The sequence below is a fragment of the Wyeomyia smithii genome, chromosome 3 (genome assembly GCF_029784165.1).
Source record: "Wyeomyia smithii strain HCP4-BCI-WySm-NY-G18 chromosome 3, ASM2978416v1, whole genome shotgun sequence".
Taxonomy (NCBI): domain Eukaryota; kingdom Metazoa; phylum Arthropoda; class Insecta; order Diptera; family Culicidae; genus Wyeomyia; species Wyeomyia smithii.
This window is the reverse complement of record NC_073696.1, coordinates 264,079,562-264,151,650: the sequence shown is the minus strand read 5'-3', so window position 1 is coordinate 264,151,650 and position 72,089 is coordinate 264,079,562. Positions and strand designations below refer to the sequence as shown.

General features: G+C 41.8%; 2 protein-coding genes across 2 annotated transcripts; both read left to right on the top strand.

Moving 5' to 3' along the window:
- The first annotated feature begins 34,765 nt into the window (after positions 1-34,765).
- LOC129729243 (uncharacterized) lies at positions 34,766-36,928 on the top strand. Its single transcript, XM_055687747.1, has one exon. It carries the CDS (start codon positions 34,766-34,768, stop codon positions 36,926-36,928), a length of 2,163 nt encoding a protein of 720 aa, XP_055543722.1.
- An 891-nt stretch (positions 36,929-37,819) lies between these two features.
- On the top strand, positions 37,820-63,966 carry LOC129729242 (uncharacterized). The gene is made up of 3 exons (XM_055687746.1): positions 37,820-39,341; positions 39,412-40,863; positions 63,671-63,966. The coding sequence occupies exons 1-3, from the start codon at positions 37,820-37,822 to the stop codon at positions 63,964-63,966; spliced, it is 3,270 nt and encodes a 1,089-aa protein (XP_055543721.1).
- The last annotated feature ends 8,123 nt before the right edge of the window (positions 63,967-72,089 follow it).

Sequence of the window (72,089 nt, the reverse complement as noted above, 5' to 3'; positions counted from 1 at the left end):
TCACCAATTACCTGAGCAAGCTTGATCGAAATCGGACCTCGGCTCTTCCGCAACAACGTCGTGGACAACACCGTTCACTGACTTTATGCGCCCCGCGTTAGTCGTATTTGACCACTTCAGACGAACCCGGGGTCAAATTTCACCGTTCACTTCGTTGAAGCTACTCTGAACAATTCGTCCCTGCCTCTGGAAGCGATCACGATTTATCAACCGAACGATCAATCTTTCAGACTTATATCGGACTTACTTCTGAGACGATGTCAGATAATTGGTCACCCTGTCATTTTAGTTGAAATTGAAGAACCTGTTTTTAGCGACACTGCACTGGACTATCGCAGAGCTAACTGCGTACCGTTGAACGAATTTTTTTATAGAATGGACTGGACGTTTTTAAATACTGCAAGCAGACACTATTGAATTTTTTTCGCAATTTGTGAACAACGCGTTGGCTGGACATGTTATTGGTTGTAGACCTCTTTCTAAACCACCTTGGGGAAATGCTCATTTGAAGCGTCTGAAGCGTATAAGATGTAGGGCACTTCGAAATAATAATAGCACCCGATGCCCGTTCATAAAAAGCAATTTTTGCGTGTCTGCTGTATAAGCTGTATAAACGTTATTCCCTTAACACAAGATGATCTCCGTAAAAATCCTAAGCAGATTTGGATTTTCTTCAACTCTGAACAGAAAGATCAACTTCCTGTTGAGATGTTTCCAGATCACAACGTAGCATGCTCCCCTTCTGAAAAAAGCAAACTTTTCGCCACCTATTTTAAAAGCGCTTTCAACACTTCCACTGTTCCGCTCCGCAAGCTTCATATGCATGTAGGTAGAGATTGTTATGAATGAATTTCTGTTTTCAAACTGCAAAAACTATATATCAGCTGACCAACACGGCTTTTACCCCAAACGATCCGTTTTCACGAATGTGGTTCAATTTACTTCATACTGCCTGCGTAATATTGATACCGGTTCTCAGGTTGACGCAATACATACTGATCTCACAACTTTCTTTTGATAGAATTGATCATAGCATATACCTTCTAAAATTAAGCAAACTTGCTATCTCCGATGATCTTATAAGTTGGTTTATAGGACCTGAACAACTTCCAAAATAGTTTCTATACATTCCAAGTATTATATTTCAAGACATTTACAATTGGTGGAAAGATTTATTTCAAAATTCCACAGTGCTTACTTACTTCACTTTACTTTTATGGCGACAGATCATTAAGATCCTATGCCGAATCCAGAATACGTCTCCACAAAACTCGGTCTTGGGCTGCTACTCTCCAGTCTACCCTTACACCCGCTGCTCTGGCATCCTCGTCGACAGCACACATCCAGCGCGTGCGCGGTCTGCCTCGAAGTCGTCGGCCTCTATCCGGTTCTCTACTAAATATTATCTCTGCCGGTCGCTCATCCGCCATCCGTGCTACATGTCCAGCCCACTGTAACCTGCCGTGTTTCATCAGCTTGACAATATCAGCGTGTTTGTATACTTCGTACAGCTCGTGATTGATGCGCCTGCGCCACACCCTGTTCTCTAGTTTGCCTCCGAGTATTGATCGCAGGATTCTACGCTCGAAGACCCCAAGCGCTCGTCGATCGGCCTCCTTCCACGTCCACGATTCATGTCCTATAGAGCGCAAATTTCGTACGGATCTGTAAGCTGCGGGATCTAAGCTGGCTACGCAATCCATAATAAGCCCTATTCGCTGACGCTCTCTGCCAGCCACCATGTACTTCGTTTTGGCAGTGTTTATGGTGAGTCCAATTCTCGCAGCTTCCCTTTTGAGCGGTAAAGGCCTGCTCAACTGCTCTACGGTTAACACCAATTATATCAATGTCGTCCGCAAAGCCCAGAAGCATGTGAGACTTAGTGATGATGGTGCCGCTCCTCTGCACACCTGCCCTTCGTATCGCACCTTCCAAAGCTATGTTTAACAGCAAGTTCGAGAGCCCGTCACCTTGCTTCAGAACATCTAACGTCACAAACGCGTCCGAAAATTCGCCCGCTGTCCTGACGCATGATGTGAAACCGTCGAGCGTCGCACGTATCAGTTTAATCAGTTTAGTTGGGAAACCATGTTCTAGCATTATTTGCCACAGCTCATTGCGTTTCACTGTATCGTACGCCGCTCGAAAGTCTATAAACAGATGATGTGTCTGCAGGTTGTGTTCTCGAAACTTGTCGAAGATCTGTCTCAAGGTGAACATCTGGTCCGTTGTAGATCGCCCCACTCGAAAACCGCATTGGTATTCTCCAACAAAGGCTTCCTGCAACGGCCTCAGTCGCTGGAACAGGATACGGGAGAGAATTTTGTAAGCGGAATTGAGGAGGGTTATGCCTCGATAATTGCTACACTCGAGTTTATGTCCCTTCTTGTAGATAGGGCATATGAGTCCTTCCAACCAGTCCGTAGGTAGTTGTTCCTCAGACCATACCCTAAGGATAATCTGGTGAATTGCACTACACAGCCACTCGCTCCCAACTTTGAAAATTTCGGCCGGTAAGCCATCCTTCCCAGCGGCTTTGTTGTTTTTTAGCTCTTTGCAAGCATTCTTCACCTCGTCCAATGTTGGTGGGTCCACAGCTTGTCCGTCTTCCCCTATTTCTATCCTGTTCCCCCCGGACGACTCTCCTCCCTTCCTCACCGTTCAACACCACTTCAAAATGTTGCTTCCAACGCCTGGCCACCTGCGATTTATCGGTAATCAGGTTCCCCTCCCTGTCATTGCACATGGCAGGTACTGGCACGGTCCGGTTCCTGATTCCGTTGATCGTTCTATAGAAGCTCCTCGTGTCGTGCCTGGTGAAGCAATTCTCCGCCTCCGCGAGGACGCGATCGTAGTGCGCACGTTTCTTACGGCGATGAAGCCTCTTTTCGGCAGCTCTTGCCTCCCGGTATTTCTCCCGCATCTGACGCGTTACACGATTAGCTGCTACTAACGTGTTGGCGTAGGCTCGATTCTTCTCCTCCGTCACCTCTAGGCACTCTGCATCGAACCACCCACTACGCGTGGTTCCCGTTGTCATGACTATCACCTCTCGCGCTGTTTCGCTGACCGCATCATGGACGTGCTTCCACTGCTCGTTCAGGTCCACCCCAGCTGGTCCACCGATCCGTCTATCAACTTTCCGAGTATACTCTGCAGCAACTCCTTCCGCTGATAACCTCGGGATGTCCAGATGTATCTTCCTCGCCGATCTCGATTTAAATACATTGGACAACCGGGCGCGAATCTTGCCCACCACGAGATAGTGATCCGAGTTGATGTTTGGCCCTCGAAAGGACCGCACATCTCTGACGACTGAGAAGTGCCGGCCGTCGATCAGCATGTGGTCGATCTGGGAGCAGGCCTCTCGATTGGGGTGTTTCCAGGTGTACTTTCGAATATTCAGACGTGCAAAATGGGTGCCACAGATGGCCATTCCCCTGGCCGCGACGAAGTTCACTAGCCTCAAGCCGTTGTCGTTGGTGGTAGAGTGAAGGCTTTCCCTACCAATAACGGGACGAAAGAACTCCTCTCGTCCGACTTGTGCGTTCGTATCTCCGATGACGATCTTTATATCGTGTTGTGGGCACTCTCCATACGTTTTCTCGAGGAGCTCATAGAACTCCTTCTTTACGTCATCGGTTTTATCGTTTGTCGGCGCGTACACGTTGATAAGGCTGTAATTGAAGAATCTGCCCTTGATCCTCAATACGCACCTGATAACACGCTTCATTTGGTTTTCAAGTAGTACGAAACCGACGCCCCGTTCCGCTCTATCGCCGCCACTGTAGTAGATGTGATACTTGAAAGAAGTGCCCGCGGTCGGATCGACCGCCCGGAATTCACGTTCCCCGGTTTTAGGCCAACGCACCTCTTGTATGGCTGCTACCTCCACTTTTGCCTTCCGTAGCTCTCTGGCCAGGATGCCCACGCGTGCCGGTTCGAGCAGAGTCCTCCAAGTACCAAGTTTCCAATCGTTGTCCTTTTTCGTTTGCCTAGGTCTATACCGATTGTTCCGATTCGTATCATTCTCTGGATTGTTCGTAGTATGCTTATTTTCAGCATGCTGCCTTACTAGGGCTGCGATGCCTAGTCTCGCGACGGGGCTGCCGTCTTGGGTGTAGCTAGCGAGACACCGCATTTCATAGTTCAGCCGTCCGCTCCGGATCAGTCGCTGTTTGAGCCGCCCCTGACCTGGGGAACCGACGCTCAGGCAAGCTGCTCTCCAAGGAGAACAACTCCCCCTTCCCTGTCAGCATACGACCAAGTTCCCACCGGTTAACCGATCTTCCCTTGGTTGCTCGTATCCCAGTCGGTACCACGTGGAGGTAGGGCATTATGCTATGGACCACACTGGGGTCTATTTTATGCCAACTAATACAGGTGTACTGCTGGTACGCATTGCCCAGCCGTTTACCAACCAAAACCAAATCCCACAGTGCACAGTGGTCTAAATTCGAAAAATTGTGATCGTTCTAGATTTGACTATGAACAATTGATTTTATGTACTCAATGTCTTCAGCAAAATTGTTTCATAGAACAAGGTCTTACTTTTCGCGTTTTTGGTTTTTTGATCAATCCACTCAACAGTTAGATAAAAAAAATATTTTTTCTAATTTACAATACACCGGATTGCTTCCTTCAGTAAAGTTGTGGAAAATTTTAAAAGAAAAACAATTGCTGAATAGTGCGATGTCCTATATGTACGTTGAACACGACAAAATTGATCGAAAAACCAAAAACGCCAAAAGTGAGGCCTTGTTCTATGAAACAATTTTACTGAAGACATTGAGTACATAAAATCAATTTTTCATAGTTAAATCTAGAACGATCACGATTTTTAGAATTTAGACCACTGTGCACTGTAGGATTTTGAAATAAATCCTTCCACCAATTGTAAATGTCTTGAAATATAATACTTGGAATGTGTAGAAACTATTTTGGAAGTTGTTTCATAAAATTGTGGCTGAAAAACGTGCTTAACATTTAGTATTTCGTCGTTTTAATATCACTTTTTTGTACTTTACGACCTTCAAAAGGGCATTACTCAAAAATGTACCGTACGATGATTTTGAAATTTCGACCAGAGATTCTGGACGTCATAACGAGTCGAATGGTGTACTCAGATTCTTTGGTGCGTTTTTTTTATAATAACGGTCTGCGGGAGCACCGTGCGGTGCATTATGGCAGGAAACCGTGCATACTTTGGTCTCCGGAGAACGCTCCGATCGAGAAGAATTCGTCGCCGCACGAAGTTAACCTTCTACAAGACGCTAATCAGACCGGTAGTCCTCTACGGGCATGAGACATGGACTATGCTTGTGGAGGACCAACGCGCCCTTGCGGTCTTCGAGCGGAAGGTGTTGCGTACCACCTCCGGTGGAATGCAGATGGAGATCGGAACGAATAAACCACTAACTGCAGAAGCTGCTTGGGCGTGTCGCAAGGATATCGGAAGACAGCCTGGTAAAAATGGTTCTTGAAACCAATCCGTCAGGGACGAGACGGAGCGGTGCACAGTGAGCAAGTTGGATCGATCAGGTGGAAGACGACCTACGGACTTTACGCAGTAGTGGTCCGAGTCAATATCCGCTCCATTCTGAGAAAAACCGGCCGTCGATGTTTTCAATTGGATTGCCAAACCACTCAATTTGGTTAGGTGATCTCCAAGTGGATGTCTTCGTGGGGAAAGGAGGTACTTCGGACTACAAAACCTCAGGAAGCTGCAAAGTTAACACCTCGCATGACCGGTGTTGTTCGTCTTGGTGTGCATTTCTTCCCTTCCAATCTGAGCGTTTATGATGTCCTCGATGCGTCCACAATTCCCCCGTGCCATCTATTTTTCTTGCAAAGCTCCTGAAGTGCAACGATGTCGAAGTGACGGTGCCTCTGTTGATCCAGTAGAATCTGTTCGCCACCCGAGACGATCAGCGATCTGTACCAAGCTTCCAATCTTAGTCCTAATTTCGTGCCCTAGGTTATTGCCGATTGTTCTGGTTCGTATTTATCTTTTGGGTGTTTGTAACGTCTATTTTTTTTGGCATGCTACCTTTTACGGTTGCGGATGCCTAATCTTGCGACGGGGCTGCCATCTTAATTGGGCTTAGGGTATGAGCGGAGTCGCTTTGTAACCGCTAGGTTACAGAGTCTGCTTTGACAAACGGGTGATCATAGGTTCAAATCTTAGTAATTCTGTCGTACTTTCCTCAACAACCCTCATCGATAAACCCGGAAACAGGAAGCAGTGTAGTTGGTATTATGGAAACCCTTAATCTCCCCACCGGAGTTGTGTCTCTTTTGCCCAACAACCTGCAGCTATCCAAAACTTGCGGAGGGGGGGGGGGTGCGTCATGACAAAAAGGTTTTCCAACGTCTATGTGGACGTTGGGACTCGAACCGAGGTCACCAGTGTGTTTGGGGGAGACGTTATCAACTACGTTAACGCTAGTTGTGTTTCTGAATCGACTGAATTCAGACGTCCTATTGCCAATATCATCAGAACGCCGCAGACTCGATTTTCGGCGGGTTGATTATAATGTGTTGAACGAAACGACTGGCAGCTTTTTAATTCGCAACAGGATGTGACAAATTTTATCGACATGTTCAATGCAGAGATATAAACAGTAATCGAAGTACGTCCCAAATAGCCCCAGATTTGCTGGCGGCCGACCAATTGTAAATAAAAAAAACTGGAAATCGAAGCTCACGAAGCCAAAGTCACTTCACTGATATTTGATGGAATCTGCTCACGCTGACCATTTTAAATGGTGTAAGAATTACATTTCTTGTGAACAATATAAATTTTACTACAAGTGATACATCGCAACAAATCCGCCGCAATTCTCTTCGTTGTGTACTTTCTCAATGTGTTAGTATTAGGTTAGTATTTGTATCGTTACATTCTGGGCCATTCACAACTTCTTCTGGAGTGACGCAAGGAAGCAATCTAGGCTCAGTTTTGTTCTCATTCTGTATCAATTGCTTTTATATTATCGCGAGGTACAAGGATCTTTTTACGGACGATGTGAAAATCTTCATACTCATGAAGCATGCCTTGGTGAATGCCTGGAACTACGAAAGTTGCTCGATATCTTCGGTGATTGGAGTAACCGAAATCTCCTTACGCTGTGATGTAATGAACTTCATTTGCTTCAGTAGAAAGCTACAATCTATCAGCTTTTCATACAGCTTGTCTAGGCAAGTTCTCCAGCGCATATGCCAAGTTGGAGACCTTGGCGTTATTTTCTATAGCCAGCTTACTTTCCAAACATACTACGAAAATGTCATCTCAAGAGCCAACAGGCATCTGGGATTCATTTTCATACCTAATTGCCAATGGTTTCCACGATCCAATGTGCATGAAATCATTATACGGTGTTCTGGTAAGTTCGCAACTTGAACCAGCTGTTGTTGCTTGGTGTCCATTCAACAAAATTTGGATTGACCATGAAAGTTATCCAGGAAAGATTTGTACATATGACACTTATTGTTATTTTAATTACTAATTTTATGCATTAAGACAAAACAATGTCAGACGAAATTTTCAATCATAGCACAACATAACATAATATACGATGACAGCGTGCATGTTCTCCACTAATTCATTCTAGTTTTTATAGAACATCTGCTGAATATATTGCAGCAACTTTAAACGCTCCATCATGCCATTTTGTACGTTAGTAAAAATTGCTTTACCGGAGTTTTTCTTACTATACATAAAGATAATCAATGGCATCGCCAAACAAATCTAAAAATCTTTCATTTTCTCATTAGGTAAGGTCACATAACCCAACTTACCTCGAATAGTTTCACCTATCGGCTGCCAGCGTGTTTCTGTGTAAACAACCGTTTTCGAAAAGAACATAAAATCTCAACACGAATCACGAAAAGCTAAATACCTCGACGCTTTCTCCCGCCGAGAAAATGTGCGCCGATTGACTGCTGTAAGCGTCGCCTGCCATACAGTGGGATGAGATCGGATTAATAAGAGCGAGTATTTTATGGTGGTTGGAATATGGGAATGCAAACGCAATTTCACGGTGGGAGGAAAATTTTACGACTCTTGTACCCATTAAATTGGGCTCTTGTAAGGTCGCAAATTTGTTTGCCGAGGCGTAAATTGCCCGGGTAAACATTGTGCTGATTGCAATCTTTCCAGCTTGGTTTGTTGGCCCAGGGACGGGTTGAGTTGTGGTTGAGTATAATACCGCTGCCGTTGGAGTTTCTTTTCACGACAAAGTTCAACCCGAAAAAGGGGTGATCCCGGTCGGGGCCGCTCTTTTAATTTTCCTTCGAGCAGAGTTGATGGGCGAATTAGCAAATATTAGACAACTCTAGTACGAGATATGTACTTGTTATTAAGCTCTTTTATGTTCTCTCTGCAGTAATGGAAAAGCTCTGGTGGTGCACTGGATAAGATATTGATCCAGATTGTACAGCATATTGAATCACACGCATATTAAACTGGTTCAATTTATCTATCCATCTCCTGACAATCGAGGACCATCGGAGTACTATTATTGTGTTGCTGTAAATTGGAGTGACTCATTCACCTGGATCGTTTGTGGTATCAGACATTATCTCCTGCAATGCTTACTGTACCTTAACCGAGAAATGGAAAGAGAGAGAGAGAATCGTTGGGAAAACCAACAGACAGATAGATAGCAGTTGCCCGGATGGGATTTTATCGTTACGAGAGGAGTAGTGCATCTCGATTCCTTGTGAATGTGTTTGTCACATCAATTAACAGCCCAGAGTGGAAAGAAGAAAGCTCGAAGCTTGAATATGGAATCATCTGGAGAGACCGCAATATTCGAATATTTGCAGCATTTCAAAATAGCTGCATACCGATGGCACAATGACATAATGCTATTAAAAGCCTAGATAATGGGCAATGCTGATTTCAATCTTTGTTGTTATATATACTAAACTGTTGCACCAGATACAATGTAGAATGATGTCATTTCCACGGTCTACGTTCTTCTTTGTCTTAATAAAAAAAATCTATTTTTCCACAGCGACAGCGGAGGAAATATCTATTTATGTGAAGTGGATCGTCCTACTGCCACTCAAACTGCGCTAAATTTATCTGCACGCCATCCGTCGATGTTTCGCAGGTACACATACATCCGACAGCGGCGCTGCATCTTGCCTCGAGCTGTTTCACTTTCCACCGAAAACTATTTCCAATTTCGCAATCCATCAAGAAATCGATCAACCAATCGAAATTTCCACCGTTTTGCCATCACCGCACATCAAGTGGAAAAAGTTGGAGGAAAACACCCACCCACTCGGAAGGCAATTGATCGGTTGGGCTTAGCGCGATGAAAACTTTCTCGCCGCGTTTCTCTCCCCCACCTTTCTTGACAGCAGCTTATATCGACGCGGCCCTTCAACGTTTTCTTGTTCTTTGATAGAGTACTATGCGATAAGCGTTGGGTATACTATTCACGTACTATTTATAAGCTTGATGGTGCACGGAAGTTAACTTATCGAGAATCATGAGAAAAACTTAAAATTTCATAGGTCTCTCGAAATATGTTTCGGATAATAATGAAATCTATGAAAAACCCAACTCTGTCAGTGGTTGTTTGTCAGTAAGTGAATGAATTTCGCTCCCCACCCCGGTTGCCTTTGGGTGGGAAAAAACGGGGAGTGAATTCGCAATTTATGCATCAATCAAAGTTTGATGGCAAAGAAGGCAACAAAACTATCCAGAATTCCGATAGCGATGCACTCAGGACAGGAGGGCCGGAAAAATGCAAAGCAACTTGGGAAAACGGAAAATACGCAGACTTTCTTCGCTCGCCGACTGTCGAGCGCGCGCAAATATCGATAAGTGGTGCTATTGTTGGTGGAACTTCGGCCATCGCTGAAGGATAAATATTGATTCAGCACTGAACTATTTATCATAACGGTCGAACTTGGCGAAAGAGTTATTTGTTCCTCGCTGGAGCTGCTGGAACTCGGCAAGAATTTTTCACGGTGAGTGCAGCTTTCGGTGGGGCCCTTCGAGTTGGTTCGAGTTTTCAACATTTGGAAGGAATCAAATATTTACTCTGTTTCGGTTTCTTCGAATATTTAATTGCAAAAGCGAACTGTAATGCGTTTGTGGTAAAAGTTTAGTGAACGCGAAGTCTTCCTTACATCGTTACATGCTCTCGAGCGATCTGCTCGGAATTTGTTTTAATCGGATTTGCTCCGCGTACGTGTTGGATGGTAATTTCCGAAGCGATGTTAAGAGGATTTTAATTTTCTATTCTTCTCATCACAGGTAATGAGGTCGAAATTCCGCTCTCCGCGGAAAGCGTGTTTATATTTTCCGTTGTTGTATGTAATGTAAATTTCTTTTTTTTTTGCTTCTAATCATACAATTGGAAGACTTTTCAAAAACTCTCTCACATGCCCAAGTATTTCAATTATTTTCATTGTTGGTTCGTAATTGGCAAGAAGTGGGGTCCTTTTACATTCCGCTACAAATATTAAATCCCAATAAATGATGTAACAGATATTTACTCGAAGCACACATTAGAACTTCAGGAAGCTTAAGCTTAGAGCACAATTAATTTTTTATTGCTATAGATTTTTCGTTGTTGGGAATAGAGCCAGTGTTTGCAACTCAACTTGGTTTCGCCCCATGATTGTGTAGTAGGAAAACATTTTTTTACGATATTCGTATTGCTAACATAAATTGGATGATAGGATTAAATGTCTCCAAAATAGTTGTATGGAAATGTTTCATTTTCTATCCAGTTTTGTTCTGTTTTTGTTTTAAGTCGCTGAAAATAAATAACTAAACTAAAAGAAACTCGTTTATGTAAATGTTGGCTGGATATTGATCCTCCGTATCTTCAACTGCTTCAAATCTTTTATCAGCGATAGAAAAAAAACCTGTCCATTCAGAAAAAATAGAGGTCAAATAGTAGAAAGTAAAATTAGCAGAGTCAAAATTTATAAGTAGATCAAAACTGTGAAGCAATTCCGTTACAGCGAAATTTCAAACATTATCGAGAAAATAATAAAATATGTTAGGTTAAATAAGGCTGTTCACCATTTCAGAATTTTATTTTCAACTGAATATTCCCATTGAAAATAAATTCTATTCAGCTTAGAGTTATCAACGCACATTTCATACGATGAGATTCATGAATAGAATAGGAAATCTTAAAAATTCTGTTAGAATATTTTAATCGAATTTGTAGCTTTGCAAAAGTTTCTACGTCCACTGAAATATTCCCACAGGAACAATGCTTTCAACTTCTATAGCCATCACGAGAGCTTATGCAATAGGGAAGGATTCAGAATGTGTGATGTAAAATATTGTTATTGGCATGATATGATCAGATCTGTAACGTGTGGAAACACCATCGAAATCGCCATCTTATTTTATCAAAAATTTAACAAATCGACACTTTTTAAGCGGAAAAAAAGTGAAACAAAATGTGTCAATGTGGCTTTATAAATTAGTCATCTTCAGAGCAGTAGCTAAGATTTATTTCAACGATTCAAATGACTTCTCTTAAGTATTTCTTCCGGAGTATCTAGTCTTGTTTCTGTGCGCCAGCGTGGTTCTGTACAGTAAAATGTACGGAAATGTATGTGTGTGTGTGTGCATTTACATTATTTAGCTATGGTTACTTCTTGGTTTTGATTACCTATAAGTGTAGAAGGATTTGAAGAAATGAACTTTTCCGTTTTATATCTTCTAAAATTTCTGAGTAACAACGTATTGCGTATGAATGTGAATATGTGCATCAATATCAATGACCTATCAACTTACAGGGTTATAATTTGGAAACGTTGCGGCTATCTTTTGGCTCATGAAATCATTAAAAATCGAGTTCGTCTCTATGCCTTGTGCAGTTGCATCCATCAGGATAATTTTCACTAATACGTTTCCTAGTACGTTAATGAGGATACCAGGTTCATCTTGGTACCTTATGACTCTACCATCCGATCTATTACGTAGATATTCAGATAAATGATTGAACTATTATTAAATCATTAAAATTATTTCCACAGGGGGCGACGGAAAGAAATACAAAAATTTATGGTGTTTCTTCCAAATATCATTCGAAGTACTTTTAGGCAAAAATATCAACATTTTCGAATTCAGTTATCCATAGAAGAACCTATCCAACAAACCTACTCAATGTGTCCTCTATTTTCAGCAAAGACATCCAAAACGACGCTGGAAGCTGGATCACATGCGTACGTAGTACCAATAGAGTGCTCTATTGGAGATTAATAATATTTTCACAGCTATCATAGTGTCTTTCGCAGTTTTTGACTTGTGACTACGTCTATGTTTTCAATACTGGGATGCATTCTGCACAACTCGAAATGAAACTGGCAAATGTTGCGTCAGATTTCAAACGATAATAACATCATAACCACATGATGGATAACAATAACCAATATGTTGTTGGATTGATAAAGTGTTGAACAGTTTTGTAACACGCTAGTCATCACTATTATTTCATTGCTCAACGGTGAAAATTGATAAAAAGTTTCAAGGACAAATTTACGCGAACAATGCACAAATCACATGCGAACGTTCCTGGCACAGACGACATGAATAGACACAATCCATTTTTTATGATATTCTCTGTATCACTAGAAAAAAAACTGATAAGGTCTCCCCGTCCCAACAGGTCGAATTTCGTTTGTTATTATGAACTTAGACTGATTTGATGTCTTGAAGGTAAAGGTTTTTCCAAAAGTCTGAAACAACCCTTTTTCTCGAACGATTTCTAAATATGCTGTTAAAGCGTAATGAAAACTGATGTCTTGAAAGAAAACATGCTGGTAGAAGCAACAGTACCGCACAATACATGTGAGGCAGCCGCTGGTTTCTCGTCGTCTATCATTGTTGCTGTATACGACTTCTATTCGCGTGCTATCAAGGAAAAACTGCAATGCTGCTGCTGCTGGTTATCAATTGTTTTCCTCATTTATATGGTTTCCATTAAAACCATAAACACCTCGACAAGAATTGAACATTTTTGCAACGGTTATAAGTTGATTTTTACTTTAAGTGATATTCATGTCATTTTATCTTCGATAATCACTAGATAATCCGGCATCGGCATAATATCGAATGAGTGAATTCCTAAAAATTCAAATTCGAAAAAGAGTAAGATCCGGCGAATGCTTGTGAATTTTTTGTCCATTTGCTAAGATTTATTTAGAATCCTTTTTTACATTCGAATGCAATCGAAAGAAACTTGGTAAGCAGAAAACAAAAAGTAATTTTTAAACTTCAACTTGATTGTGATTACTGATTGCCACGACTTTTTTGACGTGGGACTACGTCTTTGTTTACTATACTGAGATGCAATCTGTTAAATTGGAAATGAAGCTGGCAAATGTTTCGTCAGATTTCAAACGTTAATAACAGCCTAACCACATGATGGATAACAATAACCAATATGTTTTTGGATAGATAAAATGTAGAACAATTTTGCTTTATGCTAATTATTACTCTAATTTCTTTCCTGAGCGATAAAATTGATAAAAAGTTTCAATGACAAATTTACGCGAACAATGAACCAATTACATGCAAGCATTCCTAGCACAGACGACGTGAATGGACACCAACCGTTCCCTGTGATATTCTCTGTATCAATATCGAAAAAAAAAAAATTGACGGAGTCTTCCCGTCCCAATAGGTCAATTTATTTTTGCTTCCATGAACTTAGACTAATGTGATGTCTCGAAGGTAAAAGTTTTCCGAACAGTTTGAAACAATCCCCATTATTTACCAATTCCTGAACCTGCTGTCAGAATGTAATAAAAACTGATGTCTTGAAAGAAAACGTGCTGGTATAAGCAACAGTATCAGTTTAGCAGAAAGCAGCAGGTCTCTCGTCGTCTATGATTGCAGCGGTACTCTTCTATTTGTACATTTCAGTGGTACACTTCTATTCGTACTGCAGCGGTACTATTCGTATTGCAGTGGTACACTTCTGTTCGTACATTTCTATTCGTGTGCAATCGAGGAAAAACTGCAATGCTGCTGGTGATGATGATTGACAGTTTATCTCATGTGTAACTAACGGGATATATTGCTATTCAGCAATTATGAGAACCCCCAAACAAGCCTCAGGGTCGGCACAGGTTCGCGACTTATTGCCAAGAAAACACTTGTGACTTCTCTTTCACCAAAACTTCCCCCTTTATTTTAATATCTCCTCTTTTGGATTTCTTAATCACCCTACTCCTACCTCGAAACTCGGTGGCGCGCCTTCTTTGAAGCCGGGACTGCGGTCAGCGGTCTGGTGGGTCGCCTGTTGGTAACGGTTGGGCGAGGTTGCCGGGTGCAACCGTAGCAGTAAATTTTGGTGGTGGGTAACAGCGGCTGGTGATGGCGGCAATGCAATGGCGTCGTGGCGGCGTGGTGGTGATGCACGATGGGCGTCGATTCCAGGGTAAAAATACGGGGTCCTGCCGTTTAAGGACGTTTTAGCGTCGAGTAGCTATTGGTCGTGATCGTGAGCGCGATCGAAGGTTTATTCCTACCTGTCGTTTGCTTTGCGTCTATTGCGTTCTATTGAATAAACTTCCTTCTTCTCCTTTCCTTGAACTTCACTGCTCCACTTTTCTATAAAGTAACTTCCTATCTTTTAGGCGGTTGAAATTGGAATGACCAACCCTTCTAGTTGTCCTCGCTCTCACGACCAATAGCCTTAGTTTTTCGCGCCAAAAATATTGCTCTCTCAAGTTTTTTTTTTCGCCTTATTATCACCACCCATCTGCAGATTAGTTCCATTTTCCGCCCCCTGGTGGTGGGTGGGATGAAGCTGTTTCTTTGCGGCTGCATGCTTCATCAGAGATAGGGTGGGAGGGGTACGTCTTGTAATCAGATCCCACCTGAGTTTTCTTGACATTACTGGAATTTTATTCTAATCGCACGATGCTCTCACCATTCTTAAATAGAACTTATACCAACAGTCACACATGAGTATGATTACCATAAATTACTCAACACGAATTGTACATTTTTGCAACAGTTATAAGTTATATTTATCATATTTTATATTCTATATTCACTAAATAACCGTGACCGGATAGTATCGAAAGTTTAACTTCTACAAATATACAAATTTATAGAAGATTAAGAGCCGGTGAATGCTTGTGAATTTTTGGTCCATTTACTAAGATTCATTCCGAATTTTTTCTTATATTTCAAAATTGTTAGATGATATTTAATTATTTTGAACTTTTCCATGATAAACGTATATTAGCTGTCTTCGTAATACAGCGAATGTAATTGTAGGCAAATGAAAAAAATTGTCAAGCAAAAAACAAAAATGGAATTGTTGTTTGCTACAATTTTTTGCTGAAACTTGTTGATAATTTTGTTTAGCATATCTTCTTATGTTTGCCAATTAATGAACTTTCGTAAGAGCCCCCATATTATTTTTAAATATCATATTATAAATTTGATTTAATCAGAGTTAAATCGGACAAAACCATTCATTATGACAACGTATGTATTGATGGATTTGGCTTTTGAGGATATAGAGTTAATTCTGACTTTGACGCATTACGAGAAATTGTTGGTGCTTCTTCAACAAGAACGATAGGCTTGTGCTATGTCAAATACATGTTGTTTGCACAAAAAATTATTATATTTTTATTCTAAAGCTGAAAAAAAGTACGTAAGTCACCGAGCAAACACATTGATTCTGTCTGCGGACTCTGTATATTTTGGAACAAAAAATCCCTAATTACAGTGTTTAGTCCCACGTCACCATTTCATACAACCCTAGGGCTGCATACCTTGTAGTATTTGCTGGAGTTTGTTGAAAATTAATCTTTTTCCGTTTCCTTATTAGTGAATTTGATTTAATCAGGGTTAAATGAGACAAAACCATTCACTATGATAACGTAAGTATCGTTGTATTTGGTTTTAAAGGAAATAGAATTAATTATGATTTGGACACATTTCGAGAAATTCTTTGTGCTTCTCAAACAACAACGATACGCTTGTGCCTTGTCAAAAAATATATTTCTAAAAAAATGAAGGGTGAGAACAAAAATACGTAGATCACTGAACAAGCGAATTGATTCTGTCTGTGGAGTTTTTAACCTTCGTAACTGAATCCCCCTCTAATTTCAGTGTTTAATCCCACGTCACCATTTCATGCAACCCTGGGGCTGTATACCTTGTAGTATTTTTTTTTTGTTTGGTTCAGGGGGATACTACCTTTAAGATTCTGACAACACTGCTCGTTGCTTACATCGCAGTTTTTCTCGGCCATATTATTTTATTCGATATTTTGTGTAATTTGTGAAATAAATTCATTGTTTTGGTATCCCGTGAACAATTAATATCGTGTGTGATTTCCTAAACAATTGTGAGATTGTGCGCCGCTCCGTCATGCCAAATTATAAATTTCGCGAGTGTATGGATTTTTATTGTTCTTGGTAATCAACAAAGGGCTACTACTCTCCACGCCGATTTCTTCAGCTGAAGCGACATCTACCGACAAATATTGCAAACCTATACTGCTTGATTTTGGGTCGTGCGAGCTTTTGTTCCGACTGTAATACTTGTGAGTACCGCTGGAAGTCTACACCTAGGCGTACGATGGCGAAGCAATGCAAAAAGTGTTCATTAACCATCACTGGCATTGACATTGTTATCTGCCGCGGCTACTGTGAAGGTTTTTGAAGTAGAAAACTTCTCTCAGGAAGTTCGGCTACATAGGGATGTGAAATGAAAATCTAAAACTGAAAAAAGTGTGAAATATGTCCAATATCAAATGCTAATAAATCGGTTAGTTTTCGATGGATTTCTCTCGTTTTTGCAGCAATCGATTGGAAAATCTTTTAAGACTCCTACCAAATGCACGAAATTGCAATTTTATTATTCGAACTATTGTACTATTGAAAATTCTTAAGCCTTGTCAAAACACAAAATTCGACCTCTGATTGGTCGTTATACGATTGCTTTCCCAAGTACGGTCGGCAGAGTTATGGACCTAGTAAATTGGGAATGCATCATTTGGCCTATATAAGAGCTTCATCAGATAATAAACAGACATTTCATCGGATATTAAATTAAACAACTGAAATTTGAAAAACACAAATGAATATTCGAAGAGTTAATATTTTCTCGTTTTGCGCTATAATCCGAAGTTAATTATCTTTATCTACATGCATACTCTGACTTTTATTACGTGTTTGCGTCGCTTAGTGTTTGGCTACGGTTATGCAGAACGCAAAACACAGCGCGATGCGATTCGGCAAGACGAAATGTGTTGAAATGTATAGCTCTACTTCGCCTTAAAAAGAGCTGTACATTTCACCACGGTAAGGCGTATCGCATCGCGCTGTCATTCGCGTTCTGCATAACCGTAGCCTTTGTTCCGTTCCCGTTCAATGATGTCGTATTAAATGTGCATATTACAATTCGGCAGCACTTCAACGTCTCATTTGCACAAAATTTAAAAATATTCAATGAACTTCATTCAAAATATCAAACAAAAAGAAATTACAATACTGCCAATGAACGGTCAACGTTTATTTACTAGAAAAAATGACTGACACGCAAGCAGCCGGGTTATCTTTCTTGTAAAAGTATTCTACTTCAACCTTGCGGTCTTGGCTTTGCATACAACCTTCCTGCGATTTTTTCCACTTAAACGAATGCTCTGGAGTAACACGTGCGATGCAATCGTATCTAACTTCAAGTAAGAAAAATCTTTTCTGGATGTGTGATGGTGGCGCAGAACTATTTACAAACTCCCATTTTCGTGCTATTTCGTGCCAAGCCGATGAAAAATCACCACTTACTTCGCTTACGTCTGCAATTACTGAGCTACGCTCGGAAATCAAACAACTGCACTCAAAACCACCCACGCACTCGTCACCAGCAGCTAGTCCTCGATGGCCCACAATCGATCACCGTAGAGGTGTAAAACGTCCTCGTGTTTTAGAAACCAATGCGCGCGCATTGGAAGCATGTCACGTGGGTAGTAAAAAGCCGCTTGATAACGTTATTTCGGTACCCGTTTGCAAAAACGAAGCAGAACATAGATTCTGGCTTTATCTCTCACGGATTCGTCCGGATGTTACTGTTGAGGCTGTTTGTGAGATGTCGAAAGCCTACCTTAATATCGAAAAAAATCCAGTGGTGGTAAAGCTTGTACCAAAAGGTAAAGCCATCGAATCATTTTCATTCGTATCATTCAAAATTGGATTGGACACATCGCTCAAGCAGAAAGCTCTGGACCCCGAAACATGGCCTGAAGGACTTCTGTGTCGCGAATTCGAAAACTACGAAACCGTAAAATTTCACCCCCCAACATCAACCAACGCGCTTGCGGCCCCTCTGCTACTGCATCAGGCTTCTTCTTCCCCGATCACGCCCACTATGGATTGCTGAATTATTACACCACTAGTACATCGATTATCGACCTTCTATGACCAGCTCTACGTAGTTTGTGACGATTTCGTTCCACGGAAAAAACGATTGTTCAATTCTACCTTCAACCAACCCTGGTGGACCCCTGAGCTTCGTTCTTAGCGAAACAAACTAAGAAAAGCACGCCACTGTTTCTTCCTAACGAAATCTGACAGCGACAGACTAAAACTGCACGATGATGAAGCTTTGTAGAAAACAGTTCTACAGGCCACTCACGATAATTATATGTCAAAAATCCAGGCTAGTGTAAAACAGGATCCCTCACGCTTTTGGGATTTCTTGAAAAAGCGAAAATCATCTTCTCGCATTCCATCCAACGTAAATCTTAACGATGTTCAGTCCAGCTCTAATTTGGAAGCAGCAAACCTTTTCGAAAGTGTTTTCAGTAAGTCATCACCAGTACCACGTCACAACCGTTCCGCCCACATTCCATCGCAAGACATCAACCTCCCGTGCATCCAGTTTAGATCAGACGAAGTGTGGATTGCCATCGATAACCTCGACTCTAAAAAAGGACCCGGAACTGATGGCATTCCACCGCTGTTCCTGAAAATATGCTGTGCAGAACTGTCAGATCCAATTACATCATTGTTCAACCGATCGCTACGTGAAAGGACGTTCACGGAAATCTGGAAAACTGCATCTGTCATTCAAATTTACAAGTCCATCAACGTAACAAACTACCGTGGTGTTTCCATTTTATGGTGTTTGGGCAAAGTCTTCGAGAAACTTGTGCACAACGTGCTATATACGGCATCAGCACCTCTCATCTCCGACAGCCAGCACGGTTTTAGGAGACATCGGTCAACTACAACAAACTTGATGTGCTATGTTACCACACTATCACGGGAAATGGAAATGAGGAGGCAAATCGACGCGGTGTACGTTGATTTTGCGAAAGTATTCGATACCGTCCCTCACTACCATATCATCGAAAAAATGAAGCATATTGGCTTTCCAGAATGGATTTTGGACTGGATTTTGTCATATTTATCTGGCCGCACCTCATATGTTGTAGTAAACTCAGCTCGATCCCGCTCATTTTGTATCACGTCTGGCGTGCCCCAGGGTAGTGTTCTTGAACCGCTTTTATTCAACATCTATGTGAATGATCTATACCTACTCATATCCTCTTTCAAACTCTCTTTCGCCGATGACCTGAACATATTTCGTGTAGTTGCGTCTACGGATGACCACACTGCCCTTCAGGAGGACATCCACATTTTGCTGATTTGGTGCGATGATAACGGAATGCGTGTCAACGATACTAAATGCAAAATTATATCATTTACACGCTCTACAAATCCAGTTTATCACCGGTACAGTATAGGAGCAGAAGCGCTCCAACTCTGCAACTCTATCTGCGATCTCGGTGTAACGATTGACAAAGAGCTTAATTTCAACGACCATATCGGGATTATGACTGCCAAAGCTTATTCTGTTCTGGGATTTATTCGTCGTTACGCTTCTGAATTCACGGACATTTTTGCTATTAAGTCACTCTATTGCACGTTGGTCCGCAGCATTCTAGAGTACGCTTCGCCTGTTTGGTCCCCGCACTGCCTAGGACAAAACCTCGCAGTTGAACGCGTGCAGAAGAAATTTGTACTCCCTTGGAGCGACCCAGTGGAGCTCCCTCCTTACCTTGATAGATGTCAGCTTATATGTTTGGAATTGCTGTCAGTCAGACGTGATAAAGCGCAGCGTCTCTTCGTTTTTGATGTGCTTCAAGCTGTAATTGATTGCCCTGCGTTACTCGAGCTAATGCCTATAAATGTCCCTCCTCGTCGTTTCCGGAACTATACTCTTCTGGCTACCCGCTACCACAGAACCAACTATAGATACAACAATCCCTTGGAGAGATGTATTCGCTCGTTCAACGATGTGTACGACAAATTTGATTTCAACATGTCTAGAAATGTTTTTAAAGACCGCACTAGTAGATTAGTTTAGTTGTTAGAATAATATAGAATAAGTACAGTATGTGCGATATTTTGTCGAAGATGGTGATGTTAAATAATAATAAAAAAAAGAGGAGGGAACAATTACATCAATGCTAGCCCAGGAATGTTAATGAGAATGCACAATGCCATGAGTACCATTATTGGATTGGTTCCCTGCAACGCACTTCATGCGACTAAAAGCAACATGAATGTTCTGCGATCATCTGATGATTCAATGTCTATGCACTCATCCACGACCCTCGAAGGAGTGATGTGAAGAGCCCCAAGAAAACAATATTGTTCTGGATGGGCACGAGTTCTGTATTTTCAAACAGGTCCAAATGAGTTTCCATGAACCAATGAGTATGTGTTTTAGATAGCTTGCAAGAAAGCGAATGTTTTTGTTTTTCTCTAACTCAGTTTACAGATCATGATGTCATTTCAAGACGCATTTCGCGTCATTGAAATCATCAACGTTTGCATACTCTATGACGGGAAAATGCTGCTTGGCAGCTCTTGTCATATTTTTTCTCTACTCCGTGTATACAATGAGCGAACTAATACACGCACACCGGATGAATTGGAGATTTAAGAAACTTGTAACATGTGCAACATATGCGACGGTGTGTGATTATTTTTTGACTTGAGATGGAAAGGAAGCATTTTACGACAGAAAAAATTTTGCATGTGGTTGAAACGACCATTATTAGATAGTCGTACTCCCGTAACACGTGCTCAATATATGACAGTATGTGTTACTTACCTGACCTGACTGGGGAAGAACTTTATTGCCTTTTAAGTAACAGATTTGTTACCTAAAAGACAATTTTGCCCTATTGCTTCTAAAGTAATAAGGAAAAGTTTTGCGTGCAGGTATTGCGGTTCTTGGTTGTATGTTCGCCGGCAGAAACACATTCAAGCGTGTAGCCGTCATAAATTTTGTTACTTTTTGTTTATTACACTTTGTGTATAATGCGGGTCGTAATACACAAAAAGTAATAAAAAGTTGCAAAAGAGTAACAAAACCTTCATCATTTCTGTTGGGTGTAGTGAAATAAGTAGGCAAGTCGTTTACTTTCTTGGCAACTATCGGAAACATTGCTTGAATCCAGCTCTTTGTAGTATTATCGACTCCTTTTTTTCATAGTGCCAGGTGAATTGATGCAAAGGACGTGTTATTGAAAGCTCCTCCAATATCGAGAAAAGCGCATACCGCTGTTACTTTGTATTTGCTAGATTACATTTTGTGAAATTGAAAACAAAACTGGCGAATGTTGCGTCAGATTTGAAACGTTTATAGTAAGCGAACAACCAAATCATCTTAGTTATTTATATGACCGTGGATAGATGAAATGTGTGACAATTGTTTGATTTAATGTTTAACATTGTTGCTTTACTGCTTATTTGTGAAAATAGGTGAAAAGCTTCAAGGTCAAGCTTTCCCTCGCTATTGCCTTGCTTCCCGAGTACTGATAACAATAACATAGACGGAATAAATTGCACTGCCCATATATATTCTGACTCAACAAAGTGTTTTGTTTCGTTTCTCTTTTTCGAGACTGCGTGGCCACGCCTTCAACGCAAAAATATACGCTCAACTCGATACACAACACTGCGTGTAGAAAATTCAGCTTCATTCTTGTTCGTCACACGGTAGCGAGTAGAGTATGGCTGTTAGAGGTACGCGGCATTAGGAAAAGAGCTGCATACGGGTCAACTTTCAGGCTGCAGAGCACATTACCTTTATACAGGTACCATCATGTGCTACAGGATATATGGCTGGCACAGCTACCGGAGAACAGAGCGGAGAGCAAATTTATTATGTGCGGCCAAGCAAAATATTCGATGCTACCGGTAATGCGATCATCAGCGTTCTGTACACACATTTCTAGTTGAAAATTATGGAATCAGTTCTTTTCAGAACTATCAATGCTTGAAGATAAGGCTTATGAGCGGTAGTGTTGCCTATCGCAGCAAGATATAACCCTCATTTTAAGAAATTTTACTGCTGAATTGGATGATTTTCCGGTTCAATTGTTTCTTTGTACCTTAGTCGGACACCGTTATCGGTCCAATATCGATAACGCAGATTAGTTAGTCTAGAACCAGGGTAATTTTCTTTTGGTGTTCATGACAATGAAACAAATTTTCTTTTGGTGTTCATGACAATAATTCTGTAGTATTGAAGGTATTTTGTTTCGTTTCTCTTTCTCGAATCTGCGTCGCTCCACCTTCATTGCAAAAATCTACGCTCAACTCGATACAAAAGACCACGTGTAGAAAATTCAGCTTTATTCTTGTTCTTAACACGATAGCAAGTCGAGCCCTTATACCTGTGTGAGGTACACGGTGTATGACAGGCGTAGTGAAATATGTTAAACAAGAGTTAAAATGAATATTTATATTAGTCTTACGTCACCCTGTCATACAACCCCTAGAGCTGTATACCTTGTAGTATTTTTATATTTTAAAAATGATTCCAGGAATTAAAAAAAAAAACATATTCATGCATTTGGTGATCCTGAAACGACCGTTTTTTCGGTCGAGTTTAATTAGCCTGTGATTTGCGATGAATAACGGCACCGAGCTGATTCCGATCCCGACAATCGTATTCAGACCGCAAATGGTTAAACAAATTTAAATGCGGCTCGGATACCATTCAAATGAAAATTTTGCGCACGACTATGGCATCAGGGGGTTTACATTTAATGCTCTGCCGCATTCTGGGAAGTTCACTGCACAAATGGAGCGAACATCTTGCACGTGGTTTTCATATTTGCTCTACGATCTACAAGCATCGGTTGCACAATTTGAATTGCGAGACTAACCACCAAGACATGAAGGGTTCACCTTGTAGGTACCGAACATTTCCAACCGTTTGTAAGATTTTGTCTGAGAACCGTTTTCAACATCAAAAACCTCGAGCTTACTCGAGTGTGCTGCTTTGCTCTTCGTGCTCTTTTCTACAGGGCCAGCGCTGGAAGCTTAAATCACACTCAAAGTGAAACGAAGCCCAAAATGAAGCGAACTGGCCAGTTCTCTAGGTTCGATAGAATCCATTACCTAGCCGTGCTTCCGCATATGTTGGCATGCTGTTGGCTTCCGTTTCGTGGAATGTACGAACGCTTTCTATCTTTCCCCCATGGCAAAGAAACGAAAGGGTTCTTCTGTTAAGCGGCTGCCCAGAAACATGTCTGGGGAATTAATCTGCAATCTAAACGATGTTTAAATGCAATGAAATAATAATTACTCTGCTATTAACGCCGCTTGGCGTCCCGCAGCACCACTATGCTTACGGGGCAATGTACTCTTCCACTTGAAGTGACGTTGAAATTGAACGTGAGTTTCCGGAACTCGTACGATATGTGTAAACGGCTGTGTATGGCAATGTGTGCGAGCCTTTCGGGTTTCCACGGTAAATCGCGTTTGGATAGCAGAAATAGCAGTAGCAGCAGTAGTAGCAAGTAAGCACGACGACGACGGTGATTTCATTGGGAAAAAGAAAACCCCAGGGTCGGTACTTGAATATTCATACCGAGTCTTCGAAGCGTATTTAAATCATTCCCGGGACAAGTGTTGAGGCGGAAATGCGAAAATAAATTGCGCTTCACTTGGAGACAGGCGGTAATGCATGGGATTCGTCTCTGCGTGCCCTTACGGTACGGCAAACAGGCAAACACAGGCAGAGGGCGGTCCGAATCGTGCGAGCTTGCGTCAGTTGCACTCGGAGGGGTGGGCCGAGCCCAGACCAGCCCGGCCCAGAGCGTCAGCAGCATACAAAAAAGAAATCTAATTTCGAGATGTTCACGTCGGGGGGTGATGTGTAATTCTATTACTTAGTGCTGACGGGTTGTTTAATGGGAATTTCAAGGACTGTGTTTTTTTCTGTGATTCTGCGCCAGCCGGTTTTTATCACAACAAGCTACCAATTGTATGCTGACAGCCTGAACGATTTGGCACCGAGATGAATTGTGTTCAAACAACACAATTTTGGGACCGGTTTAGAAACCACGTGGTCATATTTTGATCAATTGTTATACCCCCCTTAACCCCTCGAAAGTCGTTAATACCGGCTTGAACATGTTAACCATGCTTTTCAATAAAACATTGTTATTTGACGGCAACTATGAAATGTTAGAACTCAGTTAATATAAAGCCCACGTGGTTTAGGAACAACCCCTATCACCCTCACACTCGTTACTCATACACCAAAGAGCACTGTAAACGAGACTGAATTTATATTTATGTGAAGCATAAATTTGCATTATTTCTCAAATACATGTCGATAAATAGTGAAATTCAGAGGCAAACGAATCATTCGGAAAAACACAACAACAAAAAGACGGAGAGAAGCTCAAGCGGAAGCTGTTTATGTTTATTGTTTCTGTCCTGTGCAAGAAGCAGAATCAGCTTCGGATGCTGTCGGGGATGCTGACAGAAGCTAGGTAGGTTCCCTTTTCATTGCGCATTTGCCATTAGCAAACAGTAGCCAAGGAAGGGGGCACCAGCAGACAACACATTCCGAATGGACTCTGAGTAAGAGGCTCATCGGGGAAACGCACTTTATAGGCTCCTCGACGGATGCTGTAAGAAGCACTTGGGACTCTGTGCTTTGGTTATTTGCTTGCATCAGGTCTGTTTTTCCCACAACAACGGTTCGAAAACAAGAGGATGGTTTGGTTGAAATGCAACTTTTCGTAAGCTCTTTCGAGGATCTATTTCACCCGCCTTGTAGGTGTTTGGGTATGTACGTACGACCGAACAAGAGCCGCTTGATTATCGCAACAGCCTAGGATTTGTTGTGGGCTGAAGTGGGGGAGGAAAATGTAATAAGGCTAACTATTTTATCATGAACGAATACGTTTCCGAAAAAGCATCCCCGGCTGTCGAAAAGCCTGTTCTCCGGTGGTAAACGCAGGCGAAAAGCCAACTTCTGTGAGTAATAAACAAGATGTTATTTATGTCAGGAAGTCCGGTTCAGTGGTGGACCTGCATGGTACTTCCGAACGAAAAGACAGCCATTTTATCGAACCAGCCTAGGAGATACCTTTTTTTCTGCAGGAATGTTTTGTTTCAGCAGGGTGTGGAAGTTAATTGAACTTTGGTCTTGGAAAGAGAGGACTGAAAAGTATGCGGAAAATAAAATAAAAAGTCACAGCAGCAAGTTGTTCCCTAACATGACGTCGGAATTTATTACCTCTGGAACGATTCCCCGTAGATGGTCAGCCACTCAGACAAAGGAGAGTGCATTTTATTCTCGTTTTTAGAGCTTCACAGGCTGCAATCGTAACAGAGCCGACACCGAACAAAAACATTCCACTTCTCGTACTAATGGGAAATTTTTTTTATTGCAGCTAAAAGTATTGCTCCAGGAAAACCGATCGATTCGTTTTGAGGGGCTACTGCTAAATGAAGTATTGATCGGAGGGAAAATTTTGCTGTTGAAAAATGGTTTCGTTGGAATTATTCTTTCTGAATTTTATTTATTAGTTGGAAGGAATGTTTCGTTTCGAGATTTTATTAAATTACTTTATTACATGGTATAAACATTTTCTCTTAGCTTATAGTATAATATTCCGACTCTGGATGATAGGAATTTTTCTCAACCGAAAGTTTTCGAGTAGTGATAGTAAATCAATTGAATTTCAGAAGCAAACCTATTTCTAATCATAAATAAAAATTATTTGTCAGATTCATTTAACTGTTAATTACCGGTCACTTGTAATTTACTAAGCAATTCGATGCGAAAACTCAACGATTACGAATATCTGCAGTCATCCTTAAAACTTGGGTATAATAAAACTCTCAAGGAAAGATGTTCATAAGCTACACGCAAAAGTTGGAGTGTGAGCAAAAGTTGGAGTGTTATGAGCGAAATTAGCGCAATTACTGATTAAAACTGGAACCAGTACATCGCATGTGCGTTGGGCATAACGCATTTGATGCTCTAGCGTATTTTGAAGTATTGCGCAGCTCCAAACCACTACACTTATAAAGCATCAGCCGATGTTCAGAAGGTTGGCATCGTTAAAACAGTGCAACCAGCAATCAATAATGTTAAGTTGGATACTGACTCCATTGAAGATATTATTGTCTGATCGATTCACTTTCATGAATCAGGTCATTTGAAAACATCATTCAATCATTAACAATTAAACAAAAACATGAGATTAGTCCACAACATTCTGCATTTATTTATGATTCTGGTTTCATTCACATGCAGTCGGTTCTGCGTTACTGGCACCAGCGTCAATAACTTCCGCGGAAACAGGCTGTTTCGGTTGCTGACGATTTTAGGGATGTACGAGCCGTTGATACGCACTGGCTCGCGAAAGTAAAGTACGGTTTTTTGAGCGCCTCGAAACTGATCGTTCGCCCGAAGCCGAATTTTACCGAGACATTACGATTTTTGTGTATATGATACATATTTTGATTTTGATCGCTGTCAATGTATTTCTTGTACAACTTTTGCGTTATGCGTATCACGCATTGGTTGTGCGAAGTCAGAGCAAATTCTGTGCGAATTGAAAGGACACATTGAATTATTAAAGCTTGAACTTTTGCGTGTAGGTTGGCTCCACTGAACTCATTTTTTTGTTTAATCTAACCTCCCTTTAGAAATGTTGAAAATTGGAAGCAGAAGAAAAAAAACAAACTGTTTTGTCAATATTGCTGGTTTTTCGACAGCTTACATGCTCAATTTAGCAAAAAACAAGTCCAGTGGTAGTCAAAAGAAAATCTAAATAACAATGTGTTATTTTTCAATATTCATTTGCATGCAAGATAGACTCTCCGTAATTTGCACATCAATTTTGACGTAGAATTAATTACGTCTTACGGCAACATAAGTGCGAATTGAAAAACCGAAAACATTGAGAACGTCACGGAAATTGTTCACTTTCGAATGCTTCAAACTCAGCCGGTTTCCAATGGATTGTCGACACTAAAGTGTACAAAAAATTGAACCTTCTGAACGATTTGTTGTTGTTGCTTTGCTTGTTCAACTTCACTACAACTTCACAACTAGCATGCACAAATTGAGTATTCATTGTCTATCCATTCACTGTTACAAGCAGTGCTTTTCAAAGGATCGCAAGTTGACTGTTAAAACACGAATGCGAACGCCTTCCGCAGTCAGCTTTACTGCTCGATATAGTCAAGCGATCGCCCAGAGAAAAAACAGTCAAAGTAAAGTTGATCGTTTTTTTAGTTTCTAGGTGGCGGTCATTCGCTATGGCAGCACTCGTTAATTACGTTCACTCTCCGATTATGTGTACGTGCAAAACACGAAGTGAATGAGGGCGGTTGGTATCATTCTTACTGTTTCGTTTTGCGTTTGTTTTCGTATTTGTTTTTGTATGTCGGATTGGATTGGAATAGAACTTTGAAATTTGTGTAACATATGACTAATGCATAAATCGGTACTTAGGGGAGAGCGGGAAAAGTTGGTCATTTTTGGTAAAAATGTTCCATTACTTTATACCGGTACATAATACAGTCATACCTCGATATAAGGCAACTTTATTTTCATTACCGCTACGTTATATCGAGTTACGTTATATCGAAGTAAATTTTTTTTTTAATTCATGCAAGAATGTTAATGATTACTCAAAGATGCGCGAAAACCTATTTCCATCACCTATCAGTAATTTTAAACCATTCTTAAGCCCATTTAGGACAATTTTTCAACAAGCAAAAAAAAAAGTTTTTTAATTGATGCAAGACTGTTGAAATGCAAAAATGCGCGGAAACCTGTTTCCCATCACCTACCAGTTATTTGAAACCTCTCTTATGCTTTTCTTTAGAGAAAGATTCAACAAACAAAAACAAATAGTTGATGCAAGACTGTGAATTGTTACTGAAGGATGCGTGGAAACCTAATCCCATCACCCATTAGTATTTCAAATCCTTTCTTATGCCCATTTGGGACTTTTGCATTGGTTTCATTGGTTTCAAAACTTACGACATATTTTCGAAGCAATTTATACCCCAAAATCAGTTGCTATATCATTTATATTCAATATCAATACATCTTAAAAAGTTACGTTGTATCGAGGTAAAAGTTACGTTATACCGAGTTACGTTGAATCGAGGTTGCCTTCTACTGAGGTATGGCTGTATTATGCGAAAGTATGAACTACATTAAACAGCTCGCAATTTTGCGGATACACTAAAGTTTACGAGGAGACACGTAGCGCGGAAAAAATCCGCGTGAAAAAGGCGTAAGTTCCAAATCCGGGTAAAAAATGGCGTTAATTGGCGTTACTCTGCGTAAAACTTCACGTGAATTCCGCTGCTTGAACGTTACTGCTCCAGTCGATGTGGTTCGACTTGTACCTAGAGGCAAAGGTGCTGCCAGCTTGTCTTTCGTTTCATTCAAAGTTGGTTTGGATCCTGATATGAAAGTCCGAGCTCTAGATCCGTCAACATGGCCCGCAGGATTGCTCTTCAGGGAATTTGTCGAACGACCAAAAAACTTCGATCGCCCGGCTGTGCCTGCACTGTCGGAGAGACCATAACCGAATCAAACAAAACGTGCTGTTTAGTGGAAGGTGGAAACCTACGGGTTTCCACCAGAGGCGAGTATCTTTTGTCTCCCACTAATATAGTTTCTCCTTTGCTAAATAACTGTATGTTGCAGCGTGACCGAACTGACGCAGACGAGATTTCACTCTATTATCAGAATACCAGAGGATTGCGGACAAAAATCGACGATGTTTTCTTGACAACGCGTGAATGCTGCTATGACGTTATAATTTTTACAGAGACTGGACTTGACGAGCGTATTAATTCGTTGCAACTTTTCGGATCGACATTCGACGTATTTCGCTGCGATCGTAGTGCTCGCAATAGTGATAAAATATCCTTTGGAGGCGTACTGATTGCCGTTGCGCGAGAACACAGGAGCTTTATCGTCGAAACCGCGAACGGCCACTGTTGATGCACATATTGCCTCGATCGCGGAGCTGTGTGGCAAAAGCACTTCTGACGACGAAATTGTTTTGGTCTGTGGCGATTACAACCAGCCACGCATTGTGTGGAACAATAACGGTCAGCACACCAGCTCGAACGTACTTTCTGCTGCCGGTGCGGCGTTGGTCGATGGTATTGAGTTCTTAAATCTCCGGCAAGTTAACCGAGAAACAAACCATCTTGGACGTGTGCTCGATTTAGTTTTTTGCTCTGAAGATCGATGTTGTGCGGCCGATGTGTGCGTCGCGCCTTTAGTATTACCACTCGATCCTCATCACCCAGCTTTAAACATATCCGTGCCAATAGAACGAAGTTCCAGTAACTCAACACAGCGCTCTAGAGTGACTGAAACAAGGCTTAACTACCGTAAAATTGATTTCGCAGCGCTGAATATATATTTGGAAAGTATCAACTGGGAAACTCTCTCCCTACAACCAGATGTTGATCAAATGGTGGCGCTGTTAAATGATGTTTTACTTCAGTGGCTCGAATCGAATCTACCATTAGTAAAAGCGCCAGTTTTTCCACCATGGGCCACTTCGCGTCTGCGAGAATTAAAACGTGTACGCAATCGATGGCGACACAAATATCGTCGTACTAAAACAGTCGATGCTAAGTGTTTTTTTAAGCGATCGAGTGATGATTATCGTCGGTTGAATGCTTGCTTGTACAAATCTTACGTCATGCGAGTTCAGACAGACCTTCGAAAAAACCCAAAAACTTTTGGAATTTCGTTAAGTCTAAACGAAAATGTGCTACAATTCCCACAAATGTATGCCTCGATGATCAAGAATCTAAATCTGATCCTGTCACGTGTGAAATGTTTGCACAGTTTTTTGCCTCTGTGTTTGCTGATAATACCGCATCCGATCTCGACGCTGTCTGTTCCTGTCGATTTGGTTGACCTGGATTTATTCCACATCTCTGCAGACATGATAAAAGCTGCTGCAAAAAAATTGAAACATTCGTACTCTGCTGGACCCGACGGAATCCCGGCAGTTATAATAAGTCGTTGTGTAAACGCTTTAGCCAAACCCTTACGCCATATTTACAACAAATCTTTTGAGCAAGGAAAGTTTCCCACAGTTTGGTAACATTCATACATGTTCCCGATATTTAAAAGCGGGGATCGTCGAAACGTTAGACACTACCGTGGCATTACTAGTCTTTCGGCTGCATCAAAACTGTTCGAAATAATCGTGAGTGCGTTTATGCTCCTACGTACAAGGAGTTATATCTCTAGTGACCAACACGGTTTTATGCCTGGCCGCTCAGTAAGTACGAATTTGCTTGACTTCACTTCGACTTGTATATCGCACATGGAACAAAAAGCTCAAACCGACGTAATCTATACAGATTTGAAAGCAGCGTTTGATCGGATTGACCATAAAATATTATTAAAAAAAATCTCACGGCTTGGTGCATCGCAGAGGTATGTTGGTTGGTTTAGTTCATACTTATGTGACAGAGTTCTACGAGTGCACATTAATTCCTGCTGTTCGCCACAGTTCTCAAATACCTCCGGCGTCCCACAAGGTAGCAACTTAGGGCCGTTGCTGTTTACGCTGTTCTTCAATGACGTTTCCTTGCTGTTAGATGTTGGTTGTAAACTAGTGTACGCAGACGATCTTAAGCTGTATTTGATAATACGCTCCATCGACGACTGTTGGCGGCTACAAGGGCTTTTGGACAAGTTTGTTTATTGGTGCCGCAAAAACTTGCTGACGGTCAGCATTAGTAAATGTCAAGTAATGACCTTTCATCGCAAAGTGAATCCAATATTATTCAACTATCAAATCGATAATCAAAACCTAACAAGAGTTGACCATGTTAGTGACCTTGGAGTTGAAATGGATACGAAGCTTACGTTCAATCTGCATCGTACTAATATAATCGCTAAAGCCACGAGACAACTTGGTTTCGTTTCGAAAATTGCTCGCGACTTCAAGGACCCCCATTGCATGAAGGCGTTGTATTGTGCTCTCGTTCGGCCACTCCTCGAAAATGCTAGCTTGGTTTGGTGTCCTCAACAACTAGTCTGGAATTTGCGACTTGAGCGAGTGCAGAAAAGATTCGTGCGAGTTGCGTTAAGAAATCTTCCGTGGCGTGACTCGATTAACCTACCTCCATATCCTGACCGTTGTCGTCTTCTTGGGATTGACACATTGCAACGGCGCAGAGAAGTTCAACAAGCGGTGTTCGTAGCTAAAGTTCTGAACTCTGAAATCGATTCACCAAATATCCTTTCCAAATTGAATTTCCGGGCTTCACAGCGTCTTCTTCGCTCTACTGGACTACTACAACCTAGCTTTCACCGTACTAATTTCGGATTTAACGACCCGTTAGCTTGCAGTATTCGATCATTCTCCAAAGTAGAAGACCTTTTTGATTTTGGCACACCATCACACAATTTCGCAGTGAGAGTTCGTCGTAGTTTTTAAGTTGAATTGACAAGTGCACATTCATTAAGACTATTTTTGTCAGATGATTTTTTTTACAAATAAAGAATAAAGAAGTCTGAGTAAATAAACTGGTGATTTCCAAAATTCGCGAAAAAAACGAGAAATTTCTGTAAACCGCGTAAATTCCGAAATCCGAGTAAAAAACCGCGTGGATTAATACCGAAATTCGGGTAAAAAACCGTGGAAACTCTGAAAGCGTAAATTGGGGTAAAAAAAACGTGTAAATTCCAAAATCCGCGTTAAAAACGCGTAAATTCTGAAATTTGCATAAAAAACAGCGTAAGTTCTGAAATCTGCGTAAATTCCGTAATACGCGTTAAAAGGCTTCAGTGTATTTTATCTTTTGTGAGCGGTTGACTAATTGGACAATTAGCTCCTCAGGTAGGGTAGAAGTTGATCAGCGAGTGGGGTAAAGTGACAACTTTCATTTCGAAAGGACAAAATTCAGTTTTCCTGCACCAATGCATTAACGGCAGTCTGTAGCATTTAAGCGGAAGTCAAATCGTTTTCAGTTTTTCGCTTAGACGTTCGCAAAAGCTACTCATTATTGGATGAAAAAGTGTTACTCTCCCTTGCTTGACGAAAAGTTCACTAAGGTCGCCTTTTTTACAGTTTTTACGCAGGTTTTTTTTATGTGGTCATTTTTACGCGGATTCCGGAAATTACGCGGTGGTTTTTTCTTACGCGGATTCCGTATTTTTTCATTTCGGAATCCGGAATTTACGCGTTTTTTCACGTAGATTCAGGAATTTACGCGATTATTTTTTACGCGGTTTCCTTTTACGCGGCACGTATCCCTCGCGTAAAAAGTGACTTTGGTGTATACGTTGAAATTACATTGATGATGATTTGAATGGACACTTGATCAAAGAAAACACGTGTTCAATTGAAAACTCGAACCGAATTCCGCAATTCTAAAGTTTTCTGAGCAAAACGTGGTTTTTGAGAAATTTTTATCGTTGTCCTTCGTATTTTTAATTGAGTTCTTGCTCAAACCTGCTCAAAATCTGTTAATGAGCGAATTATCATTTGAAAACGAGTGTTTATTATTCTTTATTTAAAAACCGACGGACAACGATAAACATTATTTTAAATCACAATCTGCACAACTGCACTTTGTTTTGTCATTTAGTTTCCTTGCTTATCTGATTAAATCACCCATATAACACAATTTTTTATATATAAATGATATGTGAAAATAAAACACAGTTTTTTCGATGCGTTGGTTTGATGTAATCCTCATTGACCAACTAACCCCGTAACCAACTAGCCCTGTTCTACCCTATCTTCTTCCCCGCCGATGTTGTGAGAAAAACTATCTTACTCATAAAGCCATTACCACGTGGCTTGAATGATGACTCTATTGAATATCACTCACAAACTCTACTGCTAAGCGATATTCGACGCAGATGATTGAAGTAAGCGTTGGTTAGATCATTACGAATGAGGTCCCGGTTAGTAAAAATTGGCACTGTAGGTGCAACAGTATACCACCAGCACATGAGCCTCAAACGTAAGAATGCTTCAAACTGATTGACTGTTTTTTCGGTCGATCATGAACGCAAACGAAAAATGGTACGTGACTGTCGACAGAAGATTGTACGGCGGACTTGAACGCCGAAGCGGCGGTCCTTTTGCGGAAAGCAACGTTGCACGCAGCTCGTTTCTAATTCGCTCTGCTTTCAACCGTTCGTTGAAATTGAACGTGCTGCAGGTACAAGTTGAAATTGAGCGAAGGATCGCACAAAAAGGAAAGCTTGTAATTGACCGAGAAAACGTTCAAGCGCCTTTATAGAAAAGGATTTTTCAAAGCTCTGGTTACAAGAGGATGATTTAATGGAAAACGGTCAATGGTCAAGCAGGTCACAGTTCAGCGGGCGGAGATTTCAAATATAATATATTTGTATGGTTTTTACTGCAACCCCCGCCCATTCGATTGCTGCCTTTCATAACGGATGGACTAAAGGATAATAAAGGAAATCAGTTGACTGCAAAAAACACCTTCAACAGTGCTAGATTTTGGATCTCCCATCTGTGTGGGAAGCACCGTTATACAGGTGTTTATAATTATGTAGTTTTTTGTCCAGCAGACCCACTCTGTAATTGACGTTAGCTTCATCGATCAAGAGAGTGTCAATTTTTATTCTCAATACACTAATATCAGAGCACTATCAGTGATAGCAGAGTAGATCAATTCTCTCGATAACAGATTACCTATAAATACGCATGAATCTGGGACTCTGTTTTTTTTTGCTTGTTCAGCACCAATAAATGGTTCATGGCGATCGCGACGTTCATTCGTTTGTACATTTAGTGTTTCAATAAATTCAATTAAGTTGGAAAATTGTCTTTCATAAAACTAAGACTTTTTCATGCTAAAAGAATTGTGACCAGTGACTTTTATCGAAGAAGAACGAACATTTATTGGTCCTTCGAGCCGGATTGCCCCGGTGGACATACAATCTCTAGTGAAGTGATTTGTTCATGTGGCGTGAATCCGACATTGCGTTAGTTTCGTCGGGGAATCTATTCATCCGTTCCAACGTGGTTGGTTGCAGCGCAGCGATTTGATAGAGGAATGTCTGGAATTTCAAGGAACATTTGTCATCGTCTGCACGTGTGCCTACATTGAAAGGAACAGATAAGTAAACGTGGCAAACTGAATGCATGATCAGTGATCCTTCATTGCGAATTGGCAATTATGCATGTGGCCAAGAGTCGAAACAATAAAATCAAGCAATTTATTCAATAGTTTAATATTAAACTGGAAAGAAAGGGTTTTGTCCACTGAGTTGAGGTTGAGGTTTGTTGGCAATATATTACGTTAAATTTCTACTACAAATTGCCTGTCTGTAGGTCGGTGGGTTCTGTCATTTCTTTCGGTTTCGTAAAAGTATTCGGTCGGTCAAGCTGTGGGACAGTGAAAATAGCATAGTGAGAGTAAAAGGTGCAATATGTCTAATAGCGAGCTGCGCAAATTAACACGGCAGGAGCGACAACTGCACAATGTAATGGACACCATGGAGGAATTCGTTCAAAATTACAGAGAAGAGCGAGACAAGAGTTCTTTACAGATTCGTATAAAAAAGTTAGATGAGGTTTATGATCTGTACTGTGAAATTCGGACGCGAATAGAGCTGCTTCTAGAAGATACCGATGCTGGAGAGGAGTTCGTAGATCCCGATGAGTCGGAAGAGGCACATCTCAGCAGAATGGCGGTGAATAAAGAAACACGGGAGCGGGAAAATCGAATGCACCTGAAAAACTTCGTGAGTGAATATTTCTTGTTGAAACAGTCGTTGGCAGATCTTATTTCACGAAACGCAGTGAATTCCGCCAACATTGTTCCCACCCCGAACGTGAATCAGCATCACTTCCCTGCTTCAATGATGCGCGTTAAACTTCCAGAGCTAAAACTACCAACGTTTAGTGGAAACTTGCGCGATTGGATGACGTTCAGAGATACATTCAAGAACCTGATAGCAGACAATGCGCAACTTTCCGATGTGGACAAATTTACCTATCTTCGCACGTCATTGTCCGGAGAAGCGCTACAAGAAATAGGATCGATCGAATTAACAGCGAACAACTATTCGATAGCCTGGAGAGCATTGGAATCGCGATACGAAAATAAGAAATTATTGGTCAAATCTCATCTCGACGCCCTGTTAGCGGTGGATCAAATGAAAAGGGAAAACTTTGAATCACTGAACCACGTCATTAGTGAATTCGACAAGCATCTGCAAATGCTGAGCAAACTAGGAGAGGACACTGTATCATGGAGCACGATTTTGGCTCACCTGCTGGCTAGCAAACTGGACAACACTACTCTGCGTTTGTGGGAAACTGAACAACGATCGCGTGACGTCCCAAGGTACACTGTCATGTTGGAATTCCTAAAAAACCATTGCATTGTATTACAACCGGTAGCACCAAGACAATTTCAATCAATTGAATCGCGAAAATTGCAGCGCGTTGGGAGCAGCTACACAGGTACACCAACAGCCTGTCCATTCTGTAGTGATGAGAGACATCAGGGATTTCAGTGCACGAAATTTAGGACAATGAAGGTAGTGGACAGAAGAAACGCAGTTAAAAATGCCCGGCTATGCTTCAACTGCTTATCACGAGGACACGTATCCAAGCTCTGCACTAGGAGTTCTTGCAAAATATGTGGACAGCGGCATCACACGATACTGCATCAAGGTTCAGCTCAGATTGATAGTAATTCTCTAGTTCCACAGCCATCGCGACCGCAAACGAATCCGAAGAACCCACACACGACACAGACACAAACAACCTCACAAACACAAAAACAAACACGCAATCAAACTCCTCAGCAAGACACCCTGCAACGATCATCCAGTCCTATTGCCACCTCAAGCATGCATGTACAAACGCCACTCGCCACAAACACAACCACAAGTCACAATGCTGCTAGTGAAATTAAAGCACCACGATCGATATTACTCGCAACGGCACTCATAATCATCGAAGATCACTTCGAAAACTCAACGTTCGCCAGAGCCTTGCTTGAAAGCGGCTCTCAGCTCTGTTTTATCTCGGAGAACTTGTCTCAAAGGCTTAAGTTCAAACGATATCGTGAAAATCTCTCTATCAGTGGAATTGGGCAAGCAATCAAAAAATGCAAACAATCTGTTATCGCCCGAGTCCGCTCTCGAGTGTCCCACTTCGTTGAAGATGAAACGTTTTACGTGCCGCCACAAGTAACACAAACTCTACCCCTTGCTAGAATAAATCTCACCGGTATGGAATTGCCAAATGACATTAACCTCGCAGACCCAAAATTCTACGAGCCAGGCTCGATAGACATCATCATCGGAGCGGGATTATTTTACGACATACTATCAGCAGACAAGATCAACCTTGGAAGTGATGGTCCATCTGTGCAAAATACTCTTTTTGGGTGGATAGTTTGTGGGAAAATTTCGGACGATTTCAGACACGCTCAACCTGTTACTGCTAATACGTGCAGCGAACGGTTAGATGAACTTGGGAGGTTTTGGGAGCTTGAGACTTGTCGATCCAACAGTGTTCACTCGGTAGACGAATCAGCATGTGAAGCATGGTCTGATCGTACCACAGTCAGAGACTAAAACGGAAGATTCATTGTGACGTTGCCGAAAAGGGACTCACTCGTTTTTAAACTGGGCGATTCAAAACACACTGCGCTGAAACGTTTTCTTGCCTTAGAGAGACGACTGGCAGGCAACACTAGGGGAGAACCGTACAAGACGCACCAGTTGGGTAAGATGGCCCATGCTATTAATTCCTCAAAATACTTACACATGTGGCTCTTTATGACGAAATTCTTCGCTTTTCTCATAAAAACCCAGTTTCTCTACAGTTATCATATAAAAAAGTGTGCCAAAATGACTGAAATACTCAAAAAACTGTGCAATTGGCTGTGGCTCTGTCCAACATGTAATTATTCATGAATTTTATTTAAGCTTTTATGATTAACTGACTAGTAAATAATACAAAAAACTATGGTTCCCCTAACCTTTACACTTCTGGAGTTTATAATACTATGAGTATTTCAAATTATTTCACTAACTCCCGTTAACTTTTACCTAAAAACAATCAAAATTTAAATTGGGGCAGAATGCACTATGAAGAGCTTGCAGGAGATTGCTTGACAACTTAGAGCATGTTCCATTATTTTTGATTTTACTTTCGAGACTTCAAGCGCTTCTCACTTCGCTTGCTGATTTCTGCTAGTGGCATATTAGCCGCCTGCTTTGGAGCATACTGACCTTTGTTGTGGTGCGTTTTGGTCACGGGCTTGTGTGGCGGCAATGGTAATTTTTACCAAAAAAGACATTGAAATCGAGTATTTTATAATAAACTTTGTCATAAACATACAATAAATAGATACTACAATCATCCTACACGTTCAATGTCGCTTTGAAATGATTTGAAGCGCTGTAAATCGCGAAAATGCTTAACTGGTGCGTTTTGTACAATCCTCCCCTATAGTCAAAACTATGTATGAGCAGTTCATTGAAGAATATTTGCGATTGGGTCACATGAGAGAGGTGACGGATGACGAAGAATCAACAGCCCCACAGTATTATATACCGCACCATTACGTGCTTCGGCCTGACAGTTCAACCACAAAACTGCGCGTGGTATTTGACGCATCATGCACCACCAGCAGTGGCATTTCTCTCAATGATTCTCTTTTGATCGGTCCAACGGTGCAAGATGATTTGCTTGCAATTGTTTTGCGATTTAGGCTACATCGGTATGCTGTTGTCGCTGACATCGAAAAAATGTACCGCATGGTACGAGTTCAGCCCGGCGATTGGCGGCTGCAACGAATATTTTGGCGAGCGAATCGGAATGAATTTATTCGCATTTTTGAGCTTCAAACCGTCACTTACGGGACAGCGTCAGCACCGTATTTGGCGACGAAATGCTTGAAACGCCTAGCAGAACTCGACGGAAGCAAGTATCCAGCAGCAGCGAAGGTACTGGCGGAAGATTTTTATGTCGATGATATGATGTCCGGAACTGATAGCATCGACGAAGGTGTGCGGCTGTGCGCCAGTATGCAAGCACTATTGAACGGAGGTGGATTCACACTGCGTAAGTGGAGTTCTAATTGTCCTGCCATACTAGAACAGATACCAGACGGATTCAAAGATGATCGCACGTCATTTAAGTTGGATGAATCGAGTGCCACAATAAAAACACTAGGGCTCATCTGGGAGCTCCGTCTATATTGCTTTAAATTCAGGATTCCTGAGTGGAATTCTTCAGAAATTTGTAAGCGTACTGTCGTGTCTGACCTGGCAAAGGTCTTCGATCCGCTCGGACTAGTTGGCCCGATTGTCATCACAGCAAAAATATTCGTCCAATCCCTCTGGAAGCAGAAGGTTTCTTGGGACGAAACACTTGCACATGAGCTCAAAATGCAGTGGAACGAATTTCGGCACGGCTTGGAGAATCTAGTTAATTGTAAGGTACCGCGGTGGATTGCATTAAATAACGACTGTCGCACAGTTGAGCTACACGGGTTTTGCGATGCATCGACAGTGGCCTACGGGGCTTGCATTTACTTGCGATGCACACATCACGACGAAAGCGTTACATTGCACCCGATTGCCGCGAAATCAAGAGTCGCACCGCTTGAGGATATGAAAAAGCGAAAGAAAAAGCAATCTATTCCACGTTTAGAGCTGTCGTCTGCCTTACTACTGACACATTTGAGTGAGAAGGTGGTTAGCAGTTTGAAGATTTCGGCCCGTCAACATTATTGGACAGATTCAATGATAGTGCGATATTGGCTTGCATCGGTTCCATCGCGTTGGCAAGTGTTTGTGGCCAACCGAGTGTCCGAAATCCAGCACGCAACTAAAAATGGAAGGTGGAGTCATGTCCCAGGTACAGATAACCCAGCCGATGTTCTTTCGCGTGGCACTACAGCCGAACAACTGATACACGATAAGCTGTGGTGGGGCGGACCACAGTGGCTGCAAGGAGATGAAACTGCGTGGCCGCAGAGTGTGGACATCTCTGAAGCAAACCTCCGCAACGTCTCTACTAGAAGAACATTCTGCTGTTTGTACGGTAGCTCATATATCTCCCCCAAATGAGATATTTAGTTTGAAATCGTCGTTAACAAGCTTGGTACGACTCGTGGCATGGTTTCTGAGATTCAAACACAACTGTTGCAAGGGCAATCGCGATAACCGATGGTCTGGACAGTTAACGTTCATCGAAAGAGAAACATCGCTTCTTCATCTCGTAAAATTGGCTCAGCACGAGCGTTTCGGACAAGAAATCAAGGATTTGCTACAAAAAACCGAAGTTAAACCGACATCCCGCATTAATTCACTCTGCCCAAAAATCCTGGATGGTATAGTTCGCGTCGGCGGCCGGCTTGCGAATGCGCAGATTTCAACCGAAAGACGACATCCGATAATTTTGGACAAAGATCACCCGCTAACTGAACTTATCGTATTGCACTACCATCATAAGCTGCTACACGCAGGGCAACAGCTGCTCATTGCCAGTGTTCGAGAGCGATTCTGGCCATTGAGCATCCGCAATCTCGCCCGCAAAATCATTCACCGTTGCGTCTTTTGCTTTCGAGTCAAACCAACTGTGCACGAGCAATTGATGGCTGATCTACCCTCAGAACGCGTGACACCTGCCCCACCGTTTTTACGTGTTGGTGTCGACTACTGCGGACCGTTCCAGACAAATTACGCAAATCGCAAGAAGGGTCTGCTAAAATGCTATGCTGCTATTTTTGTATGCCTCGTTACCAAAGCAGTTCACATCGAATTGGTTGCGGATTTGACGACATCCGCATTTATAGCTGCTTTTAAACGGTTTGTGGCGAGACGAGGTAAACCGTCGATCGTCATGTGCGATAATGGCAAGAACTTTGTGGGAGCTAAGCGTGAACTAGATGAACTGCGCAAGGTTTTTCTCACTCAGCGATCGCAAGAGCAAATTGTCTCAGAAGCAGCAGATGACGGTGTCGAGTTTAAGTTCATTCCACCTAGATCTCCTAATTTTGGCGGCTTGTGGGAGGCTGCCGTTAAGTCCATGAAGCAGCATCTCAAACGGACAATCGGCATGAAGGTTCTCACACCAGACGAGCTTCAAACGATACTTGTACAAATAGAGTCATGTCTAAATTCAAGACCTCTTACTCCTTTGAGCAATGACCCCGGAAACTTTGAAGTACTAACTCCAGGACACTTTTTGGTTCAACGCCCACTCGCCGCACTACCAGAGCCAGCACTCAACGAGGTTCCAGAGAATCGGCTTTCTCGATGGCAGTGCGCACAAGATTTCCTGCAGCGGATTTGGGGGAAATGGTCAACGCAATACTTGTCCGACTTGCACAACAGGACGAAGTGGACGAGGCAACGTAACAACCTTTTCGTGGGGACAATGGTCTTGGTGAAGGAAGACAATCTTCCTCCGCTCAAATGGGCTCTCGGTCGAGTGACGCATGTCACTAAGGGAGCAGACGGCAACATCCGGGTGGTGATGGTGAAAACGAAGGACGGTAATTTCTCACGGGCAATAAGTAAAATCTGCATTTTGCCCATACGTGACAACGATCAACCACACACAGAAGGGAAGAACTAAGGCTTCCCCATCAAAGGCGCTTAAGCGCCTGCGGGAGCCACGGGGCTCCCGCGTTCCAGTTAAGTTTTTGTCTTTATTGAACTTGCAAAAAGTCTAAGGAATGTTTTGTCTCCCATAGCTGTCGTCGGTCGTCAAGGGTCGGTCGTTGTCCAAGAATGCCGCGCAAGGCATTACAGTTCATCAACGTAAACGCATCTCAACAAATGCATCAACCAAGGAATACATCATCGGCGCTGGGCGCCCGTGGAGGCGCGCAAGCCTCCGCACCAGGGAAGTCTTTTCGAATTTGTTTTATGCTTGTAAAAAATCGCCTCTCATATGTTTCAGTATGCTCTACATTCACGATGACCGGGGAGTGCACCCCAGGACGGTCACATCGCACGAATTCACCCAGGGAGACCGGTACAGGACCGGTGTGTTCAACGCAGAACGGAAAATCGCCAGCTAATTATACTATAAGGAGTAGTAGGAGCAGATATTTCGCATACACCCGCATCAATTCAGCAACAGCTGTATCGAAGACGCTTACCCCACTCACTTCCAACCAGGAAAAGGTTCATCTAGTACACATAATATACTACACGAAGAAACCAATTGTCAAAAGAAAATATATATGTAAGATAGTTATGTTTTTCTGCGATAGCCATTAGATTAGTCAGTAGACTAGTTTAGAAATACCGCATATTTCTAAGGCGGCCGGTATGTTTATAATTATGTAGTTTTTGTCCAGCAGACCCACTCTGTAATTGACGTTAGCTTCATCGATCAAGAGAGTGTCAATTTTTATTTTCAATACACTAATATCAGAGCACTATCAGTGATAGCAGAGTAGATCAATTCTCTCGATAACAGATTACCTATAAATACGCATGAATCTGGGACTCTGTCTCTTCTTGCTTGTTCAGCACCAATAAATGGTTTATGGCGATCGCGACGTTCATTCGTTTGTACATTTAGTGTTTCAATAAATTCAATTAAGTTTAAAAATTGTGTTTCATAAAACTAAGACTTTTTCTTGCTAAAAGAATTGTGACCAGTGACTTTTATCGAAGAAAAACGAACAACAGGCATGTCTGTAGCACTACTAAACATTTCCAAACATGGTAATAATTCTGTCCGGATCTGGTGCGTACACTTTTAGTTGTTTGGTTACTGCAGATAGTTAGTTGTGAATGTGCTGGTTTCGAGTGTTCTACAAGTGAACGAGGTAATGTGTGTTGGTTGTTTGCTTGCAGAGTGTAAATTGTAATTGAATAAGAACCATACAGAATCATCAGCAAATGGCAATCCGCAAGGACTATAATTTGAACAAACTTGCCGGTATCACTATTGTGACACACCAACGGTACATTTTAGCACCTCAAAACTATGCAATTGAAGTAGTTATGATATTTCTGCCTCTAAGTAAAACGTTGCTAATGATAAAATAAGTTATTTTTGGAACAATTCCCTTTTAAAAGCAGAATTCCGTTACATCCACGCTGTTCAACAACTTAAAGTAATTGGTTTTAGTGCGTTAAGAAGTGCCATTGGTGTTGTCACAATAGTGGTATCCAAGTCAGGTCTGTTAATTTTATGGTCATGGCTCTGAGAAGGGCCAATTTTAGTTTGTACTCTGCAGAAGGAACGGAATAATTTACTTCGAGCGTATATTTCGTAACAGGTTCATTTTAGCTCCAGTTTCGGACCCAGCTTGCTTGGCTCGTTCTCCTGGCAACAGCAAACGTACGGAAGTCCGAACTTGGCTGCTTTGAACTTGATTGTCTTCGGTGCCATCTCAACTATATACTTGTTGACGTGATACAGTTGACGCTTAACGTTTGTATGTATATCTACAAATAGAGCGCAACATAGTCTGTTTCTTTTTTCACTTTCCTTCATTCTATCACCTACACCGTACCGCCCAGTTTTTGCTTTAGTCCTCTCCTTAGATGTTTAAGATTACCACACGGATTTTTTATCATACAGTTCGCAGTTTTGTTAATTTTTTTTGCTATACGCGTCTCATTGCACTCAATTGCTATACGAGTCTCATTGCAAAATACAATGACCACTATTGTTGAGTGATCAAGTACCTGCACTGGCACGCTCCCTCACCTTCCCATGATTCAAAGACCAAATCTTTTTGAGCTGTAAATAGCCACTGCCAAGAAACCTTGATCTGCGTTAAAAAAGTGCACCACAACTGCATCGCAGATGTTCCGATGTCTCGTTCTTCATATAACAAAAGCGACAGATATCATCCTGAGCCTCGATGTTCTTTAAATGATATCTACTCGAACAGTGAGTTTTGTTCATTGTTACGTCTCTATTGAAAAAGCAAAGAACAGGAAAGTCAAGAATAAAAACAAAGTCCCGTTCATCTTGTGTTGGATGAATTTTGCGCGTTGGTTTTAAAGTAACTGTCGAACTGGCGGCTGTGACAGAGTTGCTGTAAAAGTGTTGAAATTGGCGAAGAATATAATAAAAATCGTCCCATGTCACTATTGTCCAGGGAAGTGTTTTGCTGTTATGCTCTCGAAAAACCGCGAAAAAAAGGGATAGTTCGTTCAATTTCCAGTTTTGTGAAATTTAAAACCCACCGTTTTTTGAAGGCCACCACATGTTTTCAAGTGAAGCAATAAAAATGTGTGTTTATCTCTTATTAAAATTTATTTTTCATATAGCATTTTCATCTAGCAGGACTTAGTTCCACCCACGCAGTTTTGTTTGGACGGTGAAGTGCCTACCTGCAACTGTATTCCAACAATCTTCTACAAAAAAATAAACAACAGGCTATCGTATTTTACTCTAAATTTGCATCTTCTTTGTTTATTAGAAAGTGAGTACAACTGCGTTTGCAACCAGCTAAAAAGATCATGTTAAGAGAACGTAGTTAAACCTCATGTAATACTCTTCAATGTTCTGGAAATTCATGCGGTCAGAGAACGTGCAAACGCATTCCTACTACAGTTTTTTTTTCTGGATAAAACAACGGTGAATTCAGCCAACTCTTATTTATTTGAATAGTTTTTTTTTCAGTCCGTTAACAATACAAGCACCGCACCTTCTGTGGCACAGATGGTTGACGGTAACGTTAAACATGACTTAAATTTCTCTTTGCTGAACTTCACACCAGATGACGTTCAGAAGGCATTAATCAGTCTCAATGCGACCAAGATTTCCGGACCAGATGGTATCCCTTCGCTCTTCTTGGAACCATGTGCTTTCGGTTCGAATATCCTGTATATTTAATCATTTTTTGATGGAGAGGGCGTTCCTTAGCCTCTGAAAAACTGCATGTATTACACCTATCTATAAGTCCGGCAATTAGTATTCTCGTTATAACGTCGAGAATTACCGCAGGATTTTGCTTCTATACTGCATCAGTAAAACTTTTAAACCGCTGGTTCATGGAGCTCTGTTTGATGCTCTTCGATCTTTGACCTAGGAACTTCAACACGGATTTGTCCAATGTCACTCCACCACCACGAGCTTGATGTGATTCTATCTGCAATCAACCCCATACCAGACGTGCGGTCTCCCTGATTGGCTAGTAAATCCGTTCATACTTAACCTATCGGTAACCTCTCTTGGAATTACATTCAATTTGTCCGGAGAATGAAAAAGTTATCTCGGGTGTTCCACAAGGCAGTGTTCTGGGACCGCCGATCTTCATAGTATTTGTTCGTGCCGAAGCTAAGTACCGATCTTGTACCGATCAATGTTCAACGCAGCGAAATTTATTGACGACCCATAGAGAAAACATCGCAATTAATATTAGACGAGATTCGTGAATATATGTGAATCCTTTGTTAAACGTTTCTATAAAAACCAAAGAATTATCTAGTCAGTCTCTCTTTTTACTATTTGACCGTTGCAAGGATAAGTACAATCTGTGTTCCGAGATGAGAAATAAAAGTTCCGACGTTCCGAATAAATTGTGTTGTTTCGAGAATGAAAATTACACCGAATCGTTTCTACATTGTGTGCCGATCGATACGAAAAACAGATTCGAAATGCCCTTCATCCATCCTTGGCTCAGCGATCTATAGAAAATACAGTCCACCGTCTCGAATCCATTATGATCCGAACAGTATTCGTTAATGATTTGTGTCCCATGATATCACCTTTCAAGAAATTGTTTGTAGATGATCTGAAGAATTACAGTATCATCACTCCCATTCTCGATTGTTTGACTTTCCAACGTGACTTAGACAATCCACTAGAGTGGTGTGAAGAAATTGTATTAAGAGTCGATTGAGTCGATTACCAGTACACCCTGGACCAATATATTACCGGCCTAACGGTTGCACTAGACTTTAAACTGAGGTTCAACGACCACGTAGCATTAACATCATCAAAGCTTTATGCTGTACTTTGATAAATTCTGCGATACGGTTATCTATGCTATGAAGACACGAATATCTATGCTATGAAGACACTGTACTGCACTCTTGTTCGTAGTCTTCTGGAATATGCTGCGTTTTTTACCTCGTTCGCCATCAAACGAACACGAAGATTGTTCACTAAGTTTGCACTACACAATTTATCTTGGCATGATCCTTTTCAACTCCCAGAATAACCAGCTCGCTGTGGACTGATCAATTTGGAAATGTTAAGCGCAAGGTGACTTAGAGTCCTGCAACAACAACAACGCCTACGCCGCACCGCTCGGTTTTTGCGTTAGTATTCTCCATAGGTATTTGGGATAATCAAACGGGTTTTCCATCATACAGATAGCAGTTTTGTTCATCGTCACATCGCTATTCCTCAGAATCGAATTTACAAATAACATTGTCTGGTCGTAACAAAGGAAGTAAAGTCAAGGGCAAGACAAAATTCCATTCATCTCGTACTGGGCTTTAAATCGCGTTAGGTTGAATTTATAACCTGTTACGTAATGGAAATTATGCGCATTGGTGCTGGAGTACCTCGTAATCTGGCGGTTGTATAAAATTATTAAAATTAGGCTTTCACTGGTCAACACAGGTGCACTCTAAAAGCTCAAAACGGGAGAAATTGAAGTATTCAACCGTTCCTGTGAATTTAAGTGTTACTAGCCTCTTTTTTTCAGAGACTTAAATGAGTTTACTCGTAAACATAACGTTGAAGCGTCGAACCCGGCGAGCAATTGCTTTGCGAACTTTCACGTAACTAGACGCGTTTCGGTAATGGCTAGGGGCACCAAAATTCATAGGAATGGTTGAAAAGTAATATTTTTTTTCAGTTTGAGCTTTTGGAATGCATTTTTTTTTTTCATTTTGTCCACCAATGTGATAAAATGAGAATCATCCCGTCATCTGCCGTTGGCAATCCGCAATGACGAAGTATTGAACAAGTTTTCATCCGGCGACACTATAGTGCCGAATATCCAAGCTAGTAAGTAAATTATAGCCTGGATAGAATCTCTACAAAGTTGTTTACGATGGTAGATTTTCTGGGTAATGAACGATATGTGATAAACTATTATACTTTGGCCATGATGACCTATACAGTCCTGAAAATCAATGGTCTTTCCTTTCAGTTTGACCGACTTTTTCTCTCTCTTTGATCATCGCCGATCTTTACCAATTTGTGAATGAATTCTGAACGATTGAGAAAGACAGTTCATCTACAGCGTACTTCGTCGAGGAAGCTGCATGTGAGGAGCACCGTTACCCGCAACCTTGCAGGACGCCACATCGTTCGCTTGCCAGTCAAGCAGGACGTGCTAACGTGTAACTGTTCGCAAATTTCACTTGCTCCAAAATCGTCTACTTTGACGTTGTTTAGGCCTATATGGACGAGTATCACGACCTCGGACATCACACTGCCATTCGCAAGGACAGCACAACCACCAAATTACGGGTAGTCTTCAATGCTTCGAGTGAACATCCAACGGCGTTCCCGGATGTATCAAGTTATGATTACTGTCGATGCATAGATAATGTATCGCCAAGTTCTTGCTGAACGCTTGTCGATTTCAGCACATTGCCTGGAAACTATCACCAGACCAACCAATGGCAAGTGCCACCTTTTGAAGTAGAATACTTCTCTCAGGAAGTTCGGCTACATAGGGATGTGAAATGAAAAGCTAAAACCGAAAAAAGTGAAAAATATGTCCAATTTCAAATGCTACTAAATCGGTTAGTATTCGATGGATTTCCTTCGTTCTTGCAGCAATAGATTGGAAAATCTTTTAAGATTCTTCCCAAATGCAGATAATTGTAATTTTATTTTTCAAACTATTGTACTATTGAAAATAGTCAAGCCTTGTCAAAACGAAAAGTTCGGCCTCAGATTGGTCGTTATATGATTCCTTCCCAAGCACGGTCGACAGAATCATAGACCTTGCCATTTGAAATGTGCTATTTGGCCTATATAAGAGCCCGTTTCACCCGAAGCCGCTCATAATAGTTCTAGACAGCGACAACAGCAGTCCTCCCTTAGCAGCAGCAGTGGATACAGCAGCAGTAGCAGTGCAGCGGACAACGGCCACAGCTGTGGTATGGCAACGGATAGCGGAGCACGTTTCAGCATCGATAGCAGGACCAGGTGATGCAGAGCAGCGGATACCAATGGCAACGGAAGCGTCCACTACTGTGGCAACGGGGATAGCGCAGCGGTTGACATTGGTCTCAGCATCAATATAAGCAGGGCCAGCTTATGCAGTGTGGCATTTTAGTGAAATGCTGTCTCTGAGCGATAGCAGGCACACTAGCAAATGCATCCAATGAAAAGAACGTTCTGGAAAGCTTTTCAGCGTTTATTTTCCCCCAAGGAATACTTCATTTGCACTGCCAGTGATAACGCAAAGATGTGATCGGCATCTTATCAAACATTGAATTAAACAACAAATTGTCCTTTTCAGGATGAAATAAAAACCTAATTAAAGAGTTAATATTTTCTCTTAAATCAACATACACTTTCAAGAAATTTGGAACAGATATATATTTGGTTTCATTTCCGTGTCTCAGAAGGTACTGAATTATCTTTTCCTTCAGTCATGAGCCAAACAAACGAAAAGCTTTCATTATCAGCATAAAAAATAATTTTCCGCATAATCAAAATTCAAAAATTATCAAGTCCAAATCATGACAAGCAACTATATTACTGAGAATGGTCAATCCTTGTTGAATCGCGAAATTTGACTGATCTGATTAGTCGTTAATATGATTGCTTCCCAAGCACGGTCGACAGAACCAGAGACCTTGTCATTTTAAATTTGCTATTTGTCTGTATAAGAGTAAGGATGGAAATTATCGACTGAAATGGCTCTCGATAGTTATCAATGATTTCCAACTACTATCGATAGGTTTTTCATCTCTATATAAGAACGTGTTTCAGTCGAAGCCCCTCATAATAGTTCTAGACAGCGACAACAGCAGTCTTCCCTTAGTAGCAGTGCAGTGGATACCAGGCATGGCAATGGATAGTGCACTAGGTGCAGCGGATCTCAGCATCGATAGCAGCTGGGCCAGCTGATGTAGGGACAGCGGATACCAATAGCAGCGTACAGCGGCCAAAACATTAGCATGGCTACGGATAGCGTAGCAGCTGCAGCGGGTTCAGCATCGATAGCAGCTGATGCAGTGAGGCACTTTAGTGAAATGCAGTCTCTGTGCGATAGCGGGCATTAGTAAATGCATTCAATGAAAGGTTGACTCAATTTGACAACACATGAGCCGTCTAGTTTTGAGTGTCAAATCAGCTTTTCGCTGTTTATTTTATCACAAGGACTTTATTATTTCATCATTTTTTTATTTTTTTATCATTTATTTATTTTTTTTATCATATTATTTTATTTTATCACAAGGACCTTATACTTTATTCGCACTGTCAGTGATAACGCCAAGATGTGATCGGTATCTTATCCGATATTGAATTGAACATCAAATTAAAAAATGACTGACACGCAAGCAGCCGGGTTTTCTTGTAAAAGTATTCTACTTCATCCTTGCGGTCGTGGCTTTGCACGCAACCCACCTGTGATTTTTTTTCCACTCGGTTACTAAATCAACTTGCAGACGTCGAAGTTCATCAATTCCCTCTCACCGCAAAAGCACTCAAGAAGTAAGTTTACGTCGATAATCTGAAAGTAATTGATCTCCGCAACAACTAGATGCACTTCTGCAGGACGAATTACAGCTTCGCATACGGGCTTCAATTTAAGAGGCATAAGGGATCCCACCAGGAATCGCGCTCTCCAGATTTCCTCTGACCTAAACCGAGACAAAATCAGCAAAGCTCTTGGGTTGCATTGGAAACCAGCCTTAGATTGCCTTCGTTATAAGACCGACCTCCCACTACATGCAGAAGACCAGCCTATCACCAAACGGATTACTCTCGGATCGCTCGTCTCTTCCTGGTAAGACCCGCCGTTACTTCCGCCAAAATATCCATGCGAAACTTATGGACTTTAGAAACCGATGACGAATCATTTTGGAGTTGGGACAAAGAATTGCCAAGACCCACCGGATCAACTTCAATTCGCAGCTAATGAGACTCAACGAACTTCGCATGACCTGCTGTAATCTCTTGTCGAATCCGGAAACTATCCAGATCAACATCTTCTCCGACGCTTCGCAGCTTGCTAAAGAAGCTTGCATCTACATCAGAACAACCAATGCATTCCGAAGAATCAAGGTGGCTCTACCTCTCAGGTGGAAGTAAGTCCTCGGCATGAACTATGAGGGGCCCTTTTGGCAATGCAACTTTATGAACATTCGGTACAATCTAATAACTAAATTGATGAAACAACAGGCCTTCAACGAAGATTGGAACAACTTCAACAACCACAACCCGTATCGATTGAATCTCGCCTCAAGTGATTCCTTCCAATCCTCACTCCATAGCAATTGGTTCGGAATGGTGATAGATTATAAAACCCGAGTTAACCGTATGACAACAAACATTACTTCTCCTCTTCCTCTTCACACAGACTCTAGGCGCTCTTAATCTAGGGTACCACTAACAACACTTTCACGCAGCACCTCTACTGCTTCTAACCGCTCTCCAACAACGGTATTGGATCTTAAGGGCCAGCAATTTGGCCATACATTCGATCTTCTACAGCTGTATCATCTGCATTCGAGCACGTTCAAGACTGTAGGAACAATTAATCGCTAGCCTTCCTTCATCGAGAACAATTGCTGCTCGACCCTTCGCCGTAACAGGAATCGACTTTTTATTTTTGCACTGCATCCGAAAGTGCCTATGTTGCTGTTTTCGTGTGCTTCTCCACGAAAACTATACATATGAAACTGGCTGCCGATCTCAGTGCTCAACTCAACTGACTTTGAAACGCTTACTCCGGGGCACTTTCAATTGGAAAAATTTGCGAACTCGTAACTCTTCGCAACAACAGTCGGCATAATCAGAGCTGTGACAGTCCAAACATCAAGTAGCCGCGCCTCCATCAAATTTTACCTAAAAATTTGAAAATGTTGTTATTAAATCCAAGCTGAGAGAATTACTCCCATTTTATACGTATGTATTTCGATAGAAGGCTTTCAAAACGACCGACACGCAATATGTACTAATATGGTATGCTGACTAAGTAACTGCTGAGTATTCTTGCGTAGACAACTTGAAAGCATATAAATACAGTGAACTTCAATACTGAGCTGCCCCATCCGGGACTGATATTCGGAGCATACAAACTGTCCACTTTTGTATTCTCCCTCTGGGCAGGCAGTGGTAGTGTAACGCCGCAGGACGAACAAAACCAGAACCTGTCAACTGTTCATTCAATTTAATGGCATTAGAGCGTCACATTTGCATTTTAATTTAGGTCCGTGCGGTTGCTTGTCTGTGGCAATGGCTTGCGCCCGTGGGCAAGAAGACAGCAACTGAAGAAGAAAAAAAAAATGACCAACGAAAGGCAGCGGACAGACAATAATGAGGATATTATGAACGTGACCGCTGAGTGAGGCGACATTATGAAAAGTGTGTGGAATTACGAAGGTGATGGAGTAGGGACAACTGCGGATAATGAAGAAGCTTATTTTATTGGAATCCAACGACTGGCAGGTGAAAAGATGCTTTAAAATGTTTCATTTTTTTTTTTTTTTTCAAGCAAGCCAACGACTTTTCGGTGATATTAACCGCTCTTCTACATTGCCATCCTTTTCATAGGAAAACATTTTATTTACATATAGTGTTGCTAGAATAACATGGATTTATTGGCCAACGCAGCAGCGGAACCTTAGCTTGCCGGAGCCGGGGCGTCTCTTTGGGGGTTGGATGAGGGTGGAATCCAACCAGTCGTACCGCAGCCAAGTTGAACGTGATGTCGACAAAAGATACCCACTTTAGAGAGAACGTGTACGACAGCCTGGCGAACAATAAGTTTTCCCACCCAGCAATTCAAATTTGTCAATATTTGTAAATTCTGTACCCCCGAAGTCGGTGCTTCGAGGTACAGCGCAGGTGGCATTTGGATAGGAGGAAATGAACACTTTTCCAATACACGGTAACACGGCGAAATTGAAACCAAATGTGATTTTAGTTATCGATATCAAATCGAATGAAGGCGGTTCTATATAGCAGGGAAGAATTTGCTTTCACCTGTCCCTGGTATGGTTACCTGTTCCCCGGTCGGAGCTTTACGTTTGATCGATACTAATTTAATAAGCTGTAACCGTATCCATGATTCAGGAGGAGCATGGCTTCGAGATGAGGCAGACAATATTTCTTCCATTTTATTGTAATGTTGGAATTTTGTGAGTATTGCTAGCTACTTGTATCTGGGGAGAGATATCACGCAAACTCGTGTATGGTGGTGGCAACAGCCTCTCAGATTTCAGTGAAACTTTGTTAATTTAGTCAGGTAACTTTTCATACTTGGAATCTCAAAAATAAAATCTAAGTTCTTTCAAAACGACGAAGTTTTTTTTGTAACTCTCCTTCGAAGTTTGTGAGGGCGGCATGCTGTGAAAAGTGCAACGAAAAATTGTCACCAAACGAATTTGGAAAGCCGATAGCTTTATTGATGAGTAAAATATTCCCCAAACTTGTGACATGCTGATTAACGTACCTTTCTATAATGAACCAGCGAAAAGTTGAGTTGAAATTAAACAGTAAAAGACTCCAATTTACCTCAATATAAACCAAAGAGAAAAGTAAGCTAAAACATGCTGTAAATTTGTAAGGAAAAGTCGTGGAGATGTGTGGTCTTCAACAAAAACGTGTTTTTTGTATGCCCAATTGCTTCTTTAGAACAACATTTTCTTGTAAAATGTAGCTAACAAAAGTTAAGTGCAAAAAACTAACTTTTGAATAAGTTCCATGAAATATATTCTATAACTTTGTACCGAAAAAAGATAGGATCTTCATTTGTTCAACAAAGTTTCATATTTTTGAATCTTCTACAACTTTGCTGAACAAACTATTCTTCTATCTCTTAACACAAAAAAGCTAATTTTTTTTATTTTTAGTATGGTAAACTTTTCATACTTTTTGACAATTTGCGATTATGCGAATCATTCATACAAACAATTGTTCCGAAGACACTTTTAAGCTAGGATGAAGGTAAAAGGCGCTGTGGAATTAAGTTCCACTTTTTGCCTTATTGGACCACTGCACATAAGACGGTCCTCATATAACAGAGTGGCTAAAATTACCAAAATGCGAATTTCATACTCAGGATGTTTTGAGCACATGATTTTGTAGAATTTTATCTAAATTTTTAAATGAAAATGAATTTTTAAATGAAATCTTGATACAAAAAACGGTTCATGTTGAAAAATGCCTTCAAAGTTACCTATTTCAGAAACGGAGAAAAATAGTTTTTCTGAATATTTTGGAATATATAAAAACCTACTAAAGCTATCATGGTATGTTCACATATGATTGAAAGCTAATTTAATTAGTTTCCTAAAACAGGATGGGTAATGGATTTCAACCATACAGAGTCAGTCGCAGGCCACATTGAAAATATGCGTAATTTTCCTAATTTTGACCATCAAAAACATTAAATGTAAGCACGTGTAAGCACAGCACCTGATAGTGTGTCAGAGAGCCCTACTTGTGCCCTTCAAGAATATGTGTTAAAAGTTTGCGGAAAATTTGCGTTTTGGTAGAAAAAGATGATTAAAAATTTTCCATTTTTTTGCAATTTTTGAATTTTTGAGTGATTTATCAACAAAGTTTTTCGTATATTATAGCAATTTGGTTCAAAACACACTAAAAATTCGTGAAATTATCAGATTAATTGGTTTATTAGAATATACGTTGCTTAAAACATATGTTAAAAGTTTGAGTAAAGTTTGCGTTTTTGTAGAAAAAGATAATTTAAAATTTTTAATTTCTTATGTAATTTTTTGGAGTTTTATGGAGACTTATCAACGTATGTCATAGCAATTAGGTTCAAAAATATACTGAAAAAACTTGAAATTAGTATGACTATACAGTTGTACACACTTTAGTAAAAAAAATATTTTTTTTCATTTTGTTTGGAAAAAACCTAAATTAATCCACCTAGCGGTCAGACTCAGCCTTTCTCATTCAAACTTATTATTTGTAAAAATAGATTTACATGAATGCTTGAATCCAAAAAGATATATTCACTCTTTGGGTTCTAAAATATTGATGTTGTAATTAAAGTATAAAATATGATCAAAATTCATCAGTTAACCCTTAACTATCCCGTTCATTCGATATCAATATTGTTCAAATCGGTTGTGTAGTTTCTAAGATAATGAAGTTTAGTGATTTTCACATTTCGATACATTACAGACGAAGTTACATTCCGATTACAGCAGAATTCAATAGGGTGTTATGAGGCAGCTAGACCTTTCATTTGATACTAATTCTGGGGAAATCGGGTCAACCATCTCTGAGAAAAAATAGTGAATTTATGTAGTCTTCGGAATATGTTTCTTTTCATAGCTGGATTTCACATTTTTAATCATAAGAGGCAAAGTGATAATCCGTTTGCAAAAAAAATCAATAGAGTCATATGGGGCAACAAGACCTTCCATATGACACTGATTTTATGGAAATCGGTCCAGCCATCTTTGAGAAACATGAGTGAGATTAAATAGTCTCCAGAACACGTTTCTTTCCATAACTTCTGAACCACATGTTCAATCTTCATAAAATTTAAAAGTTAAGAGTTTTTTTGGGTAGCCCGTTCAATTGAAACCAACTTTGTTCAAATCGGTTCTGTAGTTTCTGAGATATTGATGTTTCGTGATTTTTCACATTTTGATACATAACCTCTAAACTAGAATTCAGATTACAATGAAATTCAATATGGTCTTTTAGGGCAACTAGACCTTTCATTTGCAATTAATTTCATTGAAATCGGTTCAGCCGTCTCTGAGAAAATCGAGTGAGATCGGGAGGACGTTACACGCACACACACACACACACACACACACATGTACACACATGCAAAAAATGCTCAGCTCGTCGAACTGAGTCGAGTGGTATACGACATTCGGCCCTTTTGAGCACTTTTATACCTTTAGTTTTTGCAGTGATTGCTATACCTTTCTAGGAGAAAGGCAAAAAATGCAATGATAGAAATGGCTTTTGATTTCAACTTAAATCCCGAATAAGGCCGCAAACATTTAAAAAAGTACAATATTAAATTCAAATGATGTTGAGGCCACATATTTTGTTCGTAGCTATAGTTTTAAACAGTCTGCGGGTTTCGTTTCTTTCTATAACTTTCAAACCACATGTTTAAACATTATGTAATTCATTGTTTAAGGGTTTGAAAGCCCGTTTCTTTAAATTCAACTATTTCATAGCTTCTGAGATATAAAAGCGTTTTTCACATTCTGACGCAGCGCCAAAACTAAAAGTTTGATTACAATGAAATTCAATAGCAACCTAAGCGGCAAATAGACCCTTCATTTGACACCAAGATAGAAAGAATCGGTCAGGCCATTTCGGAGAAAAGTGAGTTCAAAAGAAAGGTGCACATACACACGTACGCACCCACACACAAACATATACACCTATACATGCATATATTCAGAAAATGCTCGATTCGTCGAACTGAGTTGAGTAGTATATGACATTCGGCCATTTCAATCATTTTTCTACCTTTTACTTAGCCAGTTATCGTTAGGAGAAAGTCAATATGTTTACTTTCATTATGTGATTTCACATTTTTATGAACAACGGACACAGTTGTAACTCTGATCCGATTGCAATGAAATTCAATTGCAACCTATGGCGCAACTAGACCCTTCATTTGCAATTAATTTTATGAAAATCGGTCCAGCCATCTCTGAGAAAAGTGAGTGAGAAAAAAAGTTGCACATACACACACACACATACACACATACATACATACATACATACAGAAAATGCTCAGTTCGTCGAAATAAATCGAGTGGTATATGACATTCGGCCATTGGGACCACTTTTATACCTTCGGTTTTTCCAGTGATTGCTATACCTTTCTAGGAGAAAGGCAAAAATGGTTAATATTAGCAATAAATTGATTTTCGCGTGTATCTTTATTATTTTCAAACGATGTTTTTTTATCAACCCAAAGTTTTGTTCTTAAGTTTATTTTGTTAACCCATTACAACATCGCATTACGATTATTCATATGAAATCATACTAAACCGAATAAAAAAATGAATTATCATCCCAAAAATAATTCCCAGTGTTATGAAAACACGGAAAATGAAACACCACACGCAAACTTCTCTCACCAAACACAAATATCACTCTCAGAGTTAAAAAATTGGTTCGAGCTTCGAGTACAACTACTCTCACGCGTAAGCCCGCAATCTCACACATATTGTTATGCTCGTGAATCATGCGGCTATATCTCGCTAAACATGTGAAAAGGGCCCATGTGCCATATGTAAACAAGCCACAATTTCACGTTTTTCAATTAATACAAGCCTAACCTACTCGTACAAATAAGATTTTTTGATAAAAAGTGAATTCTTTTTTTTTTTTTTTTCTTCACATAACATTTATTTGACACGGCACAAATACAATTTAATGTTTAACGGCGCCAATTATATCTGATGACTTAAAAACTAAAGCAAATTTTTTATCCTCGCTGCCGACTACGAGCTGAAATTAAGTCTAACTTAAAACTAGCATGGGATTTCCAATCAGTGTTTTGTTGTTCAATGGTCGTCTGATAATCGTCGAATGGCATGTATGGATTCGTTCTGCTGAGCCACGATGTCGTGAGTTGGGACAGAGGCTCGTAGTCCTTGGGTCCTGGTTCTATTGTGCGGGGTCTGGTTGCTGGTTTTGTGCTTAAGGTTCAAACGTGTTCTTGTCGTTTTGTTGGGTGTAGACGGAGGGGAACGGGACTAGACTGGGGCGTGGATGGATTTCAGGAAAACGTATATAAGGGACATGTAGGATAGGTCACGGCTCGCCAAGACATCACGAACAGGAACAGCCGGCTGTCTACCCTCGGCCTGCAGGGAAGCTATTAATTTAGACCTGGCGTCACGGTGTACAGGGCATGACCAAACCACATGCTCTATGTCGTGATAACCTTCACCACAGGCACAGATACCACTTTCCCCGAGCCCAACACGACGGAGGAGCGCGTCAAATCTATAGTGATTGGACATAAGCCGGGACATCACGCAAATGAAATCCCGACCTACATCCAACCCCTTGAACCACGGGTTCGTCGATACTTTGGGGATTATGGAATGTAACCACCTTCCCAATTCCCCTCTGGTCCAGGCATTTTGCCAACTGATGATCGTATTCTGACGTACAAGTGCGAAAAATTCATTAAAGGCAATTGGTCTTTCATAAATATCACCGTTTGTTGCGCCCACCTTAGCCAAAGAGTCCGCTTTCTCATTACCCGGTATCGAGCAGTGAGAAGGGACCCACGCTAAGGTAATCTGAGTAGATTTTTCGGATAAAGCACTCAGATGTTCCCGTATTTTCCCCAGGAAATACGGAGAGTGCTTAACATCTTTCATCGATCGGAGAGCCTCAATGGAACTGAGACTGTCCGTAAAGATGAAATAATGGTCCGTGGGCATTTTTTCGATAATCCCTAGGGTGTACTGAATTGCAGCTAATTCTGCGACGTAAACAGAAGCAGGATTATCGAGCTTATGGGAGACGGTTAAATTGTTATTGAAGATACCGAAGCCAGTGGACCCATCAAGAAGTGATCCGTCAGTGTAGTACATATTGTCGCAGTTGATGTTTCGATATTTATTGGAAAAAATTTTAGGGATCTGCTGCACGCGTAAATGATCCGGGATTCCACGAGTTTCTTCTATCATGGATGTATCGAAAAACACAGTAGAATCAGAAGTATTTGATAAGTCGACACGATTTGGAATATTCGAAGAAGGGTTAATATTTTGGGACATGTGATTGAAATACAATGTCATAAAACGGGTTTGAGAATTAAGTTCGATTAACCTTTCAAAATTTTCAATCACGGGACGGTTCAAGACCTCACATTTGATTAGAATACGAGAAGACAGGCTCCAGAAGCGGTTTTTCAATGGTAGTACTCCAGCTAAAACCTCCAAACTCATCGTATGGGTCGACTGCATGCAACCTAAGGCGATACGCAAACAACGATATTGTATTCGCTCCAGTTTGATCAAATGTGTGTTTGCTGCGGAGCGGAAGCAGAAACACCCGTATTCAATAACAGACAATATCGTTGTTTGGTAAAGCCTTATAAGGTCTCCTGGATGGGCTCCCCACCATTGTCCGGTTATTGTACGAAGAAAATTCACTCTTTGTTGACATTTTTTCATCAGATACCTCACGTGACAACCCCAGGTGCCTTTAGAGTCGAACCAGACACCAAGATATTTGTGTACCAAAACCTGAGAAATCGTTTTACCCATTAATTGTGTTTGAAGCTGAGCAGGTTCATGCTTCCTAGAAAAAACTACTATCTCAGTCTTCTCCGGAGAGAATTCGATACCTAGCTGTAAAGCCCAAGCAGACAAATTGTCCAAGGTATCTTGCAATGGTCCTTGCAAATCGGCAGCTTTGGCTCCTGTAACAGAGATTACACTGTCGTCTGCAAGTTGTCTTATCGTGCATGAATTTGCCAGACATTCGTCGATGTCATTTACATAAAAGTTGTAAAGAAGGGGGCTTAAACATGAGCCCTGGGGAAGACCCATGTAGCTAATGCGAAAAGTTGCCAAATCGCCATGCGTAAAATGCATGTGCTTTTCGGACAACAAATTGTGCAAAAAATTGTTCAAAATTGGAGAAAATCCTTGTCGGTGAAGTTTACCCGAAAGAATGTCAATAGAAACGGAATCAAAAGCCCCCTTAATGTCCAAGAACGCAGACGCCATTTGTTCTTTACGAGCATACGCCAGCTGAATATCTGTTGAAAGCAACGCAAGACAATCATTCGTCCCTTTGGCACGGCGGAAGCCAAATTGAGTTTCTGATAGTAGACCATTTGATTCGACCCAGTGGTCTAAACGACGGAGTATCATTTTTTCCATCAATTTCCGGATACAGGATAGCATTGCAATCGGCCTATAAGAGTTGTGATTAGAAGCTGGTTTCCCTGGTTTTTGGATGGCGATCACCTTCACTTGCCTCCAATCCTGCGGTACAATGTTTTGCTCCAGGAACTTATTGAACAAGTTCAACAAGCGCCTCTTGGCATTGCCGGATAGATTCTTTAACAAGTTGAATTTGATTCTATCTAACCCAGGCGCTTTATTGTTACAGGACAGGAGGGCAACTGAAAATTCTGCCATCGTAAAAGGTGATTCTATCGCGTCGTGGCCCGGAGACGCATCGCGAACAATGTTTTGCTCAGGAACAGAGTCCGGACATACTTTCCTGGCAAAATCAAATATCCACCTACTTGAAGACTCCTCGCTTTCGTTGACTGTTACGCGATTCCGCATTCTTCGGGCTGTGTTCCAAAGAGTGCTCATCGATGTCTCCCTCGACGTCTCGTTCACGAACCGACGCCAATATCCACGTTTCTTTGCTTTAGCCAAGCTTTTAAGCTTGGTATCAAGCTCCGAATACCGTAAATAGTCGCCAGGTATACCTCCTGTCTGGTAGGCCTTAAACGCGTCGGATCTTTGCGTGTAGACATCGGAGCACTCTTGGTCCCACCACGGAGTGGGAGGCCGTTCTTTGATCGTTACGCCGGGATATTTCTTCGTTTGGGCTTGCAACGCGGCGTCGAGAATCAAGCCCGCGAGGAGGTTGTATTCTTCAAGTGGTGAATGATGTTGAATCGACTCGACCGCTTTTGAAATCATTTCCTCGTATAACTTCCAATCGACATTTCGTGTGAGGTCATACGGAATGTCAATTGGTCGCATGCGAGTTGACCCGTTAGTAATTGAAATAAGAATAGGCAGATGGTCGCTACCGTGAGGATCGAGGATTACCTTCCATGTGCAATCCAACCGTAGCGACGTCGAACATAAGGATAGATCCAAAGCGCTTGGGCGCGCTGGAGGTTTCGGGATACGTGTCATTTCACCGTTGTTTAAAATAGTCATGTCGAAGTCATCGCAAAGGTTATAGATTAAAGAGGAGCGGTTATCATTGTATGGGGAACCCCAAGCCACGCCATGAGAGTTGAAGTCTCCCAAAATCAAACGTGGCGAGGGAAGAAGTTCTATTAAATCAAAGAGCAGCCGTTGCCCAACCTGTGCTCTGGGAGGAATATATATTGAGGCAATACAAAGCTCTTTACCTTGTATTGTCATTTGACATGCGACAACTTCGATGCCTGGAATCGAGGGGAGGTTAATACGATAGAAAGAATAGCACTTTTTAATCCCTAAAAGTACTCCTCCATATGGGGTGTCTCGATCAAGGCGAATAATATTAAAATCATGGAAGTTGAGATCAATATTTGAAGTAAGCCAAGTTTCACAAAGGGAAAATGCATCGCATTTGTTTTTATTTATCAAAACTTTAAACGAATCAATTTTTGGTAAAATACTTCTACAATTCCACTGTAAGACAGAGATAGAATCCTTCATATACGCAGTTGAATTAGGCATCGAAGGATACAATCGCTGCAAGGAGAGGCCATTGGGCAGTCAACTGCTTCAAAAATGATCTAACTGTTGGGAGGAATGCTGTAAGAAAAATTTTAATTGGATCGGGTACATTGAAAGTTTCAAAAATCCAGTCCACAATGTCAGAAAATTTCACTAATCCAGAGTTTGTTTCATCAACTGGGAGTGTAAAAGGAGCAACTGGGGTTTTAGATGTTCCTGGCAGTGCTGGGAACTCCTTCTGGGACTTTAAATTTGCCAGCCCAGGAGGAGTTTGCTTCGGTTTTTCCGCAGCACTGTTTGGTTTGTTTGTAACTTTCATTTCACTTTGAGAAATCTTAGGACCTTTTCTGGGAAGTTTAGGAGAGGAAATATTTTTCCTCTTTCTAGACTCCCCAGGATTGGCGTAAGATGCTCCCGCTGGTGAATCGTCAGAATCGGTTTCCTCAGAGGGCAACAGATCGAAGGGGTTCGAAGTAACGGGAGAAGTGGTAACGGTCTTCTTCAGCATGTCAGCGTAGGAACGCTTTGAACGCTCTTTGAGAGACCGTTTTATTTTATCCCTGCGCTGCATGTACACCGCACATGTCGAGAGCTCATGCAGATTTTCTCCGCAGTGAATACACTTTTCAGCGTTAACACTGCAAGAATCTTCCGCATGAGACTCCCCACACTTGCCACAACGTGCCTTATTGCAGCAGTAGGCGGCTGTATGGCCTAACTGCTTGCAATTCAGGCAGTTCATGACGCGGGGCACGTAGAGCCTCACAGGGAGACGAACCCGGTGGATCGAGACGTGGCTTGGTAGTGCAGACCCGGCGAACGTAACTCGAAACGAGTCTGACGGAGTGTATACTGTTTTGCCACCGATGATCGATGCTGACCGCAATTGCTTGCAGTCGAGCACCTTTACTTCGGGACACGTTTTGTTCTTAAAGCACCCTTTGGCACTTTGCAGTATACACTCGACGGACAGACTCGAATCGGTTATGACACCGTCGATCTCCACGTCTCGTGCGGGTATGTAAACGCGATACTCGCGTGTGAAGAGCTCAGAGCAAGCTATATCGTTGGCCTCTTTCAGGTTACCGACCACGACACGGAGCTTGTTAGGCCGGACCTTGGAAATTTCGGTCACGCCCTTGTACTCCTTCGTCAGGTCTTTAGAAATCTGCAAGAGGTTCAACTTTTTCGATTTCGGTCCTGCCTTTGGCCGAAAATAAACAGTATAGCTGCCCTGGGCTCCGTCTGGGTAAAGCCTGGGGCGAGGGGGGACTGAAGAATGAACAGGGGAGGGGGTAACAGAAGGGTCAGGGTCAGAGGGGTTCGGGGATGGTGGCGCGGGAGGCGAGGGATCTACATCCATCGCGCTATGTTTAGCGCACTAGCGCTGACAAGAACACGTACCTTTTTATTTCTCCCTTCCAGTAAGGTTGGTTGTCCGATCGTTCGAAGTAGCAGCCGTTACAGCCAGCAGCACCAATACAGCAGCACCAAACAGCCACCAGCAGCGAGCCAGGTGTGAGATCACTCCACACAGCGATACGACTCGCTGACACTGATGGCTTCTTCTTTTTCCTCGTTTGTGTCTCGTCCACTGCTGTAGCACAATCCAGCCAGCAGCCAAATCGGCTTACGCACCAGCTGGCAGTCACGATGCGAAACAGTTGCACAAAGGAACGACCTTGAACCCGGATTTATTTCACTCGACCAGGCAAACAATGCCAACACTTGTTCACACGTCTTTTGTTTTATACTCTATCGGACCGATCACCAAACACGTCCAGTACTGATGCGTGTTCGGCACAGAATGCCCCAAGGTGAATTCTTTTATCAATAAATCTTATTGGTAAGAGCAGATTTCGCTTGTATTGACAAAAAACGAGAAAATTTGGCTTGTTTACATATGGCACATGGGCCCTTTTCACATGTTTGGCGAGATATGTCTTTTATGGCTGACTGGTCCTAGTTCATACCTTTGAGTTGGTCTGATTGCTTGTGTATGTGGAGGAAACAAAGTTTAATGTGTGCTTTACAGTTCTGAAGTTTTATTCAAATGTTTTACGAAGAAAGCGAGCAATGTCTTACGAGGAAGGTGATAAGATCGATTTAGTGAGTTTGTTCATATAACCTATAACAGAAAATGTTATAAATGATTGCATTGAATTGATCAAGCATCGTTTAAAAACAGTTTTTTACAAACAAGACCATAGAAAACTGTATCAACATTTGGTGGCTCTACAATCGAGATTTGCTAAATCGTTTCGTCTTCAGTAGTTTGTTTGAATTGAATAGCTTTGCTGAAGAAACCATGTCTCTTGGATGTTTCTATTAAAAGTTGAATTCGTGCGCCATCTCTGCGGACAAATCGCGAACTAACTCTCAAAGTCATAAGAAGCAATTTACCGCTGACAGACGTCCAAGCTCAGCTCCAAACTTGTGTAAAGATATTTGTAGTAGCGATTCGTAACCAGATAGCGCTACCAGTGACGCCAGCCTCATACACCAGCGAAAAAAAATGTATTGTAGCGATAAGGTCACCAGGCGGCGCTAGTATACAAATGATTTATAACGCAATTCTATGAAAATTCACACGGAATTTTCGATCAATATTGTTCTTGCTTGGACGTCTGTCTGTGATTTTACTATTATGTGCATCTTTGCTGGAAACAGTAATCGTTTATCTCGTTCCACTAACGAATTATTTACGTTTATTGAAAACACAAGACATTTGCCTCAGTTTACGTGGTTCATAGACAACCCCTTGTCAGCACAAAACATTTCTTATATGTCATAATCATCTGCAGTGGAAACGAGGGTGTTGACAAATGAAATGAAGTGCAGGAAAAGGTTAAAGTTGTCAGAAAATAGAGTGAGCTCGAGTAAGTTACTGATAAAACGAGCTTCAAAAAGAAGTTCTTATTCTACTGAAATTGGATTACTTCAAAAATTATACTTACATCTAATAATTTCATTGTTATTATACCTACATCCAACTTAAACTATTAGTACGGGTTTTCTTATAAGCTAATAGTCTGGTAAAAGGTAAAATTTAAATTAAATTAAAATCACTTAACCTAAATGTCACGATTGCAGGATTACTCCGTTATAGCTAGTACGAATTTCTAAAAGTACGGGCTGTTGTAATACAGGTTGTTATAGTACGGATAAATAACAGAAGGAGACTAAACGTGAGTAAAAAGATATAATTTGCTAACTAAATGGTAAAAGATACAAAACTGTTACATACATAAGCAATAATGCTAGTATTTTTTTTATGTACCCTGAACGGATTTACAACTCTGTTTCTGTACAATAAACGAGTTTAAAACCGGAAAAAAATTCTGTCTTTCCGTCGCAACATTTTGTAAATCCGTTTACGATCGGGGGCTCAAGTCATTCGGTATGTCAAAGAAAAGTGTAATCGAGCGGCATCACCAGCCAAGCCACTGCGGGGTGTTAGTTGCGAAATATGTCGGAAACCGGATAATGACCGTATGGTAGCGTGTGATTCGTGCGATCAGTGGTATCATTTCGCATGTGTTAGCGAGGATTCGAGTGTAGAGGATCGGGAGTGGTGCTGTCTGAAATGTGTTGAAGCAGCGAAGCAACACCCATCTGGTACCTCAACCCCTAACAACAATACTGGACGATACCAAAGCCGTGAGCTTGCCAACCAACGGATTTGAATCTGGAAGAATATTTACGGATGCAATTAGCGGCGATGCAGGAAAGGTTTGAGCGAATTCTTAAGGAAAAAGACGTACAGCGGACGTACAGCGGACGTACAGCGGACGAACGAGCTCAAGGATCAAAGGGCTAAATATGAACAAGAGCTGAGAGATTCGGAGCGACGAGTACTAGAACAGGTGGAAAGACAACACCAGTTAACTTATTCAAACGGAATAGGACCGGCGGCGAGTTCGACTGGTATTCCGTTGCCGCGAATAAATGAACAGGATGTTCCCCAGGAGGATAAGGTTACAGTGAATGAAATGAAAATGCTGGAGGAAATGCAGGCACTGGAAAGGAAGCATTTGGAAGAGCAGAATCGGCTAGCGGAAGTACTGGACTGAATTCTTTGGCGACAGGGTTTCAGCCGAGAGCTAGTGACTTTATCGGATATGTTTCGTTGAGTCAAAACCAGATCTCTGCACGACAGGCTGTTTATAAGGAACTACCCATATTTTCAGGGAACCTAGTAGAGTGGCCGCTTTTCATAGCGAGTTACGAAAATTCGACAAGGATTTGCGGATATAGCGATGAAGAAAACTTGCTGCGACTCCACTGAGGACTGAAAACTCTTTTCGGGAGACCGGAGATTATTGTTCACACTCTGGTGAACAAGATACGGGAGATGCTAGCGCCGAGGACAGAGAAATTGCACACACTGATAGATTTTAGGGTGGCAGTGCAAAATGTCTGCGCAAACATCGCGGCTTCAGCTGTGAAGCTGTGTAGGAAGTGTTTACGGAAGCATTTCGGTGCCTGCCAAGTCAAAATGCCATGCGGGAGGAATGGTTGCACATTTATGCACAGCAAGTTGCTTCACGACGACAAGCGGTATAGTAAAACAGTAACGTCCGAATCAGAAAAGTCGACTGAGGGTGCATCAACACAGAGCTGTAACACGCATTCGAAGGCAACCAAGAAGGTCTTATTCCGGTACGTTCCCGTGACTATAGACCGTTCCGATAATTATAAATACACTTACGATCAATCGTCATTTCAAATAACGTGCAGTATTCAACCAAACGTTGGCTGCGTCCTGTTGTTTACATCCAAAAGAAACAGATGCTGTCATTTTTTATAACATTTAGTGCGAAATTTTGAAATGGCCTTTCTCCCGAGCAAAGAAAGCGAATTGTGCACAAATGGGGCACCGTGAGGGGTCTTTCTATAAGAAAATTAGCCAGAGAAGAAGGTATAAATGTCGGAGCAGTTCAAACCGCATTGCGTAAGTATTGTGAAGAGTGCACATTTACTGATGCCCCAAGACGTGGTAGAAAACCCGGGCCTGTTGATCCCACAATGGACAAAAAGGTTAAGGAATACTACAAGCGGCATCCTTCAGTATCAGTACGAGATGTGGCGAGAAAGGAACCTCGGCGAGTAACGTTATGCGTGCTAAGGGAAGAATGGGACTGCAGACCCGTCGGAAGCAGAAGCGGGCAAAACGAAATCCAAAACAAGCTGAATCTGTGAAACCGAGAACTCGGAAGCTTTATGACAAACTTCTGACCAAAAAAATGGGGTGTGTTATCATGGATGACAAAACCTACATAAAACTGGACTATAAGACTCTGCCAGGACCGCAATTTTATACATCACCGAAGAAAAAGGATGTTCCTGTACCAGTGAAAGCCATTTACACCGAAAAATTCGGCAAGAAGGTAATGGTTTGGCAGGCCATTTGTGAATGTGGGAAAATATCTCGTCCATTCATTACGAATGACACAATTAATGGTAAAATTTACGTGAAAGAGTGTTTGTAGAAAAGGTTGTTACCAGCATAACAATCCTCCAATCTTTTGGCCCGATCTTGCTTCCTGCCATTACTTTAAGGATGCACTAGGGTGGTATAAAACAAATAATGTCACATGTGTCCCAAAGGAGATTAACTCTCCAAACTGCCCTGAAATTCGCCCTATTGAAACTTTTTGGGCTTTGACAATGGCAAAGCTGAGGAAATATGTCAAACCAGCGGACAATGTTGAAAAATTTAAAAAAGATTGGCTTAAAGTGGTAAAAATGGTCGGAGAGCACACTGTGCAAAAGCTTATGAGTAGTGTTGAGAGAAAAGTTAGATAACTCGCGTATCCTACGAAAAATAATCCCAACTTGAATTGAAACTGGAAAGTAAACACTTATTATCTATATATCAGAATAAAATGACCCGAAAAATCCTGTATTGTTTGTTTTATTCAAGAATGAAGATGTATTTATAATTTTCGGAACAGTTTATATATATGGTAAGGGAAAGCAAATGGAAACCTTCGCCTCCCTTGAAGATGGGTCATCGGCAACCTTGATGGAGCACGGTTTGCCGAGAGAACTAGGTCTTAAAGGAACTTCGTATCCACTATGCCTCGACTGGACAGGTGGTCACCAACGTCGTGAAAACAACTCGGTAGTGTTGGCATTGAAGATCTCAGGAATAAAGGACACCAGCGAGATTTTTGAGCTCCCGGAAGTCCATACGGCTCCGGATCTTTCTCTACCGAAGCAGTCGGTATCAGTATCGCAGATGGTCGCCAAGTTCAGCTATCTAAAAGGGCTGCCCCTGGAATCTTATGAGAATGTGAATACTGCCTTGAAAGAGTTCTTCTCGATCCATGGGGATCTCCGGAACACCTAAACTGATTGCTTCGAAGGATGAAGAGCGAGCAATAAAAATCCTATCTTCCGAAACACGACTGATTGGAAACTGCTACGAGACAGGTCTGCTGTGGCGTTACGATCGAATAAACCTACCCGACAACAAAGGAATGGCTTTGAAACCCTGGGCTTGTCTGCAAAAACGAATGAAGCGAGAACCTGAGCTAGCTGCAACAATGCGTGTGAAGATGTCCGAATACGAGAGTAAAAGCTACATTCGGCGGTTCTCCGAGACGGAGAAAGTGGAGAGGCGTCCCAAAAACTGGTACCTACCAATATTTCCGGTCTCTTACCCGAACAAACCCGGGAAGCTAAGAATAGTGTTCGATGCGGCGGCAAAGATTAACGGAGTTTCGCTAAACTCGTTCCTCCTTACGGGACCTGATCAACTGGTATCACTCCTTGCTGTTCTATATAAGTTCCGTAAGTTCCGTGTAGCCGTAGTAGGGGACATCCGGGAGATGTTCTTCCAAGTTCGGATGAAGGAGCAAGACCAGCGAAGTCAAATGATCCTGTGGGCTAGCGGAAAGCCGGACGATGAGCCAGACGTGTACGAAGTAACAGTCATGACGTTCGGCGCAGCTTGTTCGCCGAGTAGTGCACACTATGTTAAAAACCGTAACGCGGACAGATTCGAGGAGCAGTATCCAAGAGCGGTCGAGTGTATCAAGTATGAACACTATGTCGACGACATGTTGGCGAGCGTTGAGACTGTGGAGGAAGCTGTGAAGTTAGCCAGGGAAGTACGGTCAATTCATTCTCAAGGTGGTTTCGAGATACGCAACTGGCTGTCCAATTCCAGTGTCGTGATCGATAGCTTGCGTGAAAATCATGCCATGGAGAAGAACATGAGCTTCTGTGAGGAAACGTCAACGGAAAAGGTACTCGGAATGTGGTGGGATATTGCAAGTGACACATTCACCTTCAAACTGTCGCCGAAACAAAATATGGAACTGCTGTCCGGCGTCAGAATGCCTACAAAACTAGAAGTTCTAAGAACATTGATGGCGGTGTATGATCCCATGGGTATCATCGGTAACTTTCTTATCTACTTAAAGATTCTGCTTCAGGAAATCTGGCGTTCGTGTTGCCCATGGAATCAGACAATCAGTGGAAGACTGGCCGAAAAGTGGTTGACGTGGATCGAAGCACTGCCGAACGTGCGCCAAGTCAAGCTTCCTCGTTGCTGTCGATCTAGGACATCTGCTGAACTGTCTAATCACGCCGAACTACATACGTTTTGTGATGCGAGCGAGAATGGAATGGCTGCAGTTTCCTATTTCAGATTCGAAGAAGAAGGGAAGATAGAATGTGCGCTGATTGGCTCGAAAACGCGTGTAGCTCCTTTGAAGTTTCTTTCGATACCGCTGTAGCCGTAGCATTTAGTAACTTCGAAATCAACATAACTGCTGGCGCCAAGATGTAGGCTAGCTATTTCGGTACACTTGTCGCAATCCCATCGCATAATTTCTCTCTAAGTGTCAGCCGCTCACAATCCCGTTCAGACTCACTTAGCGCGATAGTCTCTAAAGAAACCTCGAAGAAAGGTTGAAAAGGGACAGATAGAGCCAATTTAAGATTCCAAAATGAAACAGCCAAAAGAATCGTAGATTTCCGAAGTAACCCGAAGAAGTTGGCGGGACATTACGTATTTCCTGTAAGTCGTACGGAATCACCTTCCCTTATCTGAGGACTTACATTGCTCGTTCATTTCGTCTTAGTCCGCCAAGCATTTCGGAAGTGTCGCGCGTGTGTCTGTTGTCCGCGTTTTTCCTTTAAGTTTCCAATAGTAAGTCATATAATGTGAACGTAGTAGAGTTGTGCTAACTTTCTTTAATTTTAACTGGATTTATAAAGTCGATAAAAGTGTGCTATAGTTTCGTCAGTGTTAAAACGTGTGCAAGAAAATCAGAATAGGTAAATGTGCTCATGTATAATGTCAATGACCCGCTCATGTGCTAATGATCCTTTGTACAATAGCCAGCCGGCTACACACGTTTATTCGACAGCCACGACAAACGAGAGGAAAGGGACAGCGACAAGCGCACCGCGCACTGGTTTTTCCCACCGGACGAAATACTTCCCGACAGCGCTACATCGTCGGAAGACACGCGGTATTCCCAAAATCCGCATCATCGAGTAACATCCTGTAGACCGGAACCCTCCGGTGAGCTAGTGTCCGTTTCAGGTCGAGATATCTCCCTGTAAGCGGCACTAAGGAAGCAAGTTTTATCCCCGCCGCAGATCATCCCCCGTCGGCGTCTGCCGACCGATCGCACGCACGTTGCCACATGTGATCGTCATCATCAGCAGCCAGCCGTAGCAGTATCCAGCAAAGCAACCAGTAGCAGCAACAACAGCGACCGTCGCAGCAGTCTCGGTGAGTCGTATCGTTATTTCTATTAGAGAGGCCTCCGTAAAGGACCCCCTATAGATGCTGTATTAATTTTCCCGACTTAAGTCGGCCGCGACCGGCATGCTACCGCCGTGTCCCAAAATATAAGGTGAGCAGATTTGACGTGCACGCAAATATGACAGAACCACTTTTATGAACGCCACCTTACCAGATTAGACTCCCGGGTGCAAGCCGGTGACGTCACTGCAGATTCATTATAAACCAGCTGATTGAAATATAAAGCACATGGGTCCACGAGCACAGTGGGGAGAAAAAGCACATGAACAATAGAAGATAGGCCTAGAGTTAAGAAGTACATATACCAATACAACACACATTAAAGCATGCTAGTAATATAAAATACAAACCTGTCCTTTGTTGTCTCCAATAAATGGTTCGAATAGTTAAACAAATTTAGTACTTTCTAAAATGTTCACGTCATTCGTATTCGTGTAGTTTGGTTCGTTGTGTCTTCCGCGTGGCGGAATTTGAATGCCGAGCAAAGCTCATTGTTCGAGATGTTTGCGCCGTCTAGCGGCAAATAGCGACTTTGCCTGTGATGATAACAACAAGGTATGGGTGATTCCTTACCGCAAGCTTTCTTTGCGTTTTCGTAGGTGTTGAAGATTTCTGCTGGCTGACAAAAGGGTTTTCTACCCGCTTTTGGAGCCCTAAATTTATTAGCCTATCTGGTTCGATCCTGATTCCTTTAGACCCTTAGGGGAGTCTCGCCGGGCAAACATAGCTTGGCGTGCAGTCTCCTAACGGAGTGGCGCTTAAGCTGCACGCTGATTACACCGCGTCTCGAGCTGCAGGGTGCAGTGATCGAAACTCGACTCGCCGAGTATATTGCCAAATCACTCCGAACTAAAATCATACGCCGCGTCTTCTGGACCAACTCCCGCGATATTATATGCTGGTTACGGTCAGATCATCGACGCTACAGCCAATTCGTGACCTTCAGGGTCAGTGAGATGCTCGACACCCCAGTGGTGCACGAGTGGAGATGGTTGCCTACTAAAGCGAACGTGGCAGATGAGGGTACAAAATGGCAAAGAGTGCCAGATCTTTCGCCAAACAGTCGTTGGTTTCAAGGGCCAGACTTCTTGTGGGGGCCAGAAAACAAACGGCCAGGTCATAATACAGATCAAGGTACGATCTTAGAAGAGCTCGGACCCAGCATTCTTCATCTTACCGAATCTCCGATAAACTTTGAACGGTTTTCGAAGTGGAAGCGACTCCTGAGATCAATTGGATACTGCCATCGTTTCATCATAAATGTTCGCAAGAAAAGGGAAGGTACCGCCATGGAGCTTGGCGCTCTTACGCAGGAGGACCTTAAACTCGCAGAAAATACAATTTATCGATTTGTTCAACGGCAAACTTACGCTGATGAAATTCAGTTAATCCGCAGCAGTATCTCGACGAAGTCGCCATGGAAGCATACATTGCCCAAAACGAGTTCGCTGTACAAGCTGAGTCCTACACTTGATGAACACGGTGTCCTACGGATGCGAGGGCGTATCGACGCCTGCGAGTGGGTGGACGAAACCACAAAAAAAAACATAATACTACCGAGACAGCACTATGTGACTGATTTGGTGATCACTGACTACCATGTAGCGTACCGTCATCAGAACCAACACACAGCAATGAACCAAATCCGGATGAAGTACAACATTCCTTGGCTCCGTTCACAATTCAACCGAGTCCGCAGAAATTGTCAGCATTGCAAGATCTGACGTGCTAGACCCGACCCCCCAGCAATGGGAAATTTACCACGTTCCCGGCTGACAGCTTTCTTGCGACCGTTTTCGTATACTGGCATCGACTACTTTGGACCGATGTCAGTGCTAGTGAACAGACACGTTGAAAAGACATGGGGAGTCCTATTCACCTGCATGACAACTAGAAGCGTGCACCTTGAAATCGCACATTCGTTGACAACAGATTCATGCATACTAGCGCTGCGTAATTTTGTTGCCAGGAGGGGCCCACCGCTACAGATCGGTAGCGACCGCGGAACAAACTTCATAGGAGCTTCCCGAGAACTGCGCGAAGCCTTGAGGCAGGTCGACAAGGAGAAACTCAAGACCGAGTTTTTCGGTTTTGACACTGAGTGGACGTTAAATCCCCCATCCGCTCCGCACTTTGGAGGCTGTTGGGAACGTTTAGTCCAGTCCGTCAAAAAGATATTGAACGAGTTTGACCCCCCTCGCCAACCTTCAGATGAAATTCTGCGATCCATGCTCATGGAGATCGAAATGATACTAAATTCTAGACCACTCACTGACATACCACTTGATAATGACAATGAGCCCCCCCTAACACCAAACCATTTTTTGTTAGGGTCTTCGAATGGGAGTAAGCCCCCGATCGCTTTCGATAACAGACCGGTTGTATTGAAGCACTCGGTGAGGATGGCCCAGCTGTATGCTGATACTATCTGGAAGAAATGGGTCGATAAATACCTGCCGACTCTAACTCGTAGGACGCGATGGTTCCAGCCCGTGAAACCCATTGCTAAGGGCGACTTGGTGCTAATCGCTGACAGCAATCTCCCGCGGAACTGCTAGCCACGAGGACGTGTGGTGGAGGCAGTCAAGGCTAAGGATGGACAAGTTCGCCGCGTGACTGTACAAACAACCAGAGGACTCCTCGAGAGACCAGCGACCAAGATTGCAGTTCTAGACGTCAGTGCAAAGGAAGGTAAACCACATGAGACCCAGTGGCGTACCGAGGGGGAGTATCACCACCCTGTGGGATATGATGCACCTCCAGCTGTACAATATTGTGCTGCCGACGGCCGGTGAGCAACCCTGGATGTTCAACTGTCTACGAGGGTGTTGACAGATGAAAGGAAGTGCAGGAAAAGGTTAAAGTTGTCAGAAAATAGAGTGAGCTCGAGTAAGTTACTGATAAAACGAGCTTCAGAAGGAGGTTCTTATTCTATTGAAATTGGATTACTATAAAAATTATACTTACATCTAATAATTTCATTGTTATTATACCTACATCTTACTTAAACTATTAGTACGGGTTTTCTTATAAGCTAATAGGCTAATAGTAAAAGATGAAATTTAAATTAAATTAAAATCACTTAACCTAAATGTCACGATTACAGGATTACTCCGTTACAGCTAGTACGAATTTTTAAAAGTACGGGCTGTTGAAATGTTATAGTACAGATAAATAACAGAAGGAGACTAAATGTGAGTAAAAAGATATAATTTGCAAACTAAATTGTAAAAGATACAAAGCTGTTACATACATAAGCAATAATGATTGCATTTTTTTTATGTTCCCCGAAGGGATTTTAACTCTGTTTCTGTACAACAAACGAGTTTAAAACCGAAAAAAAAAATCTGTCTGCCCATTGCTATCGCAACAGAGATGATGCATAGAAACCAAACATTGACCCTGGAC

Coding starts and splice junctions, on each gene's coding strand:
- LOC129729242 (XM_055687746.1), top strand. CDS start 37,820: ATGTATGAGCAGTTCATTGAAGAATATTTGCGATTGGGTCACATGAGA. Junction 39,342..39,411: donor TGAAACTGCGTGGCCGCAGA/GTGTGGACATCT, acceptor TTTGTACGGTAG/CTCATATATCTCCCCCAAAT. Junction 40,864..63,670: donor GATGGTGAAAACGAAGGACG/GTAATTTCTCAC, acceptor GCGGACGTACAG/CGGACGTACAGCGGACGAAC.
- LOC129729243 (XM_055687747.1), top strand. CDS start 34,766: ATGTCTAATAGCGAGCTGCGCAAATTAACACGGCAGGAGCGACAACTG.